At 45.4% G+C, this 72,089-nt stretch overlaps 1 protein-coding gene and 1 long non-coding RNA gene across 3 annotated transcripts; one reads left to right on the top strand and one right to left on the bottom strand.

Moving 5' to 3' along the window:
- Nucleotides 1-22,166: 22,166 nt before the first annotated feature.
- On the bottom strand, nt 22,167-35,018 carry LOC123144703 (uncharacterized). Of its 2 annotated transcripts, none has more exons than XM_044563915.1 (2): nt 34,752-35,018; nt 22,167-22,608 (listed from the first exon to the last, which is right to left on the bottom strand). In XM_044563915.1, exons 1-2 carry the CDS (start codon nt 34,911-34,913, stop codon nt 22,525-22,527), a joined length of 246 nt encoding a protein of 81 aa, XP_044419850.1. In that variant the 5' UTR covers nt 34,914-35,018; the 3' UTR covers nt 22,167-22,524. The 2 variants fall into 2 exon arrangements, with proteins under 2 accessions (XP_044419850.1, XP_044419851.1); XM_044563916.1 differs by lacking the exon at nt 22,167-22,608 and adding an exon at nt 34,505-34,561 and having other exon boundaries at nt 34,752-35,009.
- A 155-nt stretch (nt 35,019-35,173) lies between these two features.
- LOC123144704 (uncharacterized) lies at nt 35,174-36,755 on the top strand. Its single transcript, XR_006471858.1, has 2 exons — nt 35,174-36,574; nt 36,687-36,755. It is a non-coding gene; the product is annotated as an uncharacterized lncRNA (long non-coding RNA).
- The last annotated feature ends 35,334 nt before the right edge of the window (nt 36,756-72,089 follow it).

The raw sequence follows: 72,089 nt of genomic DNA, 5'->3' as shown, positions 1-72,089 counted from the left end.
TTGGAATCTATGTGAAATTTATGATTTTACTTTGTTGCTCGGAGAACCCTAAAAAACACCTCCCCTACCTATGTGAGTTTAATGATAATGAAATCTTATCTTCTTATGCCAAAGGTGTTTATAGTTACTGTGATATCGAACAAATTGAAGAATTTGTTGATTTTAAGGGTGCTTATGAAGTTGCTTCTTTGATTGAAAAGTATGATATAACTCTCTACAAATCTGAAAATTTTGACATGCTAAAATATTGCTATGAAAACTATGCTCATATGTCTATGTTAAAGAATTTATTGAGAAAATGTCCGCTTTTTGGAAGAAAATAATGATATGCATGAATCTCTAGATAATTATGATTCTTTTGATTTGATTGAAATATCCCCTCTTAATGAATGTGGTGCTTGCCATCCTTATGGCTATGATGCCAATATTAATAATGCTTTTGGATATGAATTTGCTATAGTTCCTTATGTTAAACATGAAATTATTGCTATTACACCCATACTTGATAGTTCCTTGAATAAAAAGCATGATTACAATGATGTTATTATAAATTATACGAATGCCGATTGTGCTAATGATATGCAAATCTACAAGCTTAGGGATGATGTTTTTTTATGTCCACTACTTATTGCAATGATCATGATTGGGGTGATAATGTTTCTTATGTTCTTGAAAATTTATTTAAGCCTCATGATGAATATGTTTGCCGTAATATTGAAAGTGGGTTTGGAAGAGTGCCAACTTTAGCTAAAAATAAACCCACATATTTGGAGAATGGTCAATCTAATGAAATTTTTGATAAAAGTGGGCTTGGAGAGGCCATGACTTTATTTGATGATAATCCCACTATTTTGGAAGAGTGTCAACTTTGCATACATGTGGGACAATTAGAGAATATGTTATGCGATAGCTATTTTGTTTAATTTGAATATGATCCATGCAATTATTATGAGAGGAAAATATGGTTGTAGAAATCTTCATGTTACTAAATTACCTCTCTTCATGTTGAGATTGCTATTGTTTCTTTCTTCTTCCTTGCATATGCTAGTTTTTGCTTGTCTTGCTAATTTGTTTGCTTATAAAATGCCAATTGCATAGGAAGAGATTTAGACTTAAATGAGTTTGTCACGTGTTTTATGATGCTCTCCTTGTGCTTCAATTCTTGTCTTCTATGTGAGCATCATTAAAATTATCAATGCCTAGCTAAAAGGCTTCAAAGAAAAGCGCTTGTTGGAAGATAACCTGTTATTTTTCTTTTCTGTTTTTATGAGTATAAACAATTGTACTTCTGTTATGATTGTGTTTTAGTGTTTTAGTTAGTGTTTGTGCCAACTAAGACCTTTGGGATGGTTTGGAAGATTGTTGATTTGATTCTTTGAAAAAACAGAAACTTTTGCGTCCAGTAGCTGAATTTTTAAAAATCACAGTAGCGATGAAAATTTCTGATATTTTTACACAAGATTGATAAACAAATTGCCCACGTTTTCCTAATTTTTCAGAATTTTTGGAGTTACAGAAGTTTGAATAAAGTCCAGGTTACTACAGACTGTTCTATTTTTGACAGATTCTGTTTTCATTGTGTTGTTCGCTTTGATGAATCTACGGGTAGTATCGGGGGGGGGGGGGTATGAAACATGGAGAAGTTAGAATACATTAGATATAACACAAATACAAAATTGGAATAAGTTTACAGCAGTACCTAAAATTGGTTATTTTCCTTGTTTCACTAATGGATCTCACGAGTTTTCTCTTGAGTTTTGTGTTGTGAAGTTTTCAAGTTTTGGGTGAAGTTTCAATGGGCTATGTAATAAGGAGTGGCAAGATCCTAAGCTTGGGGATGCCCAAGGCACCCCAAGGTAATATTCAAGGACAATCAAGCATCTAATCTTGGGGATGCCACAGATGGCATCTAATCTTGGGGATGCCCCAGATGGCATCCCCTCTTTTGTCTTCAATCCATTGGTAAAATTACTTGAGGCTATATTTTTATTCACCACATGATATATGTTTTGCTTGGAGCGTCTTGTATTATATGTGTCTTTTAGTTTCCCACAATAATCTTTGTTGTACACACCTTTTGAGAGGGACACACATTAATCGTGAATTTATTAGAATACTCTATGTGCTTCACTTATATCTTTTGAGCTAGGTAGTTGCTCTAGTACTTCACTTATATATTTTCAGAGCACGGCGGTGGTTTTATTTTGAAGAAATTGATGAACTCTAATGCTTCACTTATATTATTTTGAGAGTCTTATAAATAGTATGGAAATTTGTGTAGGTTATGAATTTAGTCATAATATGATGGGTATTCAAGAGGGATATAATAAAAAATTGCATGAAGATCATTGAATGTATGAGAAGTTTGATTCCTTGCATTTGTTTTTAGATATAAATATGGTGATATTAGAGTCATGCTAGAGAGTAATTGTGGATTAGTAAAAAATATTTGTGTTAAGGTTTTTGATTCCCAAAGCATGCACATATGGTCTCTAGTTATGCGATGAAGTTGGAGCATGATTCATTTTTTATTGTCTTCCTTATGAGTGGAGGTCAGGGACGAGCGATGGTCTTTTCCTACCAATCTATACCCCTAGGAGCATGCGTATTAGTACTTTGTTTCGAGGGCTAATAAACGTTTGCAATAATTATGTGAGTTATTTATGACTAATGTTGAGTCCATGGATTATACACACTCTCACCCTTCCACCATTGCTAGCCTCTCTAGTACCGCGCAACTTTCGCTGGTGCATTAAACCCACCATATACCTTCCTCAAAACAGCCACCATACCTACCTATTATGGCATTTCCATAGCCATTCCGAGATATATTGCCATGCAACTTCCACCGTTCCGTTTTATGACATGCCCCATCATTGTCATATTGTTCTCATATGCATGAGGCATTCATATAGAGTCACATCTTTGTTCTAGTATTGAGTTGTAATTTTTTTAGTGTAAATAAATAAAAGTGTGATGATCATCATTATTAGAGCATTGTCCCATGTGAGGAAAGGTTGATGGAGGCTATGATTCCCTCACAACTCGGGATGAGACTCCGGTCTTAGAAAAATAAAAAGAGGCCAAAGAGTCCAAAATAAAAAAAGAGCCCAAAGAGCCCAAAAGAAAAAAAAATATGAGAAAAAGGGAGAAGGGACAATGTTACTATCCTTTTCCACACTTGTGCTTCATGATAGAGAGTCTCCTATTTTATCACTTTCATATACTAGTGGGAATTTTCATTATAGAACTTGGCTTGTATATTCCAATGATGGGCTTCCTCAAATTGCCCTAGGTTTTTGTGAGCAAGCAAGTTGGATGTACACCCACTTAGTTTTCTTTTGAGCTTTCATACACTCATAGCTCTAGTGCATTCGTTGCATGGCAATCCCTACTCACTCACATTGATATCAATTGATGGGCATCTCCATAGCCCATTAATTTGCCTAGTTGATGTGAGACTTTCTCTTTTTTTGTCTTCTCCTCACAACCTCCACCATCATATTCTATTCCACCTATAGTGCGATATCCATGGCTCACGCTCATGTATTGCATGAGAGTTGAAAAAGCTTAAGAACATCAAAATTATGAAAAATTGCTTGGCTTGTCATCGGGGTTGTGCATGATAAATACTTTTGTGATGAAGATAGAGCATGACAAGATTATATGATTTTGTAGGGATAACTTTCTTTAGCCATGATATTTTGAGAAGACATGATTGCTTTATTAGTATTCTTGAAGTATTATTGTTTTTATGTCAATATTAAACTTTTGTTTTGAATCTTATGGATCTGAATATTCATGCCAAAATTAAGAAAGATTACATTGATAAACATGTTAGGTGGCATTCCACATCAAAAATCATGTTTTTATCATTTACCTACTCGAGGACGAGCAGGAATTAAGCTTGGGGGAGCTTGATACGTCTCCAACGTATCTATAATTTTTTATTGTTCCATACTATTATATTATCCATCTTGGATGTTTTATATGCATTATTATGCTATTTTATAGCATTTTTTGGACTAGCCTATTAACCTAGTGCCCAGTTCCAGTTGCTGTTTTTCCTTGTTTTTGTCTTCTACAGAAAATGAATACCAAACAGAGTCCAAACGGAACGAAACTTTTTGATGATTTTTCTTGGACCAGAAGACAACCATGAAGCTTCGGGAGGAGGTGTTACACCCACGATGCGGCGATATCTCCCACGTGTCGAGGCACGACTTAGAGGCATAACCGCATTGTAGGTTTTGTCGCAAGAAGGGTCATGTTCACACAATCCCATGTAATGAACAAGAATGGGATAAAGAGAGTTGGCTTAAAATCGCCACTTCACACAATACTTAAATAAATCATACATCAATCAGAGTACACACATAGACCGACTATGGTCAAAGCCAAAAGAAAAGAATATAACCCAACTGCTAGATCCCCGATCGTCCCAACTGGGCTCCACTACTGATCAACAGGAAACGAAACATAGGAACGACCAAGTTCCTCGTCGAACTCCCACTTGAGCTCGGTTGCGTCACCTGCACTGGTATCGTCGGCACTTGCAACTGTTTTGGAAGTATCTGTGAGTCACGAGGACTCAGCAATCTCACACCCGCGAGATGAAGACTATTGAAGCTTATGGGTAGGAAAGGGTAGAGAGGTGGAGCTGCAGCAAGCACTAGGATGTATGGTGGCTAACATACGCAAATAAGAGCGAGAAGAGAAGCAACGCAACGGTCGTGAAGCTAGAAGTGATCAAGAAGTGATCCTGAAACTACTTACGCACAACCATAACACAAGAACCGTGTTCACTTCCCGGACTCCGCCGAGAAGAGACCATCACGGCTACACACGCGGTTGATGTATTTTAATTAAGTCAAGTGTCAAGTTCTCTACAACTGGACATTAACAAATTCCCATCTGCCACATAACCGCGGGCACGGCTCTCGAAAGTTTATACCCTGCAGGGGTGTCCCAACTTAGCCCATTATAAGCTCTCACGGTCAACGAAGGATATTCCTTCTCCCGGGAAGACCCGATCAGTCTCGGAATCCCGGTTTACAAGACATTTCGACAATGGTAAAACAAGACCAGCAAAGCCGCCCGATGTGTCGGCAATCCCGATAGGAGTTGCACGTACCTCGTTCTCAGGACACACCGGATGAACACTACGTACAACTAAAACCAGCCCTCAAGTTTCCCCGAGGTGGCGCTACAAGTGGCTCTAGTTTGGACCAACACTCCGAGGAGCACTGGCCCGGGGGGGTAAAATAAGATGACCCTTGAGTCTGCAGAACCCAAGGGAAAAAGGCTTAGGTGGCAAATGTTAAAACCAAGGTTGGGCCTTGCTGGAGGAGTTTTATTCAAAGCGAACTGTCAAGGGGGTCCCATAAATCACCCAACCGCGTAAGTAACGCAAAATCAAGGAACATAACACCGGTATGACAGAAACTAGGGCGGCAAGAGTGGAACAAAACACCAGGCATAAGGCCGAGCCTTCCACCCTTTACCAAGTATATAGATGCATTAATTAAAATAAGATAAATTGTGATATCCCAACAATATCCATGTCCCAACATGGAACAAACTTCATCTTCACTTGCAACTAGCAACGCTATAAGAGGGGCTGAGCAAAAGCGGTAACATAGCCAAACAACGGTTTGCTAGGAAAGGTGGGTTAGAGGCTTGACATGGCAATATGGGAGGCATGATATAGCAAGTGGTAGGTAGCGCGGCATAGCAATAGAGCGAACAGCTAGCAAGCAAAGATAGAAGTGATTTCGAGGGTATGGTCATCTTGCCTGAAATCCCGCTAGGAAGAAGAACGAGTCCATGAAGAAGACAAACAGACGGAGTCGAACGAATCCTCACAACTCCGGAACGAAACCGAAGCTAACAAGAGAAGCAAACCGGAAAGAAGCAAACAACATAGTAAACAACCATCACATAAACATGGCATGATGCACAATCAAGTATGATGCATGTCCGGTTTAATGAGCATGGCATGGCAAAGTGCAACAAACAACACTACAAATTAAGTGGAGCTCAATATGCAACGAGTTGCATATTGACGAAACACCACATTCAAGTTATTTAGTTCGCTCTTGTTTATGTACCCAACAAAGCTAAATGTTGTTAAACATGGCAAGAGGGTGAAGCATAAATAAACTAACTATTTAGGCAAGTTTAAATGAGGCCGGAACAACAAACAACAATTCCGAAAAATCCTCATGTCCAAATTTTAGATTTGGTACTGTTCTGCCTAAAACCATATTTTATTGTTGTTAAACAGGAAAATAAAGTGCAACATGTTAATCTATGCATTTCCCTACCCCATTTACATATCAAGTTTATTTAAAATGGAGCTACGGTTATTTAGTTATGAAATAAATCATTTTAACATGGCATTCGAGCAAATTTAAACAAACAGCATTTTAAACATTTCAAACATGGGTGAGAGTTGCATATTATGAAACTAGATGAAATTCTAAGCATTTTACATATATAATTCATTTTAATCCGATGCACGGTTGTGGAGTTATTAAATGCATGATCATGAGGGTTTTTCTGCAAAACAGTAAAACTCTGGATAATTAGCAAATCGTCCAGAACTGAAAACAAAACGTCCACGGGCTGAAACTAGCTGGCCCATTAGTGCAAGGCGGGGCGCTGGATCTGGGCTTCTCACCAGAGGGCTTGGGGTGCTGCTGGGCAGCGGCCTAGCGCGCTGGAGGCGCGGTCAACGCGAGCGAGGCAGGGTCAAGGCGCTCGTGCGGGACGAGCGAAGCTACTCTGCTCGAAGCAGAGCAAGCAGAGGCCGGCGACGGTGGACTTGGCGAAGGGCGGCGCGCCGGCGTGGGGTAGCGGAAGCAGACGCGAGAGCTGGCGGCATCAGAGGCACGGATCCGGGCGGTGGAGGTAGCATGCCGGCGGCGACGAATGTTGTTACAGAGAACCAGAGAGAGAGATCGGAGTGAGTAGCGGTAGGGGGAGGAAAATGAAAGAAGAACGGAGGCGGGGCATGGCAAGGACCTGGCGGCGGTGGACCTTGCGGGCACGTAGAGGAAGGTCGAAGACGGTGGGGCAGCGCCGGATCTGGTGCAGGGGTGCAGGTGACGAAGCTCCAGGCGGAGAAGGTTCCATGGGGCGGCGGCGTCCTTGTTCGTCCCTGAGAGAGAAAGAGAACGAGAGCGATTGAGATAGGGGAACAGAGGAGGACCGGAGGACGGAAAGAAAGGGTCGGCGACCTGCGGGGAGGTCCGACCGCGGAGACGCGCGGGCGTCAAGGTGCGGCAGCGACGGCGAGATCTGGCGAGGACGCGACTTGGACGAGGCAGCGGCTGTCCATGGAGGTTCTCTGTCCGAGAAAAAAAACAAGACAGAGATGTGAGAGGGAGAAGAGAGGAGCGGGAAAGGAAGGAAGGGGCAGCGCGGGGCTCATCTGCTGGTGATGCTCGACGGCGGAGGGAGCTCCGGTGGCCTGACTGGCCGGAGGGCTGCTCTCCTGCTCGGGAACGAGCAAGGAGGAGACTACAGGGATCGAGGGAGGGGGATCCCGAGGGGAGTTGGTGGAGTGGCGGCGGGATGGGACATCTCCCTAGAAGTTAGGGTTTGTCCATATTTGGATTAGGAGTCTTTATATAGAGGAAGGAAGGGGTATTTGGATCATTCGATTAAAATCGGACGGCTGAGAAAATATAGGTTAGGAAGTCCAATTAAGAAAATGAAGATGTTTTATGGATGTTTGGGGATGATCCGAATCCATCGGTAACAACAACCCGGGTCGGGTTCGGGAGAATTTTCGGACGCGCGCGAGGGGTGGTCTGAGAGGGGTCGACAAAGACAAAGTGTCTGACAAAAGGCCCCGGAGAAGACAAGAGAGAAACGAAGAGCAAGGTTGCAAGTGTGGTTGGTCTCGAAATGGTCAACGAAGAGACGCGGCAACTACGAACGAACAAAGAGTTTTAAGAAAACATGCGGATGCAATGCGGATGATGCGATGATGAATGCAACAGACAAATAAAACACACAACGATAACGAAAAAATATGGAAGGCGTCTGGAGCGTCGGTCTTGGGTTGTTACAGGAGGCTAGAGGAGCCACTAGAGGGCCACAAGCCCTCGAGGCGCGCCCTAGCTGGGGGGCGCACTAGGCTTGTGGGCCCCTTGAGACTCCCCTAACCCTAATCTCAGCTCCATAAATGCCCAAATATTCCCTGCATACCAGAAGGCACACCAAAAATACTTTTCCGCCGCCGCAAGCTTCTGTCCTCGTGAGATCCCATCTTGGGGCCTTTTCCGGTACTCTGTCGGAGGGGGATTCGATCACGGAGGGCTTCTACGTCAACCTTGCAGCCCTTCCGGTGATGTGTGAGTAGTTTACCACAGACCTACGGGTCCATAGCTAGTAGCTAGATGGCTTCTTCTCTCTCTTTGCCCTTCAATACAATGTTCTCCTCGATGTTCTTGGAGATCTATTCGATGTAATCTTCTTTTGTGGTGTGTTTGTTGAGATCCGATGAATTGTGAGTTTATGATAAGATTATCTATAAATATTATTTGAGTCTTATCCAAACTCCTTTATGCATGATTAAGATAGCTTTGTATTTCTCTCTGATCTATTGATTTGGTTTGGCCAACTAGATTGATTTTTCTTGCAATGGGAGAGGTGCTTTGTGATGGGTTCAATCTTGTGGTGTCCTCACCCTGTGACAGAACAGGTAGTGAGGCACGTATTTGTATTGTTGCCATTAAGGATACAAATATGCGATTTTTACCATATTGATTGGATCTATCCCTCTACATCATGTCATCTTGCTTAAAGCGTTACTCCGTTCTGGTTAACCTAATACACTAGATGCATGCTGGATAGCGGTTGATGTGTGGAGTAATAGTAGTAGATGCAGGCAGGAGTCGGTCTACTTGTCACGGACGTGATGCCTATATTCATGATCATTGCCTTAGATATTGTCATGATTATTCGCTTTTCTATCAATTGCTCAACAGTAATTTGTTCACCCATCGTATGCGTTCTTTCAAGAGAGAAGCCTCTAGTGAAAACTATGGCCCCCGGGTCTACTTTTACCATATTATTTTCAGATCTATAAAACCAAAAACCCAAAAATACCTTGTTGCAATTTATTTACCTTAACTTTATTTTGCACTTCTATTTATCTTTTATACTTATCTCTATCAGATCTCATCCTTGCAAGTAACCGTGAAGGAAATGACAACCCCTTTATCGCGTTGGGTGCAAGTATTTGTTTGTTTGTGCAGGTGCTATCATTGGAGACTTGCGTGTTCCTCCTACTGGATTGATACCTTGGTTCTTAACTGAGGCAAATAATTATCTCTACTTTCCTGCATCACCCTTTCCTCTTCAAGGGAAAAACCAAAGCTAGCTCAAGAAGTAGCACTATCGTGTATCCTCCTTTGTTGTCCTTGGATCTTTGTGACCTCTTTATGTATGTGGATCTAGCACATGTGTGATTGGATCAAGTCAATTTGAGTGTTTCCTCTTGGTTTTCCCCTTGTGTTCGTCGTGTGTTCTTCATGTTCTTCGCGGGATCTGCTCCAGTCGTGAAAGATCCGCCCCACTCCACATCAACATAGATCACTAGGGAGTGCAAAATTTTGACTAATGCTGAGCATATAAATAGCAAGCACATCATAAAGAACCTGCCCATGTTGTCTTACACAAACATGCAAGCTTAGGCCAACTCCAATGCGCCGACCCAAATAGATGCTGATTTTGTCCTTTTTGTCCACTTGGGTCGGCTGGAGGCACGCCGTCTGGCTGCGTCCACCAAAATCTAGCCAGTGCGCCCAACCAGCCGACCCACTTCGTCCACCCGGTTGAAATGTTTGCAACAAACGTATATTTCCGTGACTAATTCGGGCTAGCGGCCATAGTTCATGCTGGAATACATGCCATCCTACAAAAAAATCACCATAGTTCATGTCAGCACACTTACCAGTGGCCAGCATACATGCCAGCATACAAAAAGGCAATAGTTCATGCATCTCGGCCGTAGTTCATGTCGGCACACATGTCGGCATGCAAAATGATCGTGCTGTTGGTCATAGTTCATCCATCTAGCTCGAGCATCTCCCTTTGACTCTCCTCAAACCAAACCCTTTTCTTTGGGGACACCATGGTCAAGTCGACCGTCATGATCTGCACGTCCTTTGCCATTAGGGCGAGCTTCACCTCATTTGCTTGTCTTTGCAATGCTCGCCTCAATCTGAAGCTTCTTTTTTTGGACATTCTCATGATCTCGAGCTCGATCTTTTGTATCTTGATGTGGGCCGTCATTTGCTCCTCCTCTTGGCGCTTCCGCTCCTTCCTCACTTCCTTTTGGTTCACGAACCCCTTTAAAGTTTCTTGCAAGGATACTGGCGCCGCGTCGCGCTTGTCGTTCACCTTGGAGTTGGTCTTCCCCCCTCGACCGCTTCTCACCTTCACCATGCTCAACGACCACGGCCGGCCCTCCATTCTTATTTAGGGCGGCATATTGCTCCTTGAACTTAGGATTATTGTCCAAACATCTGGCGAGGGTGAATGGCTTGTCCCCATGTTAGGCCTTGAAGGCTTCCAAAGCTTGGAATGCCTGCAAATGAAATGAAGGCAACAATATACATTCATATGCAATGGAGATGAAAGCATCAATCAACAAGATACACACATATGAACAAGGGGAAGAAGTGGAGTACCATGTCTTTGATGCCTAGGCCACTCATGGGATGGCCTTTGATGCTCTCAACGGTGGCACAAAACTTGTTGCACTCTTCTTGAATGAATCCTGACCTCTTTGTGATTGTCATGTCACCACGGTTGCCGTCAAATTTGTAGGGTGGGAACTACCTACGTTCATGGAAGTATGTATGGACCGTTGATCCTTTTTGCCCGGCACTGCTCTTGGGGTCTTGTCCAATTTCCTTCCAACCTTCGAAAATCAACTTGTCCTCATCCTTGGTGTATGCTCCTGTCCAAATGCTTTTCCTCCTTGTTTGTGCATTGGCTTGTTGAGATAGCTCCTCATGACACAATGGCTCCCCCTCGATGTCCAGATCTTCTTCTTCCTCTTGGTCGTAGGTGTCTTCTTGACATTGGTCGCCTTGCCCGTCGGTGTCTTCTTGGTTGTCATGGCTGTCGGTGTGAAAGTGCAACTATCCCTGGGTGGTTTTGGTAATTCCTAACAACATATAGCTCATTGAGCTAATGCTATTCCAAGATAAATATTTCAGGAAAGCTCAATGATTGGCATGGCATGGATTAGAAAGTGGACCCTTCAAAATGGACAAAGGATTGGCTCAAGCTCAAAGCACAAGACTCTACATTTTCTATTTTAGTGATCCAAGATCACATTGCGTCTATAGGAAAAGCCAATACTATTAAGAAGGGATGAGGTGTTGCTTAATGAGGATCTTGCTCAAAATGCTTAGTGATATGCTCCAAAACCCTCCACTACTTTCTCATATCCACATATGTCCTAAACCAAAAAGTCCAACTCGGCCCCACCGAAATTTCATATCCGGAGCCACCGAGTTCAGTTGTCATAGCCACTGCCAGAAACCCTAATCAATTCGGTCTCACCGATAGGGATCTCGGTCCCACCGAGATGGGGTTGTAATCTCTCTGTTTCCTTTTCGTAACGTTTCGGTCAAACCGAGATGAGCGATCGGTCCCACCGAGATTGCAATGCAAACTCTCTGTTTCCCTTTCGTAACGTTTCGGTCCAACCGAGATGAGCGAATCGGTCCCACCGAGTTTGCCTGACCAACTCTCTGTTTGACTATTACCAAAATCGGTCTCACCGAGTTTGTGTAATCGGTCTCACCGAGATTACGTTATGCCCTAACCCTAATGACATCGGTCCCACCGAGTTGATCCAGTCGGTCCCACCGAGAATCCTAACGTTCACATTTTGAACTAAATCGGTCCGACCGAGTTTCATGATTCGGTCCCACCGAGTTTGGTGATTTGTGTGTAACGGTTAGATTTTGTGTGGAGGCTATATATACCCCTCCACCCACTCTTCATTCGTGGAGAGAGCCATCAGAACATGCCTACACTTCCAACACATATTTTCTGAGAGAGAACCACCTACACTTGTGTTGAGGTCAAGATATTCCATTCCAACCACATGAATCTTGATCTCTAGCCTTCCCCAAGTTGCTTTCCACTCAAATCTTCTTTCTACCAAATCCAATCCTATGAGAGAGAGTTGAGTGTTGGGGAGACTATCATTTGAAGCACAAGAGCAAGGAGTTCATCATCAACACACCATTTGTTACTTCTTGGAGAGTGGTGTCTCCTAGATTGGCTAGGTGTCACTTGGGAGCCTCCGTCAAGATTGTGGAGTTGAACCAAGGAGTTTGTAAGGGCAAGGAGATCGCCTACTTCGTGAAGATCTACCCGAGTGAGGCAAGTCCTTCGTGGGCGACGGCCATGGTGGGATAGACAAGGTTGCTTCTTCGTGGACCCTTCGTGGGTGGAGCCCTCCGTGGACTCGCGCAACCGTTACCCTTCGTGGGTTGAAGTCTCCATCAACGTGGATGTACGATAGCACCACCTATCGGAACCACGGATAAAAAATCTCCGTGTCAACATTGCGTTTGCTCCTTCAAACTCATCCCTTTACCTTCATATGCAATTGTTTTACATTCCGCTGCTATACTCTTAGAATTGCATGTGTAGGTTGATTGCTTGACTTGTGCTAAGTTGCTAAAATCTGCCAAGAACTAAAATTGGGAAAAGGCTAGATTTTTATTTGGTCAAGTAGTCTAATCACCCCCCCTCTAGACATACTTCCGATCCTACAAGTGGTATCAGAGCTTTGGTCTCCATTTGCTTTGATTTCCATAGCTTTTGGTGGTCATAGCCTTGGTTTCACAACCTAGGAGAGTATGGCGTCTAGCGAGGGAAATTACCACCGTAGAGGTCCTTATTTTGATGGTACTAATTTTGCTAGTTGGAAGCATAAGATGAAAATGCATATTCTTGGACATAACCCCGCCGTTTGGGCTATTGTGTGTATTGGCTTGCAAGGTGAATTCTTTGATGGGAGAGAACCGAACCGTGAAGCTACCGCGGAAGAGTTGAAGATGCTACAATACAATGCTCAAGCTTGTGATATTCTCTTCAACGGATTGTGCCCCGAAGAATTCAACAAAATCAGCCGTCTTGAGAATGCAAAGGAAATTTGGGATACTTTGATTGATATGCACGAAGGTACCGACTCCGTCAAGGAATCCAAATTGGATGTGCTTCAAAGTCAACTTGACAAGTTCAAAATGAAGGATGGTGAAGGTGTCGCTGAAATGTACTCTAGGCTTGCTCTCATCACAAATGAGATTGCCGGCTTAGGAAGTGAAGAGATGACCGATAGATTCATCATCAAGAAGATCCTAAGAGCCTTGGATGGAAAATATGATACCGTGTGCACATTGATCCAAATGATGCCCAATTACAAAGATCTCAAGCCAACGGAAGTCATTGGAAGAATTGTTGCTCATGAGATGTCACTCAAGGATAAGGAAGAGCTTCACAACAAGTCAAGTGGTGCTTACAAAGCCTCGTGTGATGCTCCCACATCATCAAGTGAGAAGCAAACCTTCAATGAAGAATTGAGCTTAATGGTGAAGAACTTCAACAAGTTCTACAAGAGTAGAAGCAAAGAAAGAAGCTCCAAGTCAAGGTCCTACAATGACAAAAGATCTTCTAGTCGTGAGCGAAATTGTTACAATTGTGGAAGACCCGGACACTACTCCAATGAGTGTACGGCCCCCTACAAAAGAAGAGAAGATTCTCCCAAAAGAAGAAGTAGAAGAGAAGAATCACCACCAAGAGAAAGGAGGAGTAGAGATGATCGTTATGAACGAAGACCCTCTCGGAGAAGCAAGGATTCGGAAAGGAAAGGAAAAGTCATCAAGGAGCTACACAAAAAGAAGACATCAAGCTCATGTTGGTGAATGGGTATCCGGCTCCGACTCCGACAATCACTCCGAAAGAAGTTATCACTCCGACTCCGAATATACTCAAGATGAAGGTGTTGCCGGTCTAGCACTTGTGTCAACCAACTCCTACGACATATTTGACTCACCAAATGAAGGAATTGGAAGATGCTTCATGGCCAAAGGTCCAAAGGTAACACATCCCGAGTATGTTGATTTCAATAGTGATGAAGATGATTTGCTAGGTGATGATGATTTACTTGTTGACAACTCTAGTGATGAAAACTATGATGAAACGTCAATTAATCATGCTAATCAAGATAAAACGAATGATGATGATAAGAAGGAGATTGAGCGTCTAACTCAAGAACTAAACACTCTTAAGTTAGCTCATGAAACTACCTTGGAAAATCATCGAGAACTTTTAAAGACTCATGATAAGCTACGCTTTGAAAAGCTCAACCTTGAGCAAGAGCATGAGTTTTTAAAGGCAATCAATGATGATCTTCGCAAGAAAAGTTCTTCTTACATTGCCAAGCGTTTACTCTTGTCTACTTACATGCCACAAGTTAAATCTAGCAACAAGAACAAGAAAGATTCTTCATCTAGTAGTAACAACAATCATGCTAAATCCAATGTTGATGCTTCTAGTAGTTCTCTTGATTCCACTAATGATTCTCTTAGCCAAGTTACACTTGAGCAAGAAAATAGCTTATTGAAGGGAATCATAGAGAAAGGTGTTTACAAGAGTCTTGCCGGAAGTAAGCAATTTGAGGAAATTGTGCGCAAGCAAGGAAGACACCGGAAGAATCAAGGTGTTGGTTTTGAACGAAAGTTCAATGCCAATGGAGTTGAGTGGGAAGAAGATCAATACCCCAAGACGAAGTTTGTTCCTCAACAAGAGAAGTATGATCCTACTTCTTTCAAAGGAACACAAGCTCAAGATGATCTTCCACCACAAGACCACAAGCAAAAAGGCAAGGACAAGCTTCAAGAGGAAATTGATGCATTTGAAGAAGCACCTAAGGCCTTGGTCAAGTGGGTTCCCAAGACTACATCAAGTTCTACTTCATCAAGCACAACTACGATTCCAAGGATTCCCATCAAGATGATGTGGATCCCGAAGAAGAAGAACTAGAGAGTTCTTGAGGGTGACTCCGCCAACATACTTCACTCTTATCATTTTGGCGAGGACAAGTGCAAACAACTTCCATATCTTGCACTAGTTCAAGGAGTCACAAACCCTCTTGTTGGTAAGACAAGGGACAAGGTAACCTAATGCTTTCATGGACATCATCTTGTGTATGCATCACTCTATGTCTATGGATATCCTTGTTTGTTCCTTGTGGGACTAACCCGTGTAGGTATTGAAAGTGCAACTCACTCCAAAGGATTGCTCCGAATGATCTACATCAACATTGAGCATCTACATCTTCAACACCTACATGAAGTCATCATCGACAAAACCCAAGGTTAGTTCATCCCTTTTAGGGGGGATATCACATCTAGGGGGAGCTTTACTCAAATCAATGAGCTAAAGCAACTCTAATGGTGTGATCACAACAATGCTTTATGTAAAAGTGGTAACCCCACTTGTGCTTAAACGATGAGTATGACCTATGATCAAATGTTCTCATTTGACTCCTAAGTCAATATACTCATATATAGATGACCTAGTCATCGCCAATTGCTTGATAGATGCTAGAATGTTTGTGCATGCTTTGTCACATATTTCATTTGCCATTTTATTGTGTGAGCATGTTGGTTGCATATTTTACTCATTCGAGGACATCCATTTGTTGCTTTGATTGTTTGGCTTTTTCTCTTTTTGCCAAATGGATGGACAAGAATGCCTAAGAACACCCTCTAGCTATCTATGCTTTTCTCGTCTCAAACTCTATTCATGCTACATCACAAAGTTTGATCAAGTCAGATTCGAACCACTCTGTGTGAGGAGCACTCGGAGATCCCGATTCGTCATAGAGTTAAACCTCCAAAACCTCTTTGTGCATCTCGGTCTGACCGATTCATCCTTTTCGGTCCTACCGAGTCACCAAGTTGATCTAGGGTTTTCACTCTCGGTGCAACCGATTAGAACTTTTCGGTCACACCGAGTTGCAGTAACTGCTTGCAGTTTTGCATCTCGGTGCCACCGAGTTGTTCCACTCGGTCACACCGACAGGGTCAGGTTATATATACCGCCGGGTCAAATTTTGGAAATTTCTCCGAACCCCTTCGCCCGTGCGTAACCTACTCTGCCTCCTCTGGTCTCCGGATCGTCCTCTCGTCACCAGCGACCTCCCGCCGCTGGTCTCCGCCGCCGTCAACGGAAATCTCCACCGCCGTTGCCGCCGTAGCAAGTTCGTCGCCGAACTAGGGTACGAACTTGATCATTGTGCTAATCCTTAACTCCGATTCTTAGCACATTGCTTTGCCATGATCCTTGCCATGATTGAAATCATCCTGTCCAGCGAAAACGTCCCGTAGATTAGTTTTGATTTGAAAATTTAGGGTTAGGTCTCCGCCGAACTCATCTCGGACCGACCGAGTTGTAGAAATCGGTCTCACCGATTTTGGCTTAGGCCAGAGCACACGCATTTTCGGTCCGACCAAAAATTGCAAATCGGTGTGACCGAGTTCGATTCTTTGTGAAACCCTAGCAGTCTCGGTACCATCGAACTGTGACTCGGTCTGACCGAGTTCACTAGTTCAGGTTCCAAAAGCTGCTTCGGTATCACCGAGTTTACAAATCGGTAGATCCGAAATGCTTTCTGTGAAGAACTAAAACTAAGTTTTTAAGTCATCCTTTTTGCAAAACTCCTGTACTTTGTGATGCTCATCTACTCTACCTCATCTATAACCTATTCACACGGTCTGCTGACAGTTTGCCTGCAAGATGTCTGACCAAAGTGACAGCCAAAACAAGTCAGAGGAACATGTTCAGTTAAGTGAGGGCACTAGTCCCTCTAGCAGCTATGATGATGGCAGCAGGAGCACTCCCAGCAATCTGCCAAAGGCTGCTACCAGGACAAGGAAGAAGAGGACTTCTGACTCTGAAGATGAAGATTATGTGGCTGTTGAAGATGAAGCCACTTCAAAGAAGAAAGTGCTGAAGAAAGAGTATGGCTCAGCTGTTGCAACTAAGCCAGGTCTGAAAACAAAGATGCCAGCAAGAAGACAGCCCATGTCTAAGCCAAGAAAAGTTGCCACAGGAGAAACAATGGAGTTCACTCTTGAACCCAAAGAAACTGGAGATGGCAAGAAGAGAAAAGAAAGGGTCAAGAAGACCATTGCCAGAGTTATTGGGAAACCATCAATGATGAGAGATTCTGAAGAAGAGGAAGAGGAAGAGGATGCTGCACCAGCACCCAAAGCTCAAAAGCTCATGGGAGATGCAATCAGATCAGGGGCTGCTCCATCTAAGCCCAAAGCTGCTCCCAAGGCTGCTGCTCCAGCTCCAAAGCCAAAACCCAAGAGGAGCACTAGGAACATCCCTGCTGAGGAGAAAAACAAGGCCCCAGTGCCTCAAGCTGCTGAAGAAGAAGAAAATGATTCTGTTGTTTTGAGAAAGCTGAAGCCCAAGATCCCTGATCACAATGATGCACACCCAGTTGCAGAGAACATGAAAATCAGGAAGGATTCAGGATTGAGACTATGGAGAGAGTCTGATCCATATGCTACCAGGAGAAGGACTGCTGTGGACTACAGATTCCACACTAAGGAACAGCAGGACTTCTATGAGACAATTCTGCTTGACAAGAAGCCCATAGTGTGTGACATGAGATGGGTTGAGTGGGAGTTCATCAAGGAGAATGAGGATCACTTCCCTGGTGTATATGATAGCTTCAAGGCATGTGGAGTTGATAAGTTTGTGGCTCAGAAGTTCACCAAGTGGAATGATGAGCTCATTATGCAATTTTACTCCACTGCACACTTCTATCCAGATGGAAGGATTGTGTGGATGTCTGAGGGTACTAGGTACCAGTCTACAGTTGAAGAATGGGCTCAATTGATCAATGCTCCTGAAGAACATGAGGATGACTTGGATATCTATGCAAAGAAGAAGAAAGACCACAACTCTATGGCCAACATGTACAAAGAGATCCAGATGCTGCTTTGGATACACATAAGTTTGGATCTGTCCATTACCTGTTGTCTGGTCTGCCAACAATCAATTGGATTCTAAGGCACACACTGCTACCCAAGTCAGGTGATCACAAGATGATCAGAGGACATGCTATCAACTTGCTGCACATATTTGATGTCCCACAGAAGTTCAAGGTTATGAGCCTGATTGTGGAAACAATCAAGAGGACTGCAGCTGATCAGAAGAGAAGTTGTGGATATGCCCCACACATCCAGGAGCTCATCAACTCAAAGATGGGCAAAGGCAAGTACATTTGGATAAGGAGCACCTGCCCATCTACCCTGAATTTGAGGACAACACAGTTGTCATGACTGAGAATGAACCATCATCTGTGCAAGCACAAGAAAAGAGAGAGAAGGCTAAAGCTGAGAAAGCTGCAAAGATGCCAACTGTGGAAGAGGCATCTCAGGTATTCTTGAAGAGCAAGCCAGACCAGCTTGGATATCTGATCCAATCCGCTCTGAGGATTGAGCAGGGCTTGGCCACCCTGACCAAGAACCAGGAGAGCTTGGAAAGGATTATTGAGACAAAATTCTATGACCTTGATGTCAAGGTAACTGAAATCCAAACTGCAGTTGAGCAACTTCAGGAGGAAGCGGAGGAGAAGAAGGGCAAGTCTACCACAGATGCATTTGCTAGAGTGCCCAGAGGACAGAGATGTGCTGCAGTGCCAGTGACAGACACTAGAGCTACAGCATCAGCACCAGCAGCTACAGCTCCAGCTCCACCTCCAGCAGCTACTCCACCAGCTCCAGCTACTTCATCAGAAGCCTTCGTCCTTGGAGTTCTCTCAACACCACCTCCCGAAGATCAAGCCTGAGAGTCGTTTAGCACTATGCATTTTCAAACTTTTTGGTAACTTGTTGCCAAAGGGGTAGAAAAATGTATAGATCATAGGCTTCGAGAGAGAGAGAGTGTTGGTTTTTATCTCTCTTTGCACTTATTTGGTTTGGTTTGAAACTTTATTGCGTGCTGTTGTGATACTACTTTGTGTCCTTGTGAGATACTTGTTTGATCATGTGTTTGATCATATGCTACCCTTAATGCTTGTTGGATAATGTTATCCTTCATATCCTATTATGATCATTCACTTTGCTTGGTGATGAGTGCATGTTTTTAATCTCTATCATTTTGAGCGCTCCACCAAGATGTATGTGACATGGAAGAGTAACCCATGATCCTAATCGATTGTGCATTTGCATTCAAAAGCAAATCTTAAATAATGCACAAATTTAGGGGGAGCTCTTGCTTATCACATACTTCTCAAAGCGACAATGTTTTTTTCAATCCTATTTATCATTTGTCGAAGCTTTGATCTATATGTTGTCATCAATTACCAAAAAGGGGGAGATTGAAAGTGCAACTATCCCTGGGTGGTTTTGGTAATTCCTAACAACATATAGCTCATTGAGCTAATGCTATTCCAAGATAAATATTTCAGGAAAGCTCAATGATTGGCATGGCATGGATTAGAAAGTGGACCCTTCAAAATGCTAAGGACAAAGGATTGGCTCAAGCTCAAAGCACAAGACTCTGCATTTTCTATTTTAGTGATCCAAGATCACATTGAGTCTATAGGAAAAGCCAATACTATTAAGAAGGGATGAGGTGTTGCTTAATGAAGCTCTTGCTCAAAATGCTTAGTGATATGCTCCAAAACCCTCCACTACTTTCTCACATCCACATATGTCCTAAACCAAAAAGTCCAACTCGGCCCCACCGAAATTTCATATCCGGAGCCACCGAGTTCAGTTGTCATAGCCACTGCCAGAAACCCTAATCAATTCGGTCTCACCGATAGGGATCTCGGTCCCACCGAGATGGGGTTGTAATCTCTCTGTTTCCTTTTCGTAACGTTTCGGTCAAACCGAGATGAGCGATCGGTCCCACCGAGATTGCAATGCAAACTCTCTGTTTCCCTTTCGTAACGTTTCGGTCCAACCGAGATGAGCGAATCGGTCCCACCGAGTTTGCCTGACCAACTCTCTGTTTGACTATTACCAAAATCGGTCTCACCGAGTTTGTGTAATCGGTCTCACCGAGATTACGTTATGCCCTAACCCTAATGACATCGGTCCCACCGAGTTGATCCAGTCGGTCCCACCGAGAATCCTAACGTTCACATTTTGAACTAAATCGGTCCGACCGAGTTTCATGATTCGGTCCCACCGAGTTTGGTGATTTGTGTGTAACGGTTAGATTTTGTGTGGAGGCTATATATACCCCTCCACCCACTCTTCATTCGTGGAGAGAGCCATCAGAACATGCCTACACTTCCAACACATATTTTCTGAGAGAAAACCACCTACACTTGTGTTGAGGTCAAGATATTCCATTCCAACCACATGAATCTTGATCTCTAGCCTTCCCCAAGTTGCTTTCCACTCAAATCTTCTTTCTACCAAATCCAATCCTATGAGAGAGAGTTGAGTGTTGGGGAGACTATCTTTTGAAGCACAAGAGCAAGGAGTTCATCATCAACACACCATTTGTTACTTCTTGGAGAGTGGTGTCTCCTAGATTGGTTAGGTGTTACTTGGGAGCCTCCGTCAAGATTGTGGAGTTGAACCAAAGAGTTTGTAAGGGCAAGGAGATCGCCTACTTCATGAAGATCTACCCGAGTGAGGCAAGTCCTTCGTGGGCGACGGCCATGGCGGGATAGACAAGGTTGCTTCTTCGTGGACCCTTCGTGGGTGGAGCCCTCCGTGGACTCGCGCAACCGTTACCCTTCGTAGGTTGAAGTCTCCATCGACGTGGATGTACGATAGCACCACCTATCAGAACCACGGATAAAAATCTCCGTGTCAACATTGCGTTTGCTCCTTCAAACTCATCCCTTTACATTCATATGCAATTGTTTTACATTCCGCTGCTATACTCTTAGAATTGCATGTTGATTGCTTGACTTGTGCTAAGTTGCTAAAATCTGCCAAGAACTAAAATTGGGAAAATGCTAGATTTTTATTTGGTCAAGTAGTCTAATCACCCCCCCCCCCCCTAGACATACTTCTGATCCTACATGGTGTCTTCTTGGTTGTCGTGGCCGTCCATGTCTTGGCCTTGCATGAATTGATCGCGGCAATCTTGGCTTTGCGTCTCGCCGGCATCGTAGTCTTGGCCACCCTCGAAAACGATGTTCCCATGAAATATTGTAGTAGGCTGGGTCATCATGCGTCGGCATCGAGGTTGCGGGCGTCGGGAAGGTTGCCCGTAGGGATCTGCGCGGCCACTTCCTTTGTGTCCAGGTGGACTGCCCGGCCACATGTGTGGTGTTGAGGTCGAGAGCCACGGGCATGGGGGTGGACGACGCCATCACACTCACTTCCAGCGAGCAGTCCCGAGGTGAGGTGGAGAAGCGGGACACACCGGGTCGTGTTGGAGAGGGAACCCATGCATATGTGGCGTTGTGGAGGTGCACAACGACTCCAGATGTGGCCGACGGGCAGCCGAGGAGCATGTGCTCGTCGTGGCCATGGCGACGGTGGCAAGAATGGCTGGCTCGCCACGACAGAACCCTGGCATGAGGAGGGCATGATGCGTGGCTTTGGCATGAGGGCCTCGTTCTCCGCAACGGCGGACTGCTGTTGTGCGACGGCGGCCGACTTTTTTCTCCACCTCTTTGGCCCTCCGACCAGCCCTCTTCGCCATCTCCTTGGTCGTCTCCTCTGGCGTGCACACCTTCTTGGGCTTCTTCTTTGGGGGATCGAAGCGAGTGGCACATCGTCGACCGTGGTGGCCAGGAAGGCGAGAGGATTTTGGGAAAAGGGGGGAAATGCAGTGAATGCGCCTCCGACAGACAAGCCGAAGGAGGACAAGGACAGGCGCCGTGTCCACGCTGGGACACAAACCCAACCCAAATTTTGGCCAGAAATGCATCGCCGGCGGAAAAAAAACAACCCAAACTGACACATGCAGACAAAATTGGTCGGTGCGTTGAAGTTGGCCTGGCCTTAGAAGGAAAAAAAACAATAACTAGCTGACGTACACGACAGAATGGGTACACTGCATCACCAGAAAAGTAGATTTGGCGGCCTAGGCATGATGCAGAACGGAGCAAAACAAACAAATCATGTTCACAGATATCTTCAAAATTCTAAGAAAAAATTTCATCACATATGACGCCTAATTAGTTTCAGATAAGTAATGTACTGATGTCATAAACAAGAAAAAAGGAGAAATAGTGAACTTTCATGAAATGGGAAGAGATGCTACAAGCTTATGTAAGCAGGAGGGGCAGAGACGCCCATGGCGGCAAGGAATATCCTCTTGATGAAGAAAGTCGATGTGTACATGCATGCACTTGTTCAAACTTCTGACAAGACACTCTTAAAAATATACGGAAGGATGTGTTTTAGGCTTCAGCATGTTATGCAAGTTCAACGCCCATCTTTTAACTGCATATCAGTTTCTCCACCACAAACCATGAAGCTACTGCTGTTTCTCAGATGCGGCAGCCGTGTTTGAAGTTGACGATGATTCTGCTTGAGCAGAAGCCCTTATAACTGCTTCGTTCTGAAAGCAAAAAACATTGCAGTGTTAGTAGTTTGGTATTCATTACAGAATATGACCTAGAAAGATACAAACTCTACAAATCCAACAAGTGAGAATTACACATGCAACCCTGAGACACTTCAGGCAGTTATTGACTTACACCCCGGTCAACTAGTAAAGATTTTAGACTGTACACTCACAAGATTATTCAACAAAAGAACATGTGGATGATCATCGTGTTAGTCAAAACCAATCGAATAAATTGTACAGCTTGGCGGGGAGTAAGTCATGTCGATCAGCAACATGGAACATAAGTCATAACATCACAGTAAGGATAATTTTGGTTACTGTAATAGATGTCTAAATGTCCAGAATCAAAAGAATCATAGCTTCATTGGAATTTACAGGGCCAGGCTTCACAGAGATGGGGACAAGCATACAGTAAGTCATGTCGATCAGCAACATGGAACATAAGTCATCTTGATTGATTCTGGTGGGAATACGTCATGTCGATTAGCAACATTGAACATAAGTCATAAGATCACAGGAAGGATAGCTTTGGATTACTGTAATAGATGTCTAAATATCCAGAATTAAAAGAATCACAGCTTGATTGGAATTCACAGGGCCAGGTTTCACAGAGAAGGGGACAAGCATAGAGCGAACAACGGATAATAATATGTTTTTTGAGAAACTATTAAAAAGATGTTAAGCCATACAGATGGCTACTTGAGGTTCTAAACTCAATAGTCAGCAACTTTCATCTCAAACTTCATAGTCAATGCATGATGATAGACTCAGCCTACTATTATGTGTTGCAAGCCGCCTGGATTCAGTTTATCACTTCCTTCTGCACTTGGCCAAGTACAGGAAACCGCATTTGGAGTGATAAACCTTAGGTTCCGATAAGGGCAATGATCCATGGTGTAATACACATGAGAGGTTTTCAGAGACACCTTCACCCAATGGTAATACCCTGAAAACTTTGAATAAAAAGAAGAGAAGGCACACGCTTGACTTCTTTGCCAACTGGAACAGAGTATGCTGCCCCATCGAGCTTGGGGGCCTAGGCGTGCGAGACCTCGAGCGTGCCGGCCTCGCCCTGTGACTGCGCTGGCTATGGTTCTCCAGAACGGACCCGGAGCGAGCATGGCAAGGGCTAGACCTTCAATTCTCGCCCACGGAACGAGCCCTGTTCTGGGCATCCACGTCCACGGTCATTGGGAATGGGCAGACCGCCTTGCTCTGGGAGGACCGGTGGATCGGCGGCCAATCTGTGCACGAGCTCATGCCTAACTTATACGGCTGCATCCCCAAGCGACGGCGGACGACGAGAACTGTGGCGGACGGGCTCAATGGCAACTCCTGGGCACGCGACATCCAAGGCAACCTCGACCTCCACGAGATTGGTCAGTATCTGCAGCTTTGGCAGATCATGCAGCGCACCGAGCTCTCCGCCACACCGGACAGGTTGATCTGGAGATGGACGGCGAGCGGCAACTACTCCGCGCAGTCCTGTTACATGGCCACCTTCCATGGATCAACGGCCTGCTATTCCTGGAAGCTAATCTGGAAATGTTGGGCGCTGCCGCGAGTCAAGTTCTTCCACTGGTTGGCCAACCAGGACCGATGCTGGACTGCAGAGAGGCTGGCTCGCCACGGCCTCCAGCATCACCCACGCTGCCTCCTATGTGACCAGCAGCCGGAAACGGTGCGACATCTGCTGATGGAATGTCCCCTCGCCCGACAGGCATGGCACGAGACTCTGGCCTGGCTACGCATCCCAGCCCCGATCCCCACGCAGGAACTGTCGCTTACGGACTGGTGGAAATATGCCAAGGAAGACACGCCGCCGATCCTACGCAAGGCCCTGAAATCTGTCGCATTGCTCGTGCCATGGATGGTCTGGAAGCACAGGAACAGCTGCGTCTTCAACAATGCGACGCCATCCCTCAACACGCTTCTAGATAGCATTAAGGACGAGGCCCGCTCTTGGGCGGCAGCTGGGGCACCTTGCCTCCGACTCGTGCTGCCTCAAACCTGGGATGTACATTAAAAACCGGCTGCAACCCACGCACCCTCGGATGACTGTAACTGAACCTTCCCCTTTTCAATGAAAAGAAACGCAAAGCTCTTGCGTTTTCTCAAAAAAACAGAAACTGGTTGCATTCGTCAAACTGAACAGCCAAAATGTAGTGTGAGTTTGTTCAAATTCGAATATAATCTGGGGTGATCAGGATTAAATACAGTAAAAACTAATATTGTAAATATAATCATGTTTTGCCTGCGCAACCAGCATAGAGGAGAGGAAGAGAAAAGTAATTAAAGGATTCCACCGAAACATTGCCAAGCTCATGCCAAATTCGCTACACACTACGAGGGTAAATTCCTCATGCTCCCTAGTGCACTGGATGAGCTATTGACAGACCAATTTAATGCAATTTTGGTCGATTTGATCGTAGATCAGAAATATAAATTCGAAATACGGGATTAACTGGCACGTAATTCAAGTTGGTCTAAAATAAGGAAGTTGTGAAGTTAGTCGATACAGTTTAAACAGTACAATTTTGGTCCATTCCGGTCCGTTCCAGCAAGCCATATGAAAAATATAACAAAAATGATGTTGCTGATTTAGCATTTTCATTGACACAGTTCTCTATTTAGCATGAGTCCATAACGATGGGGACAACAAAATTATACCCATAAGAAGTAAATAGTAGAACTTCCTTACATAGCTGTTGAGACATCAATTGCTATGTTTAGGTAAAAGAAATTCCAACGTAAATATAAACTGGCAAATGAGAGGTTATACAAGCTGAATATTTGAGAAATATAAGTTGCAACTTGACAAATTTATCATGAGGCATAGGGGAGCAGTTAGTTCTCATATTGTGTCTTTTGGTGTTTCTGAAGCATGATTACCCTACAAGTTCAGCGGTCCTGGTAAAGGTATATCTTTTGTTAATTGTCAACATTAAGGCGAGTGAATGTTCAATCAATGTATATACGTAAGCACCAAAACAGAACAGCAAACATGCTTAAGAAACAATATGAAAGTAACCTTCGATTCGCCTCAGGACAAACTAAATTTCCAACAGATCTCTCAAATATTCAACTCCAGTAACCACTTTATTTCATATCTTTTATTTTATGTATCCAAACATGACAAATGATACATGCACAAATATTTAAAGAAATTTCTGCTTCACACTGTTGAAAGCTATTGACAAATATTTAGAGAAATTACTGCTTCATACTGTTGAAAGAATCCAACTTTGCAGGTAGCTAATGATTCCTACTCTGAGTTGACTGAAAGTCCATGATTCACTTTTTTCCTCTAATTGTTGTCTACGATTAATTTCCTGCTTTCAACTCCTAGCTTCTAAACGCCTCATGACTCTATTGTTGTTGGCAAGGAGAATGCCTAATCTTTTACCTTCTTCTACGCGGCCTCATGTTGCATGTTGTGTAGGTGTGTGCAGGTGATAGAGATGTGGACAGTTCATTGATGCAAGCTCACATTAGGGCCGTCGAAGATCTGCCTCCACTCCACCCCACCCCACCCCTCTCCCCCTCCTTTATATATACATTTAAAAAAATCCCACATTGAGCAGGAGACAAACCCTAACTTAAACCAATTGTTCACATTCACCGTAGCCAAGACTCATGGGAGTTCCAAACGGAACAAACATTACTCCCCTTCGGTTGATTTGACAACATGAACACAACCAGTCTCCTATCATCCATACAAGCTTCCACGTAGAAGTATAACTTTAGGGGCTGTTCCAGAAAAAAAAAAGAATTTTGTAGGAATTTCATATGATTGGATTCCTATTAGAATTTTACCTGTGAAGCCCTTATCGAGGGATTTCATCGGGTCCTAACAACGGTTCGGGAGCTCGTACGTAGATTTGTAGGTCAGGTCACCAGAGGATAACACAAGTCGAGAGGGGGATACTATATACCCAACTTTGCCCCCCCCCCTCACGCGTAAGAACCCTACTCCTGCGTTCCTCATTGTGGGAAGTACACAATCGATTACAGAGTTGGGAGAACTTGATGAGATCCAAGTACCGATTTGGGTACTAAGTGTGCAATCGCTAGGGTTTGATGGCTATGTAGTACTTCTTGTGCTGTGGGGTCCATGGCCCCTTTATATAGCCCTGTTATGGCAGTCTTCATGTCGGTGTGTTCATCGTGCTGGGGCATGAATTTGGACCGAGTTGGTGTCCAATCCGTTGGTCGCTTTATAGGTGTCCTATAGGGATTCCTTATTCATCTTATGGAAGGGTACCCCAATGGTCGATGGCACTTCACTTGTGCTCCTTGGCATATGTAGCTCGAACGACCTTCGACAAAAGGGTACATGTACCCAAAACCGACACACACAGGTGGGTAGGTCCTCGTGTTTAGTTGCCACTATGAGTTTGGAACCCTGAACAGACCCCCGGTGTTTAGCAAAACTTAGGCCCAGAGGGGTCCAATTGTACGGTATTCACAACACTAGGCCTTTCACCCGCAAAAGAAAAAACACTAGGCCTTTAGTAATTTCACTTACTATCGACAAAATGCCCATTAGTATTCGTGCTAGAGCTCAGTACATGAAAAAGGTCGATGTAGAGATTCGCTGCCTTCTTCAATCTTCAATAGTCAGAAATCCTGGTCTTTGTCGTCCCGGAAGTCGCATATCCATTTTCTTGAACGGCTTGGACAAAATCTTAAACACGCGTCATGGTGACGTGTTCAACACAATGGACATGCAATAACTACGGATGGTGATGCAATCTGGACTAGCGTTGTGACGTTTTTGATTTGCCAACATGTCCTCCACTTTCCTCAGGCCACGACCTTGGTAGAGATTCACGCGCCTCCTCGATCCATGCAGCAATACAGGTACATCAAACAACATACGATCTTCAGAGTTCAAAACAATGCCGTGGTAGGGTAGAAGTAACTTAGCAAGGAGGAACATAGTAAATCTCCCATAATCCTTCGTCTCATCTCCCGAGCGGACCCTGTGCAGTTCATTCGGCCTTAGCATCCTCGTCAACGCCTCAAGATAAGAACATAGTCGGTCGTAGCTCTTCAGCTGCTGGTTCCTCCAGCTCCTGCCATTGACCTCCGCATCTTATCCCCATCGGGAGCATTGGACCGGCCATGGATTCTCGCGATGCGTGGTGGCGGGGTGGCGGGAACTGATGGAGTTCCTCATGATCAAAGCTGAATTTTTCCTGAGAACACATGAATTTCACCTTTTAATCATTTTTCGTTCTTCTCATCATTGTGTCTCTAGTTAACTATCTCCAACCAGCCCCCAAACTCATCAACTCAAAGCTTTGGCACCACTCCGCCCAGCTAGCCACCAAACTCGAGAAAACGGGCGGAAAGCGCGACTTGGCCATGCGATAGGTGGAGGTCGTCGAGCCAAAGTTCAGAGCCGCCATGAAGGAGGTCGTCGTCGTCGCCAATAAGGAAGCCCACACTGCCACAGAAGAAACAGGCCCTGCCATGGACCAGATGAGGATCCTGAAAAGAAGGTTGAAGCTTCATAATTCACCGGCTTGAAGGTCTACGTTGTTCTTGACTACATCCGCGACTCCAACGACCGTCCATTTGTAGATCCTACCGCCAACACCTATAGCCCACACTCAGCACAAAGATAGAGGTCTACATCCCTTAGTTCCTAGAAGAGGTGTGGACGACACAAGTCTTGGAGGTTGAAGAGAATGGCTATCTCACTGGTGGCACTGGCCTTGGCGAAGATCTCATCCGGCATCTGCGAGCTTCCAAAGGATGTGTTTGAGGGTGAATGATCAAGTATCAAGGTTGCCGAGGACAAGGACGACCCATGACTAGCGCCCTGACGTGCTCCTGCTGAAGAGTTTGTGGCTAAGAATACTCTACAACCTCTATAACTAGAAAAAGAATTATGCAAGTTGTGTCAAGCTCGTGATATGGTGCGGAGCACCACATGGACATCACCATGGACTCTACACCAACACCCCAAGTGCCAAGTGGACCGATGACTAGAGCACGTGCATGTGCCATTGAAAACAAGGTTAACTCGCTCCTCTTTAAACTACCTTTCACTTCACATGAGACATGACTACTAACTCAAGCAGAAACCCTATGCATACTCAGGTACCAAGGAAGCGACCATGGAGAAGCTAGGGAACAAGGCCAAGCCATGACGGAAGAGGAGCACAGAGAAGAAGAGACGGAGAAAGGTTCTGAAGACCCCGGTACTACCGGGCCCCGCCCCAATACTACCGGCCCCACGGTGCTTCCGGACCTACTACCTGCCTCCATAGCCCCCGCGGTGTCAAGCTACTGTTTTGGGCAGGCACTTCACTAGCACCAGCCCAGAACTACTAGCTATTTCATATTACTGAAACCACCGGCCTTGGCGGCACCAACGCCGGTACTTCCGGCCCGGGCAGCCCTAGCACGTGCAAGCCTAGAGGACAACAAAACTACCAGCCATGACCCCAAAACTACCAGTCACCGGTACTACCGGCCTGCCTACGTGCAGTGAGTAGGGCCACGGGCCATGTACCCCTTTCTACCCCCTAGACTATATATTCCATGCCTAGACTTCGAATTAGGGCTAGCAGTGTATATTAGACAAAACTAAAGAGGGCTTTGCTCATCTAGGTCTCCAATTGGAGAAGAATCCAAAGGGATTATCAAGACCTCCCTTGTGGAGAAGATCCATCTTGGATTCAAGCCCCCACCTCCCTAGTGGATTGGGAAGAACCTACCCTTGTTACCCTCATTTGGTTGTGATTGGATCTTGTATCTTGCGTGGTTTGCTTTGAGAGTAGATGGGTGATTTGGATCTTGCTTGAGAGTTCATCCTTGTGTTCCTCAAGTTCTTCTCTTCCACCTCCAAATTGTGAAAGATTAGGCCACCTAGGGCTTTGCCCTACATCACAATGCTTGAACTAAAGGCGAAGCGCTCACCTGCGACCCTACCCATGGGTCTAAAGTCGAACCCATGCCAGAACATGACAGGTGACCTAACCCGATCGGGCACCCATCAGGCATGCACATAGAGCAAACACCAACGAACTTTGCTATATTTAGCCTTGCTGGTGCTCCCTTCCTTGATATCTTGGTGAGGTGACTAGTTCACCTGTGTGAAGCGAGTGTGCAAGCCTGTGCAGTAGTCATATTTCCATGGGTTGATAGAAATACAAAAGAGCACCGCACCACTAGCATACTACCAAGTGATGTGCTAATACTACTTAGTGGGTTTTCCGGCTGTGTGAACTACTAAAAAAATGGGATGTGAGTTGATAAAGGGATGCGCCCATACAACAAATGAATGGCTAGAAAAGGGCAGAAGTGGACTGTGTGTAGCATACAAAAATAGTGTGAGACGGGGTCACTAGGTAAGGGTCTTTTTATACCAAGACCCCGCGTCTTAGAAAATCAGGTGAACCAAAGGCACGAACTCCCTGCCCATGGCTAATTGTGTTACCCATGGATAAGACACACGTTGCTGGCTTGAGTTGTACCCCATTCATGCGGGTGCTAAAAACAGTTAGGTAATTTGTAAACTCAATGTTATGTTAAAGAGTTCTTAACAATTGTAGTTGTTGCCCCTCTATATGTTGATTCTCGTAGCATGTTCTCATTGTCGTGTAGTGAAGATGAACCAAATATTACAAGGCATCGTGCGATCGTGAAGTGCCACAAGGTAGGGACAGAGGTTGTACTTCTGGAGAGAAGATGGTTACCGTTCCCATGCACCACAAGGTTCTGATGCCCTAACTGTGAGGAGATCAATACGAGTACAACACTTCGAGGTGTTCTAAAATTTTCCACATTTAGATTTGTTGCATCCACACAATTGCCCCTTCGCACAGTAGACGAAAACGCAGAACGATGCCGCGTCCCCTGTTCCCGCGTTGTCGACCCAGATCGAGGGGCAGGACAACGCGAGTCGACAGAAGGAACAAGACCCATTCTCGACCCCAGGAACCTAGGGCGATGGACTAGGTCGTCGAGGCGGCGTAGGCTCATTGCTTCCGTGTCTCCTTCACCTTCATACGAATCGGGTTGGAAGCAAATGGGATTTGATTATATCGTTTCCTACTTTTTATTGAAAAACAAGTAATTCCATGTTTCCATGTATAGCTCACCTAGATAAAGACCATTCCTTATTTAATTAAGGCATGTAATCAGGAAACTAATTGGTGATATTATGCTAATTATTTAGTTAATCCACCACAATGCAGGTCGCCCCATTGTCATTCCTGGGTCATCGTCCCTAAATTATTTAGGCCGTGTTCGGACTATCAATTTGTTGTTCTAAAGATGTGTACCCCAATCAATCCCTTTGTCTGGCCACTGGCGATCATTGACCCTCATTCATGTCCCTTGACCCATCCGGGAACTCGGCAACTATGCCCCTCCTATTAGCCCCTGGCTGGTTATGCGAGCTGACTCAATTCAGATAGGCAGTCCAAAGACAAGGTAATGGTGTGGTTTATTGTTACAATGGGACCTAAAGCCCTTAGTTCTACCTTGTGACCCAGCGGGGAGTTATAAAGGGATGCCAAACCCTCAATTCTACCGTGTGCCCCAGCCAGGAGACATAGAGGGATGTGTTGAAAGACCCAAAATTGCGATTTCTGAACGCAAGATATTTTAATGACAAAATGACTAGGCGGTTATAATTTTACTATATTATTAAAGGATACAATGAGAGCGACAAAACCTTAGGTAGTTATGGCGATAGTCGTCATTTCGTTAAGGAGTTATAGGATGTCTGTTCCACGCCGGCACGACTGCAGCCACAGATACATGGGAGCCGTCAAGTTCCTATTTCACTAAAACCTTTGGGTAGGAGTTGTAAAAACATTTGTCGTCCCCTGACGCGAGTATGGTCCCTCGTCGATCCTCCTCTTGGTTGAGCTTACCGCGTTGTACAAGTCCGCCCCTTGTCGTCATCTTGTTGATGCTGCCCCCGAGGTAGCTAGGTTCCTTCAAGGATCCGCGGCCATGATTGGGACATGTGGTCCGAGAACCACTAGGAGTTTCTTCACATGATGGACCGTTGTCTCAAACTGTCACAATTGTGGTAGCCCAACACCACATCATACGTCATATTTAGATCACAACTTCTAAGACTCGCCAATCTTTCCAAGAACTTGATGTTGCCCATGATGATGGGAGGTATAATGTGACCTCGGGCTGATATGTTTTTTGTGGTATGCTTCCCTCAAGAAGCTTGATGGTTTGGATGATTGCGCTGAGTAAGACTCTATCTTCCCAAGTGTCTCTATTGGCAACAAATTGTAGTGGGCTTCAGTGGTTGGGAAGATCTTGTGCAACTTTGCAATTTCTATCGTCAGGGCGACTTAGTGTCTCTCAAGAACATCATCACTTGTGAAGCTCAGCTGCGCTTTCGTAGGTTGGGTTTTGCTCCAAAATAAGTTTCATGGTGTACTTCTCCGATCGCCTAGCGAAGTCGAACACAATCAGTGGTGTTATGGGAATGACTAGGTGATTATTTGCACCTTGTCTCTAGCACTTGTCTTGCCTTTCAACATGACATGCCGGTAACACATGTTGAAGTTGCCGTGCTCTATCGAGTCGAAGGAAGAGAACCCAAGATGCCTCCTTAATACTCATGATCCGATGCATTCCGACGATATACTCGCGCTTGCTTTCTTTTATTGGGATTCCGTTTCGAGCCATATCGGCGTTCTAAGGGCCTTAGTTTACCTTACACGTCGGTAGTTGGACAGTCATCCCCTTAAAGCGTACAAACTCGTTCTCGTCATCTTGCTTGTCCTCCCTTACTAAGGCTTGTATCCACTCACATGACTCTTTTATACAGCAACACTCGGTCATGCCATGATTCTTGGTCTGATGAAACTCATACCATACCTTGGAGGTGTTCAGCAACGAATCGCATTGATTTCAGTTGCTTGCTCATTGTTTATCCTGTAATAGTGCTCGACTTTGGATCACCGGATTTCGCGCATGGAGCTTGTCCTATCCCTCAATCGTGAAGTAGGATCCACAGATATCATCGGCAAGGGCACCTTTTCAAAGAGCTTCACCAATTTTATCCTGCTGGGTTTTGATCGAGCACTGGCGCTGGCATGGGCTGTGAATCCTCACTTTGGTCCTCGGGAATCATGATGGCAGTCGACAAGCTTCCATTGTGTCCATCGTCACTCTCATTGCTATTGGGTATAGCAGTAGACCATCGCATCCATATATACCTGACGTGCCATGGGGTCCAGTCCTACCATTGGCCCTTCAGGCTTTACCTTGTCCTGAGATTCCGCCACGCAATGGAAATCCTTCTTCGTATCACATCGTGCATGGACTTGTCCAACCCCATCATCTCACCGACATCCCGTCTATTGATGGTGTTGATGGACACCCAAGATGGATAGCCTAGCTCATCTCGACCATCTTCATCATATCGGGCAACCTCCATCAGATGTGGTCGTCGAGTACGCCTTACCACGGTAAGCCCCTGAGCTTTTCCTTCCAAAGAGCTCTAGACGAACAGCGATCGCACTAATGAAGAACATGGACAGATCCAATCTGATGTCAAGACAGCCCCATTGTCAACGCCAGCTGTCTGGTTTTTTTTCAAGCCATACCAACAGTATAGGACCTCATATGTGGATTTATAGTCATGGGAAACATCAAGTCACCAGGGATCTAGAACACAAGTCGAGAGGGGGCACAATATACCCAGGTTCGCGCCCCCTAGTCGCGCATAAAAGCCCTACTCCTGCCTTGCTCTTTCTTGTTCTATATAGTGGGAAGTACAGAACTGATTGCAATGGGGAGGGGGGTTCTTGTTGAGTTGGGAGAACTCAACAAGATCGAAGTGCCAATTTGGGCGTTAAGTGTCATAATAGTTAGGGCTTGATGGCTCTAGATTGCTAGTCCTTCCCGCGGTGTCCCTGGCGCCTTTATATAGCTCTGGTAAGGCGATCTTCATGTTAGTGCGTTCGTCGTGCTAGGGCAGAAGTTAGGACCACGTTGGTGCGCAGCCCGTTGATCACTTCCTACGTGTCCTGCATGGTACCACCTTGGTCGATGGCGCTCCACTTGGGCTCTCTGGCCCATACTTAGGCCAAGAGGGGTCCAATTGTGTGGTATTCACACTGTTGGGACTTTAGTAATTTCACTTACTATCCGCAGCCCTTTGGATTGTAGGAATGGGCCTATGAATTCCTATAGGAAACTTTCCTTTCTCTATATTTTGGAGGATTCTAAACATAAGTTCCAACCTCATGTTAAAATTTGTGTGAGAAGTGCAAGGCAAGATGAGTCTTTCACTCCCTCTACAATCAGCAAACGATTCCTACAAATTTCGTATATGGCATCCACACATCAACTTTGCGAAATTCCTGTGTTTTCCGTTTCTTCAAATCCACAAGATAGAAAACTCAATCCCTATGTTTTTCCTACTCCTATATTTTGGGATTCCTTCGTTCCAAAAGGCACCTAGGTTTCTCCTTACTATTTTGTATAGTTCATTGCTCTAAATTTCAAGGTAAAATAAAAATCATGTAGAGATAGTGCTTTGCCTATTTGGATAAAATTAATCCTGGTGGCAAACACAAGGAATGGGCAATCCACACTTGCGTGTGCTTTGCCCAACATGTTCCACCGTGCCAAGCCCTGACCCACAGACAAGTCTAGAATCCCCAAACATAAAATTAATAGTCTGTAACCAGAATCATCCTCTTGCTGAAGTGATATTTGCGCTCCCCCATTCTGTTTCATAGCTTATTCTTCACACAGATCATTGAAGAAAAGAACTCGCAAGTGACAACAACACTTGCAGTTAACGGGGTCCTCTGTGAGCATAATATGAAGCTCCGCAAAACTTTATTACTCACCTTAACCTTTCACCCCTCTACACATATGAGCAATGAAGTTTGCAAGTTCAAAGAGAAGAAACGTCAACTCTGTCTAAGAAATCCTTAGGCTGCAACAAACGATTTAGGTGACTAAGGTGAGTAAGACCGACCACATCACACGAAACACAAATGAATCGGGGAGGCAAAGAGACCATCCCCAGATTGTTGCAATAAACAAACTCGCGCCGGGTACAAAAGATAACATCCGATGGAAAGGAGAGGATAGATAAGGAGGGGGTTGGATGGGCCTGATGTTACCTGCCAGAGGCGCTTTAGGCGTTTCTTGGCGTTGTTCTTGCGGGTGGTGGTGAGCTTGATCCGCTTCCACAACAGCCCCGGGGAGTCGTTCCGCTTCACCACCTCCAGCGCTCTTGTCGCCCAGAACGCGGCCGCGCCGCCGGACAGCCCACCGCCCGCCATTGGTGATTCTGCCCCTCGCTCGCTTCTTCTTTTCTTTTTTGATTTGTTTGAGGGTTTCTTCTTCTTGGTCGACCCTTCGGCGGCGGAGGAGGTTTAGGGCAGGGTTTATTTCGGGCCTCTAGCTTTAGATGGGCGTCATGGGCCACATGTGCTTTTTTTTTTTTGCGGGAATGGGCCACATTTGCTAGCTGGTAGTAACTAATCAGTCATTTTCTTTATAATTCCTTTGGCAAATACTCCCTCTGTACCGTTTTATTTGTCGCTGGGCAATCGCAGTGCAAATTTTCTAACGCTATAAAATTTTCTTACTTTCCAGATTTACCCTTCCACCTTATCCGCTCCTCGCTCGCACCGCTCGCTCGTTCTCCGTCGCTGCAGCACTCACTCGCTCGCCCCTTCCCTCGTCGCCTCTCCCTCTCCTCTCCGTGACCGGCCACTCCCTTCCCTCGTCGCCGCCTTCCCCCTCTCCTCGTCGCCGCCTTCCCCCTCTCCTCGTCGCCGGCCTCTTCCTCTTCCCGTCGCCGGCCTCTTCCACCGCCCCTTTCTCCCCACCACCCCGCCTTCACTCACACACCCCGTAGGTTTAAAAAATTGATTCTTTTTGCGTCGGCGACGAGCTTCTCTGCGACGGAGGCGTGGATGTGTAGGGGCGCCAAAGCTGGATATGGGCTACGGGGGCGTGGATGTGGATGTGGAGCGGCGGCGGAGCGGCGCCGGAGCAGTGGAACAGCGGAGCGGCGCGGGAGGCCGAGGCGGGTAGGCGCCACCGGTGGCGGGACAAGCAGCTGGAGCAGGAGGGCGACGCCTACGACCGCTGCAGCGAGGTCTGCGCACTCAGTCTCTGAGTCCCTGCTGCGGCGAGTTCTACGTACGCCAAGACCTTCTACGGTGAGCCCCTTACTTACTCGGTACAGAGGGAGTACATGTGATCTGGATAATGAAAATCATTCTCATATATAGATTAGGAGGAGATGGGACTGATGTAAGAGTGTGTTTGTTTAGACCTGTATACTTACAAGGAGGTTGATTTCAGAATTCATATGTTTATTGTAAGAAGCACATTCTCATGTATAGATATAGGAGGATATGGGTCGATTTCGGAATTTCTTATGTTTATTGTAAGAAGCACATTCTTAGATTTATGGTTAGATTCTCAGTTATAAAGAAATTTACATCTTATAGTAAATGATATTTGTTCAGTTGATAACCAGATTCAAGGAAAATTAGTACAAGTTTTCTTTTAATGTACTTTTATTGATCCTTTGCTGGTAGTCTGCACCCACTGCCTCAATACTATTAGTACAGATTGATTGGTTAATTTATACAAGGAATGAATGTCTTTGCACAGTGCTGATGTTATTCGATTGATTTGCTACATGTGGGAGTCATGCCATATTTTTCATTCAAAAATGTATTTAGTAGTTCTAGAAATTGAGACAAAGGTGAAAATTGCTGCCTGGTATGAGAACTATGCAGCTATTTAATTCAAGTTTTTAATCTCGATGTCTTGCAAAATTGCTGAGCGGCTGGCGAAGCGAAGGAAGTTCGCCGTTCCCGGTCCGTGGCACTGCCAACATCAATATTGGAACTGTTCTACATGAGATTTATTTGTATATATCTTCTACTCACAATTATGGGCCACTGGTCACTAGCAGTTTGAGGTAACTCCACTAATTAACTTTGATGTCAATATTAGCTTGCAACTTAGCCACAAATGGCACAACTGTGAGGACGCTATGTTATCCTCCCTGCTGACTATTTTGGTGAGCACAGGGTATGTGGAGCGCACTCCTTTGTATACTTCTTTCCCTGGGAAGTGAAGATTTATGTCTTTTAATGTCATGAGCTGCATTTTGTTTGTTAAGAGAATATTAGAACGGGACTATTTGTTTGGACAAAAACAAATGCAAACTATTGTAGTAAAAAAATACAAAAAAGCGACCCGCAAGATCTAAGTACTAACATGGAGTGTGTTCATGCATCAGTTTGCCTTGGTGCACAGAATATGTGTAAAATGTAAAGAGTTGTTTTCTCCGAACTTTAGCCACATTATGTTTGTTTAGACGTGCGTTGTGCATACACGTTTACTAGTAACTATGAGACCGCCGTACCCGCGCAAGGATCTGTTTTTAGATGCAACAATGCAATGTCTTTGCCCACTCAAAAAAAGATGCAATGATCTCTTTTTTAACTATTCACCAGAAAACCAACCCAACGATCATGTGCACCCTTTCATGGGCCGGCCCAATATTCATATACTCAGTCGAAAATCGATTCTTCATTCGATCGCTAGGCCGACTGGCATATGATTGATTGTTGACCATTGACCAAGCCATGTTGACTGTTGACTTTTTGGAAAAAAAATCAGAGAGAAAAAGTTCATAAATTTCAAAAAAAGTGAAAAAATCACCTAAAGAAAGTTCATAGTTTTGAAAAAAATCATGAAATTTTTAAAAAATCACTAAAAAAGTAAGAAAAAATGAAAGTTCACGCATTTGAAAAAAGTTCATGAAAAATTGAAAAAAATTCACAAATTTGAAAAAAGTTCCTAAAAATTCGAACAAACTCATGAATTTTAAAAAAAATTGCTTCAAAAAGTTATCAAACTTAAAAGGTTCATGGATTTAAAGAAAAGGTCATGAAAATTTTAAAAAGTTTAGTAAAAAATGAGCAAAGTTGAAAAAAGTTCATGAAATTTGAAAAAAGAAAGTTCACAAAGTTTGAAAAGTTGACATATTTGTGAAAAGTTCATGAATTTGAAAAGGTTAATGCATTTGAGAAAATCCAAAGAAGAAAAATGAAAAAAGGAAAGGAAAAAAACATAGTCATCCTTTTAGTGCTACAATTTGACGCACAAGGAAGAAGAAGAAGAAAAGAGTAAGTAAGCACGGAAGGTGAGTTCTCCGAGTTGGTTATAGCGGTTGCGGAGCACCTCGTTGCCCAGGTGCAGCTCTCCGCCGAGTGTTGGGCATCACATGTAGCACCGAAGGGAGTGACTCCAATTGTCAAGAACCTCGATGAAAATGATCGGCGACGAAGAGCTGGTGCCCAACACTAGCAGAGAAATGGCTATCCACAACTTTACTTGGTGGCGCGTTGATGTCTACTACATAACTTATTTTTGTAGACTCGTGTTGGGTCTTCAAGCGCAGAGTTTTGTAGGACAATAGCAATTTTCCCTTGAGTGGATGACCTAAGGTTTATCAATCCATGGGAGGCGTAGAATGAAGATAGTCTCTCTTAATCAACCATGCAACCAAATACAAGAAATCTCTTGTGTCCTCAACACATCCAATACAATACAAATTGTATAGGTGCACTAGTTCCGCGAAGAGATGGTGATACAAGTGTAGTATGGATAATAGATATAGGTTTTTATAATCTAAAAATAAAAAATAGCAACGTAGCAAGTGATAAAACGTAGCACAAACGGTATTGCAATGCTTGAAAACAAGGCCTAGGGTTCATACTTTCCCTAATACAATCTCTCAACAATGCTAACATTATTGGATCATATAACAATCCCTCAACGTGCGACAAAAAATCACTCCAAAGTTCTTATCAAGCGGAGAACATATGATAAAATTGTTTGTAGAGTACGAAACCACCTCAAAGTTATCCTTTCTGATCAATCTATTGAGCTATTCCTATAAGTGTCATAGATAACCCTAGCACCATATGATACGCATCAACCAACTCACCTAGATACTTGTAACGCCCCGGATCCGATGCGCCACGTGTCTTCCATTTATTCGCCGTCGTTGCCATGTCTTTTGCTTGCGTGTTGCATTTTGCCATGTCATCATCTGCATTACATCATCATGTTTTTCAAAACTTGCATCCGGTCCTTTTCCCCGTTGTCCGTTTCGCGATCCGACACCCCCACACGCGCCCGCAGCACCTCCGTAATAGTATTTTATTAGTGGCCGAAAAATGTTCTCGGAATGGGATGAAACTTGACGTGTGGTCTTATTATAGTGTAGATAGACCGCCTGTCAAGTTTCATCGCATTCGGAGCTCGTTTGATAGCCCAACCGTCATTCGTAGTGGCACCGTTGCCGGTTTACTTGTCGGGCGTTTCGGTCTCCGAAACTGCTGTCGGGCCTCTCCTCTATTCTCTCCCTAGCCACTCTACACAGCCCTCCAACCCGTCAGCGAAGCCCCCCCCCCTCTGTCTCGGAGGCTCCAAAAACCCCTCCTAACCCCCTCAAACCCTAACATTCCCTATATATACACCCCCTCTCTCCATTTTTGGCCTCCTACCTACCCCCTCATCAATTCCCGCAGCCAGCCGCCGCTGCCTCCTCGTTTTCAGCGCCGGCCACCTCCCGTCCGCCACTTGGAGCCGCCCCACTCGCCAACGCCACCGCTCCAGTCGCCTCCCAGCCAACGGGAGAGCTCCCCGCGTCCTCCCCGCCGCCGAGGCCCGCGGAAGCCCGCAACCGGCCCGCCCCGGGCCGCATCTGGGCCCGGCGCGCCCGCTCCCCCGCAGCCGCGCCCCGAACCAGCGCCTCGCCCCCGCGCCTCCCTCCGCGCCTTCCAGCTCCTCGCCGCCCGTCTCCGGCGACCGGGCCCCGCCGCCACGAGTCCTCAGGCAAGTCGTCGTCGCCCCTTCTCCTTTCTCCTCCTTCTCCTTCCTCTCTCTCACTCTCTCTCCCGCAGGAGCTCTGCCATGGCCGCCACCGCCCGAGCTCAGGAGCCGCCTCCGCCCTGGAAGCTCGTCCCCGCCGCCATTCGTCGCCAGATCCGGCGCCCCCGCGCCTAGATCCGCCCGTCCCCGTCCTCTGCCTCGCCCCGCTCGCGCCGGAGTCCCGCGCGACCCAGCCGGAGGTTGCATCGCCGCTCGCCGTCCGGGACGGGTCGGGAGGAGCCCCGATCACGCCCGCGTGCGTTGACCCCCTCGTGGGCCGCCACCACCGCGTCCTCGCGCGACCCAGTCCGCCCAGCCCAGCTCCTCTCCGTGCCGGCCGGATCCGCCACCGACCGGGGCCTGCAGCCCACTAGGTGAGTGAGCCCGCCTAAACCCCGCCCTGTGCGTGAGATAACTATATGACGCTCATCCTGGTTTTTTTTTAAAACGACCAAGTCCCTGAAAAATTGCATTATGTTGCTCTGTTCATCATGCCATAACTCTCCGACCGTACATCCGTTTTGCATATATGATATGTCAAAATGTTCACTGCGAGATGCTCTTAATTTTGTTCCATTGTGCCATGCTTGTTTCAGTTCATCTTGATGCCCTAGTCATCGTTGCAAGAGTGCTATATGATGTTAACTGTTGTCCGTTATCAGAACTTGATGATTTGTCTTTTTCATTGCATTTTGTGTGTGCATTCCTATGAGCTTGATGTCTACATGTGTTTTGAACTACATCATGCCATCTTTAAAGGAGTGCTTGTGTTGTATTTTTATGATCTTTGTGGTCACTAGCACAAGCATGCAAAGTAGCCTCCATGATGTTGCTGATTTCTGTGACTTGGTCATTTCTGCAAAGTCTGAGTCTGTTATGTTATGATGCCATGTAAACTTTCTGCTACAAGTCATTCTATGCATGATCTGGAGATGTTCACTAAGGATGTTTTGTTACACATGTTATTCTCTATCCATCCATGCCCTTTTTTGCATTTATAGCCTGCTTTAGCTTGTTGTTATCATGCTCCAAACTTGCTAAATAATGCTGCTGTCAGCCTGTTAACATGAAGTTCAGTTTTGACATGTGTTTTGCTAGTGATACATGCACCCTATGACTATTATATTGCCATGATTAGCTTCATATTTGTGCCATCTTACTGCTGGTTACCTTTTCATGCCATGTGTTGCTCTGTGGTGAGTGGTTCAAGCTCACCAATATGCCTACTTATCGTTGTTTCTGCCATGTCCTGTTATTTTCACTGTCTGAATCTGTCATATTACTTTCTATGTTTACATGGGTGCCATCATATCTTCTATGCCTTTTCGGCTCGTGATCAGTAAGGGACTTTTGTTCTAGGCAATTAGTAGATTCATGCCATGCCTTTGTCTGCTATGATATGTTCCTGTAGCATGTTGTTTGATAGCTCTAAACTTTGCAACCTGATGTTATTTCTGCCATGTCCAGTGATTTCTGCTAAGTCTGTGAATCTGTTATTATTTGCAATCTGCCATGACCTTTTGAGCATGTTCTAGTGATTTCTGGAGATAGCTCAGTGTTCATGTTTTGTCATAGTTTACCTGTACATCATGTCCATGCCTTTTGTTTTCATGTTGAGGTGCTGTAGCATATTTTTATGATGCTTGCAATATGCCTAGTTGCTGTTTTGGACAGATTGTTGCTATGTCTTGTTTAGAGTGTATGTGTTGCACCGTTGCTCCGTTTTGAGCATGTTCTATATGTAACTTGCTTAGAATTGCATGTAGTTCCATATTATCTTGTTGCATCCATGTTTTGAGGTGTTTGCTTGATGTTTGTATGCATTTTGCATCAATGCCATGTTTAACTTGTTTTGCTCATATCTTCTAGGCCGTAGCTCCGAATCTAATGAACTTTATATGTAACTTGACTAGCATTTCGTGTAGATCATCTTGCTGCATCTTAAGTTGCTACTTAACAACTTGAACATAAAGTTTATTCAGTTCTGGACCAATTTCGAAATTTGCATATGAGGACTTACCGGAATTGTTATATGTTGTTTCCGGCCTCATTTAAACTTGCTTTGATGTGTTGTTCTTGTATGCATCATCTCTTGCCATGATTAGCTTCTTGTAGCCTTGTCATGCATCATACTTGATTGAGCATCATGCCTTGTTCATGTGTGGTGTGTTTACCTTGTTGTGTGCTTCTTCTCGATAGTTCCCGTGTCGTTGCGATCGTGAGGATTCGTTCGTCTTCGTGACTTCATCTTCTTCATGGACTCGTTCTTCTTCCTAGCGGGATTTCAGGAAAGATGACCGTCACCTTGGATCTCATTACTATCATTGCTATGCTAGATGCTTCGTTCTATCGCTATGCTACGCTACCTATCACTTGCTCTTCAAGCCTCCCAAATTGCCATGAACCTCTAACCTTTGTCACCCTTCCTAGCAAACCGTTGTTTGGCTATGTGACCGCTTTTGCTCAGCCCGTCTTATAGCGTTGCTAGTTGCAGGTGAAGATTGCTCCATGTTGGATTATGTTTATGTTGGGATATCACAATATCTCTTATTTAATTAATGCATCTATATACTTGGTAAAGGGTGGAAGGCTCGACCTTATGCCTGGCGTTTTGTTCCACTCTTGCCGCCCTAGTTTCCGTCATACCGGTGTTATGTTCCTTGATTTTGCGTCCCTTACGCGGTTGGGTGATTTATGGGACCCCCTTGACAGTTCGCTTTGAATAAAACTCTTCCAGCAAGGACCAACCTTGGTTTTACATTTGCCTCACCTAGCCTTTTAACCTTGGGAGTCGCGCATCCCGAGGGTCATCTTTATTTTAACCCCCCCGGGCCAGTGCTTCTCTAAGTGTTGGTCCGAACCGGGCAGCCTGCGGGGCCACCTCGGGGCAACTTGAGGGCTGGTTTTACTCGTAGCTTGACCTATCCGGTGTTGCCCTGAGAACGAGATATGTGCAGCTCCTATCAGGATGTCGGCGCACCGGGCGGCTTTGCTGGTCTTGTTTTAACATTGTCGAAATGTCTTGTAACCGGGATTCCGAGACTGATCGGGTCTTTCCGGGAGAAGGAATATCCTTCGTTGACCGTGAGAGCTTATAATGGGCTAAGTTGGGACACCCCTGCAGGGTATAAACTTTCGAGAGCCGTGCCCGCGGTTATGTGGCAGATGGGAATTTGTTAATATCCGGTTGTAGAGAACTTGACACTTGACTTAATTAAAACGCATCAACCGCGTGTGTAGCCGTGATGGTCTCTTCTCGGCGGAGTCCGGGAAGTGAACACGGTGTTTGGGTTATGTTTGACGTAAGTAGGAGTTCAGGATCACTTCTTGATCATTGCTAGTTTCACGACCGTTCCATTGCTTCTCTTCTCACTCTTATTTGCGTATGTTAGCCACCATACATTCTTAGTCGCTGCTGCAACCTCACCACTTTACCCCTTCCTTACCCATTAAGCTTTGCTAGTCTTGACACCCATGGTAATGGGATTGCTGAGTCCTCGTGGCTCATAGATTACTACAACAACAGTTGCAGGTACAGGTTTTGCGATGATCATGACGCGAGAGCGATGTTTCTTGCTTTGGAGTTCTTCTTCTGCTTCTTCTTCGATCAGGGGATAGGTTCCAGGTCGGCAGCCTGGGCTAGCAGGGTGGATGTCGTTTGAGCTTCTGTTTGTGTTTCATCCGTAGTCGGGTGTTGATCTTATGTATGATGTATTGATGTATTCTTGCGGCATGTGTATGCCTTGTATGTATCCCCATCTATTATGTAATGTTGATGTAATGATATCCACCTTGCAAAAGCGTGTCTATATGCGGTTCTATCCTTGGTGGGACCTTCGAGTCTCTTTAGGATTGTCGGGGATATACCCCGCGGTATGACCCGGCCGGACTTGGCGCTTCACCGATGACCCGCCGGAGGACTGACGACTCACGAGCCTGACGACTCATGGATGGCCCCGATGGCGGGTCAGATAGAAGACAAGGCCCAAGGCCCAGAAGGCCGGCTTACGTTTATGATGGGCCGGCTTAAGAAGAAAGGGATGGCGAATATTTCCTTTACGAGGAAGCAAGACCCGGACTTGTATTCAACTTGTAAGAAAAGATAGACTAGTCCTAGTCCTACTAGGACTCCACATGTAACCCGCCCTCTAACTTATATAAGGAGGGGCAGGGCTTCCCAAAGAGGGACAAGCAACAGAAACAATCTCTAGGGCTAGACACAAAGAGCCGGCTTACCGGCGACTCTCTCATGAGCATAATGAGATCTAGCCACAAACAACATGTAGGGCTATTACCGGATGATGTTTCCCGGGGCCCGAAGCTGTCTAAATCCTTGTCTTGTGTTGCGTCTCTCGATTCCGCCCAACCCCTCTCAAGCTACCACATAGATGCGCTGGCCTCGCGACTAAGTCCTGACACTAAGGACATCTGCCGTGACAATTCCACGACAGTTGGCGCCCACCGTGGGGCCTGCGCACGGTGGTGTTGAGTTCTTGGAGGGATCTTCTTCCAGGATCGAGAAGCTCGCACTATGTTAGATGAGAAAGCGCCTGTACGGAAAAGCGTGCAGGATAACTTGATGTGAGACAGCCTTGGACAGAGCCGGTAAATTCATCATTTTGTGAACGGTGTCATGATTAACTTCGGAGCTGGTAGTGCGAGATTAGAGATGAGAAATTTAGGGTTGCGCACGTGGCCGCACGTAACCAGGTGATCCGTCTGGATCGGATTCTGCTGCTTACGAAGGTCGCCGAAACCAACAGGAGATTCCTTTCGCACCATTGCAGAAATCCATCGAAAGCGTCTCACTTTTCGGATCAAAGGAAAAAACTCGCTGCAGCCGCGTGTGGCTCCAAGTACCGAGGGAATCAGTCACACCTTTTCCTAAAGGTGAAGGCCGAGTCAAATCCAAAGAGTAGTACTTTGACCCGGAAACAGAACAAAACACGCACGCGAGATTATATGCTACGTGTGGCTGTGTATATGCACAAGTCCGGAGGAAATTCACAGCGGTGGTAGCAGGCAAATCCAAGGTGTATGGTGTTGGTATTTTTCTATCTGAAGGCAGAATAGTCCAATCAGACTAGATCGAGTACGACTCCCTGGCGCAAAGACCGAGTCGTGCAAATCAATTTGCACTTTTTCAGAATATCTGTTTGCTATACGGAGAGGCAAACCTACATGGGCACAAGTTCCCAGGCCAATTATTGCCTAAAAGTTCATCTGTTTGCTATACGCGAAGGACTAGGCTAATTCACTATTCCTTAATTGCTAAAGCTATGTTCGGTCAGCTCACAAAGATCCACGTGAAGACTCAGGTTTTGGGAAAAGATAATCTATACAGCAAGGTCCAGATTCGTTTTTTGATTAATCTTTTGGTCAAATCAGCCACGAGTACTATTGAACCGCCTAGAGTTGCCGTCTGCCTCTGTCGTTTCTGCCTCAAGCCGCTGGGCCTCGCGCAGCACAACCCGTCGTCTGCCTCTGTCATTGCTTTTGAGCCGCCCCAAATGATGGAGAACTGAGCCGGCGCCTCGGCCACGTGCTCTTGCACCTCCACGTGAAGACTCAATCAGTCAGACAATTACTGGTGAAACTAGTGTTACACCAGAAGTGTCAATGCAAATTTTCCAGTACAGACAAGCCGGCCAGAAGAAAAGGTCGACATGCATGAAACAACTTGAGTACTATTAGTACGGTCTCCTCATGAGAGGAAAGAAAACAAAAGGGATCAAGTCCCCAGACTAATAAGGACTGAAGGGAATGCACATCATCAGATCAACTGAGCATCTGCTATCTTTTTTGTCTGACAAAAATACCAGGTGATATCCTTTCGGTTTATTTTTTTATCAATACTTGTTAATTTTTGGTGAAAACAACCACTCTGCCATACAGTGTTGTTATATGCAGAGCAAATTATTTATTACAAAGCTGGTGTTATATCGCGGGGACGCAGCACGCGCCAACAACATTCTGCACCGACGTTCGTCTGTGCCTTGTTATTCGATGGACATGTGTACGAACCGCCGCCCCCACGGTCCAGTCTACATCAACTCGCCGGACCGCGCCCATGATTGACTCGTCCGACCGCGCGGCTTACCGTGCCTGTGATTGACTCGCCCATCCGCACCGGTTTACAACGTTGCAGCCGGTTCATTCGTCTGCTCTCGCGGCCTACTCGCCCGTGGTGATCATCACCTCCGCGGTGGATAATTTCTGGCCTAACATATCAAGGTGAAATCTGTCCAATCAATTTTTATTGATACATTTTTATTTCTTTAAAAGAACAAATTACTCCGGCTTGCGATATTATTTATGCAGGAGAAATTGTTCGTAGCAAAAGCTATGGCCGTATTTTGGATGTATAGTTCGCACTGCCATTATAAATGCGGTAGCATCTGACCACACCATCAAGCTCGGTGAATATATCTGCAAGCCGCCATCAACATGATGTGGTTAACTCGCCCGTTCGTGCCGGCTTACAATGCTGCGGCCGACCCATCTGTCCGAGCCGCCTCTGATGCTGCGGTCATCTTTTCCGTCCGTCTCTCGCGGCCTGGTCTATATCAACATACCAGGCCACACCCGTCTGCGTGAGCGGATTATTGAGTATGAGCAAGTCACTGCTTGGGAAGCCCGGTTTTTTCTTCCAACAAAATTGGAGGCAAATTATCATGTATTATCAGCCGCCATCTGCACTGGATGGTTCAAATGGGCAGGCTTTGGTTAACTTCAAACAGCCAATTGGAAGGGACCATTGGCCGAGTTGCTAACACGGCTCATACAGGATCATTTATAACCCGCCGCAGTCACCTCAACTTTCTGTGGATTCACATCGCGCTATCAACACCAATGATATACACCTTATGCTATGGTCAATATGGAGAATCTCAAAGCCAACACCTCGAGTCGTCTTGAGACTCGGGGGCTACAATAATATGACTCGGCAGCATTAGTCGTCTTCAATGCATTCAAGAACTGCGGGTCATTGGAGGAAAAAATAACCCGGTCCCGGAGGCTACCATCGTATTGGTGAAAAATTTAAAGGCCGTCAGAAAATTTCCGGCTTAAAAAGAAGGATTCCGGGTTAGAACTGGCTCAAGAGACTTGACATCTCCCACAAAGCACTGAAGCTCTTAATATCCGGTTTAAAATCCGGTTCAAATGAAATTTATCTGCCACAAAGCTTTGAAGCTCTCAAACCCGATTCAAAATCCGGTTCAAGGTAAATTTGTCTATCACCAAGCTTTGAAACTCTCAATATCCAGTTTAAGAATTTCCGGTTCAAAAAGAATTTATCTCTCGCAAAGTTCGAGTTCTCAGGAAAAATTAAAGGGACCAAAGAGAGTCTGTTACAAAGTACAACTCAAACATAGGTACCCTGCTTTAATGACCATTGGGAGCTGATCGTATTCGAATTTAGCTTAACCCTTTGGGTGTGACCCTAATCGTATTCGAATCAGAGTCGTTAAATATTCTCATGATCACTAGGGGGCTTCCTGTTCAAACATAGGTCATATTCGAACCAAAGAGAACATAGCTGTCGGTACCCTTTTGATTGGCACACTTCCGAGCTCACTAGGGGGCTTCTTGATCGTATTCGAATCATAGCTCAACCCCTTTTGGGAACCGACGTGGATCATATTCGAATCAGCGTCGTTAAACAACTCTCAAGGTCATTTGGGGGCTTCCTGTTCAAACATAGGTCGTATTCGAACCAAAGAGAACATAGCTGTCGGTACCCTCTTGATCGGCAACGCCAAAGCCACTGGGGGGCTATATGATCGTATTCGAATCTTAGATTAACCCCTTTGGGACGGTTTTCTGATCGTATTCGAATCAGAAGCCTCAAAATTTTTGAAGTCTCTTTTTGCAAACAATTTTTTGGATTTTATTTGAAGTTCTTTTGATCATATATAAAGTGTATATGAGTGGTTTGTATTTAACCCAGCTTGATTTTTGATGATAAATCGCCAGCTTATGACAATCATCATTTATGTGGAAGCATTGGCTTCTAAGGATTGGGTTATCGCCCTTACTGCACAGGTCATGTAAACCGGCAGTACAAATTCAATATCATAGTGGTTATATGTGAGATATTATGACCCGCCTTGCGGTAAACCGCCAAGGGATCTTGTGATCTAATTATGTGCAGGATAAGACTGCATTTGGGTGGTTACCCGCCCTGGTTTTTGACGTTAAGTCGCCAGGGCATATGTTGTTTAAACTCTGTAGGATTTACAGAGCTATGACTTACATAAATGATTAAATTCAAGCCCATCATCATAGATTGAAATCGGTGTCTCAAAAGGGTTATCAATTCTTGATTTTCTCAAAGGCTATAAGCCGCCGGGTTGTACAAATTCCGGCTTACAATGGAGGCGTATTAAATCGCCATCGGCCAAGAGCCGCCGGGTATTGAAACTCCGGATTGACTTATCAGCAGATGAGGTATTCAATGTCGCTTTGGCGCAATAGCTATTATTTTTTCAATGGATATTATGATTTATTCTACAATGGAAAGAATAGTCCCGAGTCGCTGCAGGCTTACGACCCGGCACTTGGGGGCTACATTATTCAAATTGATATAACATCGAATATGCAAGTCCCATGTTACTGCCAGCATGTACCATGGCACTTGGGGGCTAATGCAAAGTCATTTTTTGCTAAACTTATTGAAGACCTGACTCATCACATTCTAAATGAGCCGGCCCTTGGGGGCTACCAATTGCTCCTGTCGAAAAATCAAGGTACACAAGCCTTAATCCATTATATTGAAAGATCCACTACTCAGTTGGTAGAGTACAAAACTCTTAACCTTGTGGACGTGGGTTCAAGCCCCATGGTGGAGATTACATCATATGTTGTTATTATCAATATACAAAGTCCTAGCTCGGTAATATATTATTAAACCCGGCCCTTGGGGGATACACGTTGCTGGTCAAGTTTACATGATCATATTTACAAAGTCCTTGCTCATTATTGCATAATGACCCGGCCCTTGGGAGCTACACTGGTTGAAGTTTTTATGAGCATAAGGCAATTACAAGTCCCAGGTTGCTGCAAGCATGACAACCCGGCACTTGGGGGCTACACATATGGAATATTCAGTTTATGACTAATGATTGAGATGAATAACCCAGATTTCTTCAAGGTTGCAACACTTATATTGAAGCAAGTCTTAAGTTATCACTATGTTCTCCTCTTAAGACTTGGGGGCTAGGCATATCAGGGAGAAAAAATATTCAAATTCTCAATTTGGAGCAGACCAGATTAACCCGATGTCTGCAACAATCATGACCCGACATCATTTATTTAAAACCCGGCAATTTTGGCAATCATAAATCGGCAAGATCTACATCTTTAAGCCGGCTGAAATATCAGTTGAATATTTCAAGACCAATATTTTTGTCAAACCAGAGCATTGAAGGTCGACTCAAATGGATTATTTCTTATAATATTTCTTTACAAGAGCCAATGTCAGCAAATGGATTATGAAGCTGGCCTATTGACCCGGATTTTCCCGGAGAAAATGTCAAGGACTTCAGGATGATTAGGTGCCGGTTTACAGGAATATTTAACCCGGAGCACAACCTATCAAATTTGTTCTTTTGTTTGTTTTACAGGATCAGTTTAACATGGATAAATCCAAAATTAAACTGGGGGCTAATGTCAGGGATATACCCCGCGGTATGACCCGGCCGGAAGTATGACCCGACCGGACTTGGCGCTTCACCGATGACCCGCCGGAGGACTGACGACTCACGAGCCTGACGACTCATGGATGGCCCCGATGGCGGGTCAGATAGAAGACAAGGCCCAAGGCCCAGAAGGCCGGCTCACATTTATGATGGGCCGGCTTAAAAAGAAAGGGATGACGAATATTTCCTTTACGAGGAAGCAAGACCCGGACTTGCATTCAACTTGTAAGAAAAGATAGACTAGTCCTAGTCCTACTAGGACTCCACATGTAACCCGCCCCTCTAACTTATATAAGGAGGGGCAGGGCTCCCCAAAGAGGGACAAGCAAGAAACAATCTCTAGGGCTAGACACAAAGAGCCGGCTTACCGGCGACTCCCTCATGATCATAATGAGACCTAACCACAAACAGCATGTAGGGTTATTACCGGATGATGTTTCCCGGGGCCCGAAGCTGTCTAAACCCTTGTCTTGTGTTGCGTCTCTCGATTCCGCTCAACCCCTCTCAAGCTACCACATAGATATGTTGGCCTCGTGACTAAGTCCTCACACTAAGGACATCTGCCGTGACAATTCCACGACAAGGATAGTATCGCATATTGGGCGTGACAAGTTGGTATCAGAGCCTCGACCGACCCTAGGAGCCCCCCTTGATTGATCGTGTAGTTTGGCCGTTGTTGAGTCTAGAAGAAAACTTTTTCTGAGTCTAGTTATATCGGAGAGTAGGAATTCTTTTTACTCCTCAGTCCCTTCGTCGCTCTGGTGAGGAATTTTGACATAGGTGTTTCGACTTACTTCTCTTCTCCTTCAAATTTTTCTTTAGGATCACGCGGTTAGCTTTTGTTCGTTGTCCATCCTCTTTTTAATCCGGTGCACCTCTCTTCGAGTGGTTTCGTTCCTCGTCATCTTTTGTTAGATTAATCCTCTTCTCTTTTCAACCGATGTTGTTCCCTGTCCGAAGTTGTCCTTGTTTTTCCCACCCGCCCACCCTTTTTCTTCTCGGAACCGGAGTCCGTAATCGAGTATCCACCCTACTCGTGCGAAGTTTTTTGCATTTTCTCCTCAATCATTTCAACCGGTGTCTTCTCTGCAAGTTATTCGTCGGTTCCCTGTTTCAAGTGGCCTGTGTTTTCCCGCCCTCCCACCCCTTTTATTCCCGGAGTCTGAGCCTCTATTCGAGCATCTATTTCATTCATGCGGAGTATCTTCAGTCTTCCCTCAATTATTTCAACCGGTGAATTCTCGTCTCGTTTGACATTCTTCATCTCTTTTCTTCTCCGGTGGATTCAATTCTAATTTTCGGTAGTGATTATATTCTTTCCTCGGCTCAAGTGTTTCCTGTTGCTCGTTCCCCTCTCGTCATTTAATCGTTCCGGAGTGATGAAGACATCTCAGGAGATTCGTCTGTGTTCGAATTAATTCGAGGTTGTCACCTCATTCAAATATTTCAATTGTTCCGGTGCATCATCTATCTCTTCAACAATCTTCTTTTCAACGGTGATTTCTCTTCAGTGGGCCCTAACCCACAGGTCTTTTCTCAGGATTTTACCTGACTCTTCTAATTTCCCGAAGCTATTCTCAAATCCTTTTCGAAGTTTGATGTAAGTAGGAATTTCATCAGTCAGACGCTTTTCCAAGATCAATTTCAAATTATTTTCATTGTTGGCTCAACCTCTTCGCTTTTCATTCTCCTGGAGTATCTCAACAATTTTGGTGTTCTTTCTCGTCGTCATTCTCAACATTGAAGACCGAAGAAGAATTTTTCTTAAATCTTGTCCGTTCTCCCGGAAATTTTCGCTGCTAGCTCGATGGTTATCCTGTCAAATCGTTACAAGTCGTGCAATTATTTTCACCCATCCGGAGTATTTCAGGAGTTGTTTTCCGTCTCAATTATCCGGAGGCCTCCATTTCAGAATATTTCTTCGTTCTAAGTTTTCAAATCCGTTCTCCGATTATTCTATATTCATGCCTTTTCATTCGTCTCCATATTCTTCCGGTGCTTTGCTCTTTAATCAGTTTGTGATCTCTTCGTTCTCTTGTCTCTAGATTCCCTCAAGTATCTTCGTGCTTTTCTAATTCTTTCCGGTAATTCATTTCTCTTTTCGTCATTCGTTTCAATTCCTACGGTGGCTCGTTCAAGATTCTTTCTGTTGTTAACATATCAATTCATTCGTTCTTTGCAACCCCACCGGTGGTTCACGAAGACTTTCTCAATTTTGCGCTATATCTACCCTTAATCCTTTCTTCTCCGGAGTTTCCAAGTTTTTCTCGTTTGTCTCGTCACGAAGCTCCATCTTAATCATCGCAAGGCTTTAATCTTATCCCTTTTCATCCTTCAGTTTTATCTCGTCATTCTTTTGTTACCGGAGTTCATCACGGTGGCTCGTCATTATTCAATTCATTCTTCAAGTGTTCATCTAGATTCTTGTACGCGTAGATCAAGTATCTTCTTCTTGCTTCTCAAAGTGCAATTAATTCTCCATATTCTTCTGAAGTGGAGTTTTGCATTTCTTCGCTCTCTCTCAGCTATTCAATCTTTTTCCGCTTGTGGTTGGTTATCACCCCATAAATTTTGAGATGTTATCCATAAGTCCACGACAAGCTTATTCTTTTCGTTGTTGATTTCCTCAGCAACTCCGTTCAATCCTTTCTTCTAAGGTTGCTTTCTATTTCATTCGTGGCACAAGTTGTCATTTTCTTCTCCGTTCTTTTCATTCAAATCTTTCAGTTCTTCCGGAGGCTTGGTGTTGTTCCTCAAGTCAAGTATCATTCCATTTCTCAAGTTCATGTTCTATTCTTTCCTTGGTCAGCCGGAGTGCTGCTTAAATTCCTTCATTATTATTTCTTTTCTATCTTGTCCTAACCGGAGTGGTTTCAAATTCAGCCTTATTCCTTCAGCTTTTGCTTCTTGTCTCTTTAAACATTCCTCTTTCCTACTCGAGTATCCTTGACTTTGTTCATCCTCACAGTTTTGTTCTTATTTCACCTCATCCCTTTTTCCTTCCGTCTCGGTCCTAAGATCTCGGGACAAGATCTCTTGTTAGTGGACGAGTGTTGTAACGCCCCAGATCCGATGCGCCACGTGTCTTCCGTTTATTCGCCATCATTGCCATGTCTTTTGCTTGCGTGTTGCATCTTGCCATGTCATCATCTGCATTGCATCATCATGTTTTTCAAAACTTGCATCCGGTCCTTTTCCCCGTTGTCCGTTTCGCGATCCGACACCGCCACACGCGCCCGCAGCACCTCCGTAATATTATTTTATTAGTGGCCAAAAAATGTTCTCGGAATGGGATGAAACTTGACGTGTGGTCTTATTATAGCGTAGATAGACCGCCTTTCAAGTTTCGTCGCATTCGGAGCTCGTTTGATAGCCCAACCGTCATTCGTAGCGGCACAGTTGCCGGTTTACTTGTCGGGCGTTTCGGTCTCCGAAACTGCTGTCGGGCCTCTCCTCTATTCTCTCCCTAGCCACTCTACACAGCCCTCCAACCCATCAGCGAAGCCCCCCCTCTGTCTCGGACCGTCCGATCGAGATCGAAGGCTCCAAAAACCCCTTCTAACCCCCTCAAACCCTAACCTTCCCTATATATACACCCCCTCTCTCCATTTTTGGCCTCCTACCTACCCCCTCATCAATTCCCGCAGCCAGCCGCCGCTGCCTCCTCGTTTTCAGCGCCGGCCACCTCCCGTCGGCCACTTGGCGCCGCCCCACTCGCCAACGCCGCAGCTCCAGTCGCCTCCCAGCCAACGGGAGAGCGCCACGCGTCCTCCCCGCGTCCTCCCCGCCGCCGAGGCCCGCGGAAGCCCGCAACCGGCCCGCATCTGGGCCCGGCGCGCCCGCTCCCCCGCAGCCGCGCCCCGAACCAGCGCCTCGCCCCCGCGCCTCCCTCCGCGCCTTCCAGCTCCTCGCCGCCCATCTCCGGCGACCGGGCCCCGCCGCCACGGGTCCTCAGGCAAGTCGCCGTCGCCCCTTCTCCTTTCTCCTCCTTCTCCTTCCTCTCTCTCAACCTCTCTCCCGCAGGAGCTCTGCCATGGCCGCCACCGCCCGAGCTCGGGAGCCGCCTCCGCCCTGGAAGCTCGTCCCCGCCGCCGTTCGTCGCCAGATCCGGCGCCCCCGCGCCTAGATCCGCCCGTCCCCGTCCTCTGCCTCGCCCCGCTTGTACCGGAGTCCCGCGCGACCCCACCGGAGGTTGCATCGCCGCTCGCCGTCCGGGACGGGTCGGGAGGAGCCCCGATCCCGCCCGCGTGCGTTGACCCCCTCGTGGGCCGCTACCACCGCGTCCCCGTGCGGACCAGTCCGCCCAGCCCAGCTCCTCTCCGTGCCGGCCCGATCCGCCACCGACCGGGGCCTGCAGCCCATTAGGTGAGCGAGCCCACCTAAACCCCGCCCTGTGCGCGAGATAACTATATGACGCTCATCCTGTTTTTTTTTCGAAAAACGACCAAGTCCCTGAAAAATTGCATTATGTTGCTCTGTTCATCATGCCATAACTCTCCGACCGTACATCCGTTTTGCATATATGATATGTCAAAATGTTCACTGCGAGATGCTCTTAATTTTGTTCCATTGTGCCATGCTTGTTTCAGTTCATCTTGATGCCCTAGTCATCGTTGCAAGAGTGCTATATGATGTTAACTGTTGTCCGTTATCAGAACTTGATGATTTGTCTTTTTCATTGCATTTTGTGTGTGCATTCCTATGAGCTTGATGTCTACATGTGTTTTGAACTACATCATGCCATCTTTAAAGGAGTGCTTGTGTTGTATTTTTGTGATCTCTGTGGTCACTAGCACAAGCATGCAAAGTAGCCTCCATGATGTTGCTGATTTCTGTGACTTGGTCATTTCTGTTTAGTCTGAGTCTGTTATGTTGTGATGCCATGTAAACCTGCTACTACAAGTCATTCTATGCATGATCTGAAGATGTTCATTAAGGATGTTTTGTTACACATGTTATTCTCTATCCATGAATGCCCTTGTTTGAATTTATAGCCTGCTTTAGATTGTTGTTATCATGCTCCAAACTTGCTAAATAATGCTGCTGTCAGCCTGTTAACATGAAGTTCAGTTTTGACATGTGTTTTGCTAGTGATCCATGCACCCTATGACTATTATATTGCCATGATTAGCTTCATATTTGTGCCATCTTACTGCTGGTTACCTTTTCATGCCATGTATTGCTCTGTGGTGAGTGGTTCAAGCTCACCAACATGCCTACTTATCGTTGTTTCTGCTATGTCCTGTTATTTTCACTGTCTGAATCTGTCATATTACTTTCTATGTTTACATGGGTGCCATCATATCTTCTGTGCCTTTTTGGCTCATGATCAGTAAGGGACTTTTGTTCTAGGAAATTAGTAGATTCATGCCATGCCTTTTTCTGCTATGATATGTTCCTGTAGCATGTTGTTTGATAGCTCTAAACTTTGCAACCTGATGTTATTTCTGCCATGTTCAGTGATTTCTGCTAAGTCTGTGAATCTGTTATTATTTGCAATCTCTTGCCATGACCTTTTGAGCATGTTCTAGTGATTTCTGGAGATAGCTCAGTGTTCATGTTTTGTCATGGTTTACCTGTACATCATGTCCATGCCTTTTGTTTTCATGTTGAGGTGCTGTAGCATATTTTTATGATGCTTGCAATATGCCTAGTTGCTGTTTTGGATAGATTGTTGCTATGTCTTGTTTGGAGTGTATGTGTTGCACCGTTGCTCCGTTTTGAGCATGTTCTATATGTAACTTGCTTAGAATTGCATATAGTTCCATATTATCTTGTTGCATCCTTGTTTTGAGGTGTTTGCTTGATGTTTGTATGCATTTTGCATCAATGACATGTTTAACTTGTTTTGCTCATATCTTCTAGGCCGTAGCTCCGAATCTAATGAACTTTATATGTAACTTGACTAGAATTTCGTGTAGATCATCTTGGTGCATCTTAACTTGCTGTTTAACAACTTGAACATAAAGTTTATTCAGTTCTGGACCAATTTCGAAATTTGCATATGAGGACTTACTGGAATGGTTATATGTTGTTTCTGGCCTCATTTAAACTTGCTTTGATGTGTTGTTCTTAAATGCATCATCTCTTGCCATGAGTAGCTTCTCGTAGCCTTGTCATGCATCATACTTGATTGAGCATCATGTCTTGTTCATGTGTGGTGTGTTTACCTTGTTGTGTGCTTCTTCTCGATAGTTCCCGTGTCGTTGCGATCGTGAGGATTCGTTCGTCTTCATAGCTTCATCTTCTTCATACACTCGTTCTTCTTCCTAGCGGGATTTCAGGCAAGATGACCGTCACCTTGGATCTCATTACTATCATTGCTATGCTAGATGCTTTGTTCTATCGCTATGCTGCGCTACCTATCACTAGCTCTTCAAGCCTCCCAAATTGCCATGAACCTCTAACCTTTGTTACCCTTCCTAGCAAACCGTTGTTTGGCTATGTTACCGCTTTTGCTCAGCCCGTCTTATAGCGTTGCTAGTTGCAGGTGAAGATTGCTCCATGTTGGATTATGTTTATGTTGGGATATCACAATATCTCTTATTTAATTAATGCATCTATATACTTGGTAAAGGGTGGAAGGCTCGACCTTATGCCTGGCGTTTTGTTCCACTCTTGCCGCCCTAGTTTCCGTCATACCGGTGTTATGTTCCTTGATTTTGCGTCCCTTACGCGGTTGGGTGATTTATGGGACCCCCTTGACAGTTCGCTTTGAATAAAACTCTTCCAGCAAGGCCCAACCTTGGTTTTACATTTGCCTCACCTAGCCTTTTCCCTTGGGAGTCGCGCATCCCGAGGGTCATCTTTATTTTAACCCCCCCGGGCCAGTGCTTCTCTAAGTGTTGGTCCGAACCGGGCAGCCTGCGGGGCCACCTCGGGGCAACTTGAGGGCTGGTTTTACTTGTAGCTTGACCTATCCGGTGTTGCCCTGAGAACGAGATATGTGCAGCTCCTATCGGGATGTCGGCGCACCGGGCGGCTTCGCTGGTCTTGTTTTAACATTGTCGAAATGTCTTGTAACCGGGATTCCGAGACTGATCGGGTCTTTCCGGGAGAAGGAATATCCTTCGTTGACCGTGAGAGCTTATAATGGGCTAAGTTGGGACACCCCTGCAGGGTATAAACTTTCGAGAGCCGTGCCCGCGGTTATGTGGCAGATGGGAATTTGTTAATATCCGGTTGTAGAGAACTTGACACTTGACTTAATTAAAACGCATCAACCGCGTGTGTAGCCGTGATGGTCTCTTCTCGGCAGAGTCTGGGAAGTGAACACGGTGTTTGGGTTATGTTTGACGTAAGTAGGAGTTCAGGATCACTTCTTGATCATTGCTAGTTTCACGACCGTTCCATTGCTTCTCTTCTCACTCTTATTTGCGTATGTTAGCCACCATACATGCTTAGTCACTGCTGCAACCTCACCACTTTACCCCTTCCTTACCCATTAAGCTTTGCTAGTCTTGACACCCATGGTAATGGGATTGCTGAGTCCTCGTGGCTCACGGATTACTACAACAACAGTTGCAGGTACAGGTTTTGCGATGATCATGACGCGAGAGCGATGTTTCTTGCTTTGGAGTTCTTCTTCTGCTTCTTCTTCGATCAGGGGATAGGTTCCAGGTCGTCAGCCTGGGCTAGCAGGGTGGATGTCGTTTGAGCTTCTGTTTGTGTTTCATCCGTAGTCGGGTGTTGATCTTATGTATGATGTATTGATGTATTCTTGCGGCATGTGTATGCCTTGTATGTATCCCCATCTATTATGTAATGTTGATGTAATGATATCCACCTTGCAAAAGCGTGTCAATATGCGGTTCTATCCTTGGTGGGACCTTCGAGTCTCTTTAGGATAGTATCGCATATTGGGCGTGACAATACTCCAATGTCACCACAAGTATCCATGAGTTGATTATTCGATACGCATCAAACAAATTCAGATTCCTAATATTCAATCCAACACAAAGAACTTCAAAGAGTGCCCCAAGATTTCTACCGGAGTAAGAAGGACGAAAATGTGCATCAACCCCTATGCATAGGTTACCCCAATGTCACCGCGGGAATCCGCAAGTTGATTGCCAAAACATATATCAACTGAATCAATAGAACATCCCATTGTCACCACGGGTATCCACATGCAAGACATACATAGTGTTTTCTCAACTCCAAAATATTCAATCCATAATAGTGAAACCTCAAAAGTAAAAACTCAATTCATCACAACAAGATAGAGAGGGAGAAACACCATAAGATCCAACTATATTAACAAAGCTCATGGTACATCATGATTGTGCCAAATCAAGAACACAAGAGAGAGAGAGATCAAACACATAGCTACTAGTACATACCCTCGGCCTCAGGGGTGAACTACTCACACATCACCATGAGAACGAAGAAGTTGGTGGTGATGGTGACGGAGGAGATGTCCCCTGCGGCGTTCCGGCACCACCGGAGGAGAGGGGCAGGGGCCCCTCCTTCTTCTTCTTCCTTGGCCCTCCGGGGGAGAGGGAGCTCTTGAACCAGTAGGAGAACCACGCAACACTATGTAAATGGTACCTGCACACAAGCAACAAATACTTGCAACCTGACGCGTAAGAGGGGTTGTCAATCCCTCCCGGGTAAAAGATAGATTGGTTTGTAGTACACTACTGCAGGATGCTGCTAACATGACACTATGATCAGAGACCTTTCGACGAAACTGTGTGCGATGTAATAATCACAAACGGTGGTGTAAAAAACCATCAAAAAAGGTGCAAAACATTTGCGATGGAGGATGCATCAAACACGATTCAGATTTTAGTTGCGTGTGCAGTGCTGGGCATACGGTTCAGTTCAATTAACTGTTTGCGATGAGGAGAGAAACGGGCAGCCAGATGAAGGTGTGTGCGATATACAACATACAGTTCACTCGGATGAATTGTTTGTGATTAGGCAACACAAAATAAACGGTCAGCCAGATCAAGGTGTGTGCGATATACGGCATGCAGTTCACTCGGATGAACTATTCGCGTTGAGACAAGAGAACAGATATGGTTCAACTTAACAAGATGTGTGTGATACGCGGCAAACAGGTCTGTAATCAGAAACATGTGCGAATACCGATAACAACACAGACGATTGCTGCTAACAAGCCGTGTGTGTTGTGAGCAAACGATTGCTGGTATACAATTGTGAATGGTTGATGAAAACATCACCGACGGGTTCCATTGTTTAGTCCGTGTGCGATATGATTTTCTTTGTCCGCACAACATCTACGCTCTGTCTACAGAGCATCAACATATATACTTAAAAAGACAGCATTGCATAACCAAATTAACCATACAATTACACAAGTGACAACACACATAACATTTCCACACACACCAAAGTAAGCAATTACATGCATACTAAACTAGGAGAAACGAGGATCTAATCATCTATTTATTGTTGCAATGACGCTTGCCATTGCTCTGCTTCCGGCTGGATCCCTGGCCGTTTTGGGGAAGGAGGCACTTCCTCATGTCAACGATCTGCCTGTACATGTCGTAGCTCGTGTACGCCTCCTTGGCCGGGTACACGATGTGAGCTTTGTCGAGTTTCTCCATCCAGGCCGAGTGCCAGGCACGCTTGTCCTTGTTGCACGAATCCTTCATGTCTCTGTAGTAGGGGCCGATGATGGCCTCGGCGAGGTGAACCAGTGAGTCCTTCTCATGCTCCTTGCTGCCCCAGATCTTGTATTGGCCTTGGATGTTGACAAGATTCTGGCAGGCGATGCCTGAATTCTCGAGCGCTTTTACATCGTTGGTGATGTCCACCGTAGAGAACATGTAGTGGGGGCTGTTGACAAACCTGGTGAAACGCTCGCAAGGCCTTGTGGCTAGGCAGTAGTGGTAGACGAGGACGTGGTGGCGCACGCACATCTGGGCGACGACAACCTTGGGACGAGACCCGGCACGAGCGCGGGTGTATTCGAGGTCGAACTCAACCACCTTGTACTTCTCCTCGGCAAGCAACAGCTCCATGATGTGGATGGAGTGCTCCACCCAGACCGGGTCATTGGTGTACACCACCGAGAGGTCCATGAACCTTCTGTGAGTGTCCACCATGGCACGCATGGTGAACTGCTTCTCGTCGTCGGCAGTCGCTCGGAGCGCCATTGGAGCAGCGCAGGATGCCCTCTAAGAATTTCTCGTGGTGGGTGTGCTTATTGCAATGGTGGGGCGCGATCGAAAGGTTTAAGAGACACAAGGGTTAAATGGCCGCTGAAATAAATGGGGGCCGGCCGGCCTGTAATCGTCACGTCTTGTCATGGTGTTCATAGCAGAGGATTCCAGTGCACGCTTGACAACACCGTACTGCACGCGTGGGCTCGAAGAGGCGCCAAATGTATCATCGGTGAGCCTGTTCCCGCGCCCGGGTAGTTCGGCCACGCGTCGGCTAGAAGAGGGACAAATCGTGGGCGTTTATTGGCAAAAAGCTTTGTAAAAACGAAGTGTGTGGAATGACTTCGGTCATAAGTTTACCCATGGGTGACGAGGTCAAAGTTACATAGAAGGGTGATGATGGACACTCGAGTGCGATAATTAATTATGCGCTCTACAGTGCACACGATGGAAGAAACCAACTGTGTGCAATAATGTCGAAGATCGCAGTCGAGTTAGCTATACAGATCATGTGTTGTGAGATCGACAAGGTAAACAGATTTGGGAATGGTTAATAAAATCTAAGACCATTGCATGTTAAGGTCAAAATTGTGCTAGCAATATACGAGTCTCATCCGGTGCCATTTCAACGATTGTACCACAAAAGCTCGAAATATTACAAGGTTCAAATTCCAGAGTTATATGGCTCAAATTCGAAGATTACAAGGTTCAAACTGATATTAGAAATTAAATTCAGCTCATCAGCTGCAAACGCTCGCGCTGATCCGCTAAACATGGATATCAGAGAGGTTCAAACTAATATTACCACTTCTAAGTCTGGTTTCAAAAGCTCACAATTTTTGCAAAGGGGCCAGCCACTGATAAGTCATGTATGAGGTTGACACGATGACTTCTGATTACTCTGTCATCTGAAGTTCCAAAATGAAATTCAACATTTTTGGAGCCTATTCCATTCCATCGCAGGCGCCGGCTGAAGGAAATATGCCCTAGAGGCAATAATAAAGTTATTATTTATTTCCTTATATCATGATAAATGTTTATTATTCATGCTAGAATTGTATTAACCGGAAACATAATACTTGTGTGAATACATAGACAAACAAAGTGTCACTAGTATGCCTCTACTTGACTAGCTCGTTGATCAAAGATGGTTATGTTTCCTAGCCATTGACATGAGTTGTCATTTGATTAACGGGATCACTTCATTAGGAGAATGATGTGATTGACTTGACCCATTCCGTTAGCTTAGCACTCGATTGTTTAGTATGTTGCTATTGCTTTCTTCATGACTTATACATGTTCCTATGACTATGAGATTATGCAACTCCCGTTTACCGAAGGAACACTTTGTGTGCTACCAAACGTCACAACGTAACTGGGTGATTATAAAGGTGCTCTACAGGTGTCTCCGAAGGTACTTGTTGGGTTGGCGTATTTCGAGATTAGGATTTGTCACTCCGATTGTCGGAGAGGTATCTCTGGGCCCTCTCGGTAATACACATCACTTAAGCCTTGCAAGTATTGCAACTAATGAGTTTGTTGCGAGATGATGTATTACAGAACGAGTAAAGAGACTTGCCGGTCACGAGATTGAACTAGGTATTGAGATACCGACGATCGAATCTCGGGCAAGTAACATACCGATGACAAAGGGAACAACGTATGTTGTTATGCGGTCTGACCGATAAAGATCTTCGTAGAATATGTGGGAGCCAATATGAGCATCCAGGTTCCGCTATTGGTTATTGACCGGAGACGTGTCTCGGTCATGTCTACATAGTTCTCGAACCCATAGGGTCCGCACGCTTAACGTTTCGATGACAGTTATATTATGAGTTTATATGTTTTGATGTACCAAAGGTTGTTCGGAGTCCTGGATGTGATCACGGACATGATGAGGAGTCTCGAAATGGTCAAGACATGAAGATTGATATATTGGAAGCCTATGTTTGGATATCGGAAGTGTTCCGGGTGAAATCGGGATTTTACCGGAGTACCGGGAGGTTACCGGAACCCCCCGGCAACATAATGGGCCTTAGTGGGCCTAGGTGGAAGAGAGGAGAGGCGGCTAGGGCTGGGCCGCGCGCCCCTCCTCCCTAGTCCGAATAGGACAAGGAGAAGGGGGCGGCGCCCCCCTTCCTTCTTCTCCTCTCCTCTTTCCCCCCTCCCAAGTCCTAATCCAACTAGAAAAAGGGGAAAGTCCTACTCCCGGTGGGAGTAGGACTCCTCCTGGCGCGCCCCAAGGCTGGCCGCACCTCCCCCCCTTTGATCCTTTATATACGGGGGCAGGGGGCACCCCATAGACACAACAATTGATCATTGATCTCTTAGCCGTGTGCGGTGCCCCCCTCCACCATATTACACCTCGATAATATCGTAGCGGTGCTTAGGCGAAGCCCTGCGTGGGTAGAACATCATCATCGTCACCACGCCGTCGTGCTGACGAAACTCTCCCTCAACACTCGGCTGGATCGGAGTTCGAGGGACGTCATCGAGCTGAACGTGTGCTGAACTCGGAGGTGTCGTGCGTTCGGTACTTGATCGGTCGGATCGTGAAGACGTACGACTACATCAACCGCGTTGTGTTATCGCTTTCGGTCTACGAGGGTACGTGGACAACACTCTCCCCTCTCGTTGCTATGCATCACCATGATCTTGCGTGTGCGTAGGAATTTTTTTGAAATTACTACGTTCCCCATCACCGGCCCTGATCAACAAACCATTCATTTTTGCGAAATAAATGTAGGGCAAATCTCATTTCCTTCAGCACCCTTGCTCTGAGAACAAAGAACCTGGCGAATATAATCTCCCGTAAGGTCCCTCGGTAGGAGTTCAAAGTAATTTCTGAGAGATGCAGATCTAGGCATTCGACATGATTGTTACATTGTATCACATTATCCACCACTGGGCCTAATCTTATCTGCAAAAGAAGAAAACATGTTAGTGCCTACATGCAGTTTTGAACATTACTACAGGCCTATTTGGTTTGCAGGATTTGTAAAATGCACTAACATGCCATCTTTGATCTGACATGATTAACATGGGCATTTGATTACATTCTAGAAAAATGTAGCCTTCTTCACAAGAGGTTGGAGTGGATGAAAAGTTCCCTAAGAAAACTAGTACAGATAAATACAAAGGAGAAATTCTTATTGATTGTAACCATATGGATCAAGCAACCAATATGGGGGGGGGCATGTATGTATTGAAATCCTCCAAAAGAATCCTTCAGAAGTCGTAGTACATTGTCATTGTAAACTTGGAAAAAGGTGTCACAAATTGAACTCCCTTATGGTTAAGATTTAACAGGAAAGGAACATCACCTCGATATATAGCTTCTCCAGGCACGGAAAGCATCTCAGGAAACTGACAACTTGCTCCAGGTTGGGGCCGATAGATTCTAGTGCCAAGACCTTCACTATGCACAGTTTCGGGGTCAAGCTTGTCGGAATCATTTTCTGAATGACAGACGAACAAACATCTGCAAAATTAGAAATAATGTTAATTTGTAGAAGGAGAGGTAGAAGGCGGCTGTTGTACCTGAACGAGTGTGGATCCAATAACAATTTTGGAGTATTTGTCAGACGAGTAGCCCACCACTGTCAATTTCGGCACAGAAATGGCATTGATTCTTGTTGGACCTTCTTGATCAACTACAAGTAATCTCTCAAGTGCAGGTGTGTCCTCAATGACCATACCGTGGTACACATCTTGTGATGTCTTCCTGCCGCACCAGCAACACACATAAATAGTCCGGAGAGTCATGGAGGTGATGTGGAAGGTACTAAAACCATTGATCACCTGAAGAAGAAGGTACTCGAGTGCAGTACAGCCACAGAGCAGGAGCTCCATGTCACTGTTTGAGAGGCAGACGACTACAAGCTCGAGGTGCTTCAGTCGTGGTAGAATAAGAGCGGGCACGTCATTAAGGGGGGAATGGCAGTTCCTGAACTTGGCAACGCGCGGCGTGGGCGCGAGGATGGAGTGCGGATGTTGGTAGCGACCGCATATGCCCATCATCAAAAGTGAGCTCCTCGAGCTGATCTAGGGCGGGGGATCGGAACCAGTCGTCAAGCTTGGCTCGGTCCTTACCGTTGGAACGGAACTTGCCCATTCTAAGGCCTCTAGTTGGGCCAAGGTGACTGTTGAGGATCTTGGAGAACGCATCCAAGCTTTTGCGATAGCCATGACACAGCTCGTGGGTGTCGATGAGGTCGAGAGGGATAGAGTTCCATAGGGGGCGCCACCGCCAGGAAAGGACGGTTGTCCGCGCCCCATATTTGATTGGGAGGAGAGATATGATGACTGTCAACGTATCATCGGGGAGCCTGCTGATAGTCTAGGCCTGCTGGAGTCGCCCCGCCTCTGCTTGTTGGCAGCCCCGTTCTCCACCTCCGGAGTCTCCTTGTCAGCGGTGCTTTCTGATAGAAATAGGAGTACAGGGAATATTTAGTTAAAACAGGGCAATAGAAAAGTGTATTGGTAACTAGAAGTTATTAGGTAGGAATATAGTAAGAAAAGGGAATAACAGTTGGTTGCTTAAGTACTACACAATTCATTTGATATTGCTGGGTAAGTCAACATGCAGATAGTTGAAAAGAAAACTTACTTTGAACAAAGTCTGGACTGATGATATCGTCGGGGAAGTTACCATATATCTCATGACCAGGCCCTTTTATGTGCAGTGCAATTCTAGTGCCAGCTCTCAGTTCATAAAACTTGGAAATTTCTTTCCAAAAGCCAGTGCCAAAATAGGAATCACCACATTCATCAAGTCTTATAGTAGCAACGATTGTAAATCCATGGTTTGTGTGCAGTATGACATCCATACAGTCTTGATTTATGTAAAGGGAAAGATTGTGCACTAAAGATTCTGTTGCATAGCAAGGGACGCGCTGCAGAAAATGGTAGGATTGTTAAAGAAAATATGGTAACATGAAAATATGGGCCCAAATTTAAAGAACTATATAGTAGTCGAAATCGAAGGACAAAAATCTATAATTAAACAGATAGGGTAAACATGATGTCATGGAAATATGAGAGTAACCGAAAGAACAATACATCATTAATTTGCCTAATATAGAAAGAAGAGGGGGGAAATCCCCCTTGACGTATATGGTGCATGTGGCACCTTTTATCCAAATGTAGTAATATTTAGAATATGTTCAGGAAAGTAGGCCGTGCCAGCCGATTTAGGGTGAGATTGAACATACTCGCGCATCCTCAAGTCATCTGGTACGGTGAGATGGAATGTCTGGCGGAGGCCGCAAGGTCCTGATGTGTCCGCGCACTGTACACTCTATGAACAGAAGAAAACCCTCAAATCAGCTCGAATAAAAATGAATTCACGGCGATTTCGGCCGGGTGATTGAAGGAGGCAGATGAACTAGGATAAGAGATGAGATAATATCTCATTAAATTAGTTACCTTGTTGTCCATGAGAAAGAACCCTCAGTACGGCAGATTCCCCAACCGAGTGGAGCTGGGTCGACCACGAGTAGCGTCGAGAAAGTCGATGGCGATAGGCGGCAGCAAGCGGAAGTGGCGAAATGCGGTGGGCTTTGCCGGCAGCCTGGCGCCGGCGGCAGGCATCGAGCTAAGTGGTTACCGCCGCGATAGGCAGTGCCATGCATAGACGCGGAGGATCTTGTGCAGGTGTGAATGGGGACTGGAGTGGGGGTGGCGGGCGGGGTGAGGTTTTTTGTAACATGGGGATGGTGAGGGTTTTCTTTTTTTCTTTTTTGAATTGGGCGATGAGGGTTTTCTGTCCCACAAAGAATTTTGGAGGCGACGGTTTGCTAGAGCCAACTGTGTGTGATTGACGCAACAGGCGAAATGAAAGTCATTGCACACGGTTCCAATTTTGAGAACCGTGTGTGATTGACGTACTACGTCCGTCCTGGTTTATTGGTCCCCTTTGTAATTTTTACCAAATTTTGACCAAATATTTAACTAAGAAATGTTTATGCATGTCACCAAAAATTATATCATTGAACACTATGCTCAAATATCCATCCAACGATACAATTTTTGCTGACCTGCACTAACATTTTGTCATTAAACCTTTGGTCAAAATTTAACACAAATTACAAAGGGAACCTGTCGTGGTTTTGTCACGGCAGATGTCCTGGTGAGAGGACTTAGTCCTGGAGCCATCGCGACGGGTTAGCTTAAAGGGGTTAAAGTGGACAAAGGACGTAAGAAATTTATATTGGTTTTGCCCCTTGCGGTGAAGGTAAAGGACTAATCCAGTTGTTGTGGAATTGCTAGGGTTTCGATGACCAGGGAGCGAATCTGCTATGCCTGGCTCCCGAGTTATTGTTTGTTGTCCCTAAACCGCCGCCGGGTCGTCCCTTTATATACACAGGTTCACGACCGGCGGTTTACAGAATCCCGAGGCCGGCTCATAAACGTGTCCGGCTCGGTTTCTACCCTTTCTTATCTTACAACACAAGTTACATATGATATGGCGGTTTATGTCTACAGGCCCTAATCTGCCTTTGGGCCCTGGGCCTTCGTAAAGCGCCACACTCCTTGTCTTCATGGGCTTCAAATATAAATAACTCATTATGGGGATAACCCGGCCTCTCCTGGCCGGTTAATACCCAGTAGTAATATCCCCAACATTAGGCCCCAGATTGATTTGAACCTGTTCATGTCAATCTTCAACACTTAGGAAAATTCCTCCTCCAGCACCTTCGCGTAAATCTTGTAAACCGCCATGATGTCATCTTCCAAGCTCATAATAAACCGCCATGACGTCACCTGTTATAAAAAATGTATATATCTCCCTTTCATTAATGAGCCTCTGACAATCGAGGCGATAGCTCTGTCACATATCCAACTTTTGGGCTCCTCGATTTTCGTGCCTGTCACTTATCCCTTCACCTTATAAATAAGACCGGGGGGTCCTTTTCATTTCCCCCCGTGCCTCCTCACTTCTTCTTCCTCCTTGCGCTGACCTGACCCTCACGTGTGGCCGCCGTCGTCGAGCCCCGCCCTCGACCTCATCTCCGGCCGCTGCATCAACCTAAACGTACTAGAGAAACGCGGCGCGCCTTCGCCATTCCATCAGCAGTAGTAAGCTTCCCCTTTCCTTGCACTAGATCTGCCATTAGGGTTTCGGCGTTCATCGAAGTTCGAAGCTGTTCTTCTCTGTTCATCTCCGTAGTATGAATGACGACCTTAGATCTGACATTTTCTTGCACAGTCGCAGCTATAATCCCCTTTTTCATCCTTAAAACATCTTCTTCATATAGAAAAAAACTCATTCAAACCTGATGAACTGCTTAAACACCTGGATCTTAGGTCTGAATATAGCTTGATTTAATGATACACTATAGATCTGAAATTACCATATCGATCCGTGAAACTTGTTTTTCCCTTACTTAGACTTTTTAGATCTGTACCTTCCATACCAATGTAGGCGGTTTAACTTTTTAGAAAATGATAATCCGACAGGTACCATTAGTCTCCTCTTAAACCGCCGATTTGTAACTCCTCCAATGTCAAACTCTGGTTTAACAATATCAGACTCCGATTTAACAATGTCAGACTCTGGTTTAACAATGTGTATATGCCTCTGTTTCTGCTTCTGATCTTGCGTCGCTTTATGCTTGTCCGCCATAAATCTTAAACCGGTCATTGATGTTTTTCCAGCTTTTCATTGAAATGGCCAAGCAATTTTATGCTTGTAACTGGGTCCCTTCCCGGGTTACTGAAGAGCAATTAGACGGATGTGTCACAACCGGTGCTTTAGCAAAGAAGGAAGTCATCCAGTGGAGGGCCCCTGGTCCAGAAAATCCTCCTGAGCCCAAGGATGGAGAAGTAGTCATGTTCGTTGACCACCTGGGTCGAGGGTTTAGCTCTCCCAGATCAAAAAAATTCCGAGATGTACTTGCTAGCTTCCAACTCCATCCTCAGGACATTGGACCAAACTCTGTGTCCAATGTTTGCAATTTCCAAGTATTTTGCGAGGCTTATCTTCAAGAGGAGCCTACAGTTGAACTATTTAGGGATTTCTTCTATTTGAACCTTCGTACAGAGTTTACAGACGGACCCAATACTGAACTTGGTGGAATGGCTATTCACAAGAGGAAAGATGTCAGCTTCCCTCACGCCAAGCTTCATAGTCACCCCAAGGACTGGAATCAGACTTGGTTTTATTGCCGAGATACATCTCCGACTGATGAGAATCCTCTGCCGGGTTACCGTCCTCACCGGCTTAGCAACACACATCCATTTCCCCAGAGGCTGACTGCAAAGGAACGGTCCAACTACGCACCACAACTCTCAAAACTCAGAGCCTTTATGGCGAACGATTTAACAGGCGTGGACTTCGTTCGCTGCTAGATATCCTGGAGCATTCTGCCTTTAAGCCGGCGCCCTAGTTTAATGTGTGAGTACACAGGGGACTTGAAAGATCCTCAACGTCATATTAACATTCAGCTAACAGAAGCTGAAGTTACTGAGGCTGTCAAGAAGATATTGAATGAACCGGAGACTGCTTGTAGCAAGACAGGGCTAAGTCCTTTCTGCGCTTCCAATAAACCGCCAGCTGTAAGAATCATATAACTTTTTGTTTTACTTAATCCTTTTAAATATTCTCTCAAAATTTTGTCCATCTTTGACAGGGCGATGATCCGTTCTGGAAGAAGAAGCCACAGGATAAACCAACCAAGACACCTCGCCCCAAGACCAAGGTTACTAAAAAACCTGCCAAGAAGAAAACCACCGAGTCCTCTGAACCAAATGCTGATGATGATCTGGATAATCCGGATTCAGAGGTAGAACTTGACTCTCTTGGTTCATTTTTCATACACCTCATTGACAATGACAATTATCGGGATGACGCTGAAGGCAGCCATGGTGATGATGTAGGGGTAATTATCCTTTCCTCCGATTCAGATCCTCTGCCAACACAGAAAATCCGTCAAGCAAACCGGAAAGTAAGATTTTCTCACCCCCTAGCTCACTTGGACCCACACTTTCTTTTGAAGAAGCAGCAACACGACGCTCGCCGCACAACCCGGCACAGCGGCCAGGTAGTTACCTCCGCCGGTTTACCGAATACTCCAATCCAGAAACGTCGATTAGAGGTCTCTTATATTCCTGATACTTCTTGCCCCAAGGCGGGTTGTTTCCGACAACCTCTTAATCCGTCTGATTCGAATTATCAGGGAACCCCTCATTCATCCTCTGGCGAGTCAACGCACAACTTCCACCCCTCAAGACGGTTCCTGGGTGAGTTATGTTTTAATTTTATCCTTGATATATTATACTTGTCTGATGTATTGACCTTTATGTTTGTTCTCTTCAGTGCCAAACCTAGACCCAGCAAGAAGGCCCGGTTAAATAAACCGGCTGACGACAATATAGCTGTTGAACCGGAAAAAACTCCAGATCCAGAGGATACAAATGCTGACGCCATGCTTAATGACCCGCCACCGCAAGATTATGACTTTGTTGTTGAACAAGTGGAGGTTGACCCAACAGGCCAGTCCAATAAACCGACAAGCCCGGTCCGGGATACTGACAAACCGTCAAATCCAGTTGAGGCTGCTGACAAACCGTCAAGTCCTGTGAAGGCTGCTGATGACAAGGAGGATGATGTTATGATTACCGGCTTCGGTCATACCACCCCTGGCAATCCTATCGCTTTATGAAAGCATAGTGCCAAGGAAGAAGCTTCTGTCCTGAACAAAGGCAAGTGGAATACAGATCTGTCAAGCTACGCCCATCTCAACGCCCAAGATATTCACTCTGGCTTCTTGAACCGTCTGTACACAAGCCGCGACTATGAAGCCGATTTAGTGAACTTGATGAAAGAACGATATGAGGTAACTGCCGCTGAACTCTGCATATATGTTCCTCTTTTGTCCAAATTTTAACTCCAGTAGCCCCCAAGGGCCGGTTATTGATATCAATCTAAACCGGGACTTTTAGAATACTTCAACTTTGCTTGCGTAGCCCTCAAGGGCCGGTTTAACTTATTAAGATGAACCGGGACTTTAGAATAATAATCTTGTCACTTTCGCCTGTGTAGTCCCCAAGGGCCGGTTTATCTTTGCAAGCTGAACCGGGACTTTTACCACTGTTTACTTTGAGCAAATATACATTAGCCCCCAAGTGCCAAGAATAATACTTGTATTGTGCTTGGGACTTTGTAAAAATTTCTGATAACAAGCAAATAGGCATTAGCCCCCAAGTGTATAACTTGTTATGTGCTTGGTACTTCAAATACGTATTGTCAACTCATGATATGTCTGTCTCTTATAGGCTGAGCTGAGCAAAAAAGAAGCCCAAACCGCTAATCTTCAAGAAAACATCAAGTGCCAGCAAGCAGAAACCTCCAAAGCCAAAGATGAGCTGACCAGTGCCTTATCAGCCATGGAGAAGCTGAAGGAAAATTTCAAGAAGGAGCGGGCGGATTGGGATATAGAGAAATCCACTTTGCAAAAAAGGGCTGAGGATGCAGAAGCAGCCCTTAAACCGGTGACAGAAGAACTGAACGGCTTGAAGCGGCAGATAAATGCTATGACCACTACTGTGTTTGGTAAGTATCCTCACTTTAGGTTTTTAACATATATTAACCTATCAGCTCCCGGTTTACTGATGCTCGTAATGACGCAGGAACTCGCATTACCCATCTAGGTGCTGACATGCGGAAGAAATTGAAGGCTGCCTATACTCTGATAGAACAATTATATACCGACGCGCAACGGATCATCTGCACTGCTTCTCACAACAAGCCGCCCCCAACCTTAATCAAGGAAACCTTAGAACAGTTGTCAATGTTGCCTGCCCGGGTTGAAGAGTTAAAAAGATCGGCTGCAAGGGCGGGTGCTCTGACCGCGCTAACCCGGGCTAAAGCATGGGTGCCTGATCTTGATCTGGTAGATGTGGGTAAAGGGTATCCAAGCTTAAAGGAAGACAGATCAGATTTTGACAATGATGCCCTCCGACCCATAACCAAAGAAGTGCGTCCACTGGCTTGCCAATTGGCTGAAGAAACTGATCTGTCATACTATCTTGCGATTTATGACATCAACAACAAACGGGTTGCTGCACCAACTCCGGACGTTCAAAACCTTATCCCGCCAATCCGTAAGCATACATATGCCCTACGTTGAACCTTCCACACTTATAAGCGATGAAGCTGTATTCCAAGCCCTAACTGGGATCGATTGGGCAACCATTGACTTCCAGCCACTGGGTAGAGAGGAGGAGGATGAACCGGCGCAAGGTGATCCGCAGCCGTCAAGTCAGCCTGGTGATGAGTCATGATCCGGAGGCCGGTTTAGCCTTCTGCGTACTGCAACACTTGCTGAAAACAATCATCCTTTTGGGCATTAAAGCGCCTTGTAATAGGCTAGTTCAAACACTTGGTCTGCTATGCCATCGTGCATATTTATTTTGCCTGACACTGTTAATCCGCCATGCTTAGGATATATTATGTTCATAATCCATAGCGGTTTATTCAAGCTGTTCCTGCATACAAGAAGTTGAAAGTGTCCTGGCGGTTTACCGCCGGACGGGTCATGATGCCCAAATATACAGCCAGGGTTTATAACCAAGGCTGTATGTGAAAATAATCAAATATGAAATAGATGATACCTGTGACATTGAATCACATCGTTGGTTGGCCAACTTTATTGTAGTAAGGGTGATAACCCCAATCTTGAGTACTGATAACTCCTTCCATATTGTGCCGGTTTATGATAAAACCGTACCGGGTTGTGATAAACACCGGATTAACCATATATAATACTGGCGACTTATAGTCGAAACCAGACCGGGTTAATAAACGCCGGATTATAATTGATCATGTACTGACAACTTGTAGTTGAAAGCCAAGCCGGGTCAATAAACGCCGGTCTATCATAAAATATTATAAACCTCATCAAAGGAAAAAAACTTGGCAAATAAAGCAAAAAAGAGTATGTGAGGCTTTTCACGGGCTGCCAGGCCCCAAATCGAGGCTTTTCATGGGCTGCCAGGCCACTGAGTTAAACCATTTTACAAAGCCTTTTAAGATGGACCTCACATTAACCAATCGTCGTTTTAACTTTGACAAGTTCAGGGTCTATGAGATTGACTTGTCAAACGTTCGGCGGGTCATACCAGGATTACCTGGACGGAGTGGCTTACTTAAAGAGGCAGGATAACTCGGGGTTTTAGGTGAATACACCTGGCTTGATAGCCTATTACAAGGGTGTAGACTCTTTGTTCGTTGTGAAGCAAAGAGCCCCCAAGCATTATTTTGAGCTGTGCTTAGTGGGTGCCTATGTTTGAGTTGTGCTTTTGCAACACTCTCTTTGGCCCCTAAATAATGTCCTTTTGGCTTTATGCCGATCAAGAGGTGTAACTATGGTTCGAATACGACCAAGCCCCAAGTGATTTCCCTGGTGGCTTTACGCCGATCAAGAGGTGTAGCAATGGTTCGAATACGACCAAGCCCCCAAGTGATTCTTCATATATGACTTTATAAGCCGGATCAATGAGCAAACAGGACGCCGTTTTATAACAGAAGCCCCCATGTAACCACACATGATGTTAGAAAACAATAGAGACCCCGCGTTGGCCAAGGCTCCGGTTTATTATATTGATCATAATATATACATTGTCATAACTATGTACATAAGGAGAGCCTGTGGCTCAAGTATAATAAGGCCGAAGATGAGCGATATTCCACGGCCGGTGGGTCTCC

This window comes from Triticum aestivum, chromosome 6D (genome assembly GCF_018294505.1).
Source record: "Triticum aestivum cultivar Chinese Spring chromosome 6D, IWGSC CS RefSeq v2.1, whole genome shotgun sequence".
In the NCBI taxonomy this organism is placed as follows: Eukaryota; Viridiplantae; Streptophyta; class Magnoliopsida; order Poales; family Poaceae; genus Triticum; species Triticum aestivum.
Note: the sequence above shows the minus strand (reverse complement) of the source record. Positions and strands in the feature narration are given on the sequence as shown.

Coding starts and splice junctions, on each gene's coding strand:
- LOC123144703 (XM_044563915.1), bottom strand. CDS start 34,913: ATGGCGGGCGGTGGGCTGTCCGGCGGCGCGGCCGCGTTCTGGGCGACA. Junction 22,609..34,751: donor GCCTAAAGCGCCTCTGGCAG/GTAACATCAGGC, acceptor TTTTGCTTTCAG/AACGAAGCAGTTATAAGGGC.